The sequence below is a fragment of the Marmota monax genome, unplaced genomic scaffold (assembly GCF_021218885.2).
Source record: "Marmota monax isolate L192 unplaced genomic scaffold, Marmota_monax_Labrador192_F-V1.1 WCK01_AAM20220418_F8-fsc00046, whole genome shotgun sequence".
NCBI classification, from domain to species: Eukaryota; Metazoa; Chordata; class Mammalia; order Rodentia; family Sciuridae; genus Marmota; species Marmota monax.
In genome coordinates this window covers 11100308-11172396 of record NW_026692486.1, presented here as the reverse complement: position 1 = coordinate 11172396, position 72089 = coordinate 11100308, and the positions used below count along the sequence as shown (strand labels likewise).

General features: G+C 34.9%; 1 protein-coding gene across 5 annotated transcripts; it reads left to right on the top strand.

Annotated features, from left to right (window-relative positions):
- The first annotated feature begins 16628 nt into the window (after nucleotides 1-16628).
- On the top strand, nucleotides 16629-55261 carry Odf2l (outer dense fiber of sperm tails 2 like). Of its 5 annotated transcripts, none has more exons than XM_046443279.2 (18): nucleotides 16629-16784; nucleotides 19056-19107; nucleotides 20575-20744; nucleotides 22688-22823; nucleotides 23646-23771; nucleotides 26201-26263; nucleotides 26375-26446; nucleotides 27021-27137; nucleotides 30341-30526; nucleotides 33651-33760; nucleotides 34763-34898; nucleotides 43887-43997; nucleotides 45717-45821; nucleotides 47961-48119; nucleotides 49539-49621; nucleotides 49705-49867; nucleotides 52147-52272; nucleotides 54766-55261. In XM_046443279.2, the coding sequence occupies exons 3-18, from the start codon at nucleotides 20632-20634 to the stop codon at nucleotides 54892-54894; spliced, it is 1935 nt and encodes a 644-aa protein (XP_046299235.1). In that variant the 5' UTR covers nucleotides 16629-16784; nucleotides 19056-19107; nucleotides 20575-20631; the 3' UTR covers nucleotides 54895-55261. The 5 variants fall into 5 exon arrangements, with proteins under 5 accessions (XP_046299235.1, XP_046299233.1, XP_046299234.1 ...); XM_046443277.2 differs by having other exon boundaries at nucleotides 20575-20810; XM_046443278.2 differs by lacking the exon at nucleotides 19056-19107 and having other exon boundaries at nucleotides 20575-20810.
- The last annotated feature ends 16828 nt before the right edge of the window (nucleotides 55262-72089 follow it).

Genomic DNA, 72089 nt, shown 5'->3' with positions numbered 1-72089 from the left:
TGTGACAGCGGTTGCCGTGTCTGTTGCTGCAGCGGTCACTGCCGGAGTGGCCATGGCTAGTCAAGTGCAGACTGCGGCCACGGTTAATCAGGTCATCCAACAAACTTCCAGCATTTTAGAGTCTCAAAGTAAAATCAATCAACATATTTTATCAGGAATTTTGGCCATTAATCAAAGGGTGGATCTCCTCCAAGCTCAGATTGAGGAATTGTCAGACCTAGTACATTTGGGTTGTGTTGATCATCGTGCACATCTATGTATAACATCTCTCAGATTTAATGATTCCAGAAATACCTCTCAAATCATTGGACAGTACCTGGCCGGAAACTGGTCCATGGAAGCAGAGAAGTTGATCCAGACCCAACTGACACAAATTGCCATGTTGAACAACACTCGTGTGGACCCTGTGACATTGGGCCAATTTACGAATTGGCTGTCTTCTGCCTTTTCTTTCTTTAAGGAATGGGTGGGAGTAGGCATTTTTGGAGCGATATGTTGTTTTGGGGTTGTCCTTTGTCTGTGGCTTTTCTGTCGCCTAAGAGCTCGCCATAGCCAAGAAAAGGCTATGATCGTCCAGGCTTTTGCAGCCCTAGAGAATGGTATCTCTCCACAAGTTTGGCTTGCGCAACTTAAGCAATGATTTCCTGGGTTTTGGCCATTGCACCCCAAGTCATCTTTGACATTGCACTGGGTTTGGCATGCCCTCCTCTTCCTGCCTTCCCAGTTTTGGAAGGCCCATGCACTCTGCAGGCCTTGTTGCCATTGCATGCAGGTGGGCTTCCATGCTGGTGCTGCACTTTATGCTTTGGACCCTTCGTTTTCTCAGGGGCTGAGGGATGGTGTTGCCACTTCCAACCTCATAGTCACTGACCGGCTACTTGTAAAATCCCCTTTCTTTTTCACCGTCAGCACGATGCAGGATGCGAGGCAAGGCACTGCACTTGAGTGATCCGATCTCCGGACCTCAAGGGAAGCATGTCCTATTGCATACGGGTTTGGCGTCCACGCCCTGTCCCACGAAAAAAGGCGTCGGCTGATATGGTGTCAGATCTAGGGAAGGCGCCTCCTTGGGACTGAGCCATACATTGCAGCCATGTTTGCACAGTGGGATAGGACCTCTACTTTCGCCTGCATTGTTTTTTAAGAGATAAGGGGGAACTGTGGTGAGCCGTGTTTGTAGACCGTTGCCGCCATTAGAAGATGGCGCCGGTCTCCGTTGTAGATCTTGGTAAACAACTCCTTATTAGGAAAAGTTGGCGCGCTGTCCCTCAACACCCTATGAGAAAACCCCGCGTGGCAGCTTTGGATTGGACTTGAGTAAGCTTTATTAGGCTGTGTGTGGGGGCGTGGAAAAAGCGCACGCTTGAGAGAAGACTAGAGTTAAGGCCTGAATAAACCGCTGAAAGAAGAATCCTGTGTCGTGTCTTCCTTGCTGGCGAGAGGGTCGCGACATCTATCTCCCTGTATAGTTGATCCTTTGCTTCCTGGATTTGTTTGCGTAATTCATTGTCGAAGTGATCTTTCATTGTCTGATTTTGCTGTTTAATGTCTTCCTTGATACTCCAGATCATCTGAAGCATGTATATCCTGAATTCTTTATCTGACATTCCATCTACTGCAGCTGTTACCTCTTCTAAAGTTGCGTTGACCTGCATTGCTTGTGGTCCTTTCTTTCCTTGTCTTTTCATACTGCTTGCGTATCTTTCCTGCAGGCGTGGGCGGCGGCTCTGCTCTCTCCTTATTCCAATTGGGGTGTCGTGGCTACCACGCTGGCAGGTCACTGGGCCTGTTCTGGGTGCTGGCGGCGGCTATGTTCTGCCCCTACTCCAATTGGGGTGACGAGTGTACCACGCCGGCAGGCCACCGGGCCTGATCCGCCGGTCGGTTGCAGGTTTGCCTACCCTGCAGGCGCGGGCGGCGGCTCTACTCTGCCCCTACTCCAAATGGGGTGACCTGTCTGTTGTACCGGCAGGCCACTGGGCCTGTCCCGCTGGTGGGTCGCATATCTGCCCACCTTTTGGGCATGGGTGGAGGCTCTGCTCTGCCCCTACTCCAATTGGGGTGTCGTGACTACCCCGCCTGCAGGACACTGGGCCTGTTCCTGGCACGGGCGGCGACTCTGCTCTGCCCCTACTCCAATTAGGGTGGTGTGTGTACCACGCCGGCAGGCTCCTGGGCCTGATCCGCAGGTCTGCCCACCTTGCGGGTGCGGGTGGCGGCTCCGCTCAGCCCCCTCTCCAATTGGGGTCACGCGGTCACCACGCTGGCGAGCCGCTGGGCCTGCTCCGGGCGCTGGCGGCGGCCCGGTTCCTCCCCTCTGGCTCGATGACAAATTGAGGAGACTCAGGTGTCTGTGCCTCACCCCCCCTACTAGGAGACCAACTGTTTCTGTCACCGCTGGTATTGATGAAGTTCTCTCCTCCGCCGCTTTCTGATGACATCAGATCTCTGCCATGTTGGTATCCTATGCGAATGGCAGCATTTCGTTCCCATTGCCGGGCAACCAAAGCAACGGGTGAGTCCTGACCGGCCCTCAGCAGGACCCGGACCGAGAAGCAGTTTCCGCGGGCTCCTAGCCCCGGGCCAGGGAAGTTCCGGGAGCCGGAACTCGGCCGCTCCGTGCTCGGTGTAAGCTCCTATAAGAGTAGGCTCCAAGAAGCAGTCCCTACGGGCTCAGTTCCGGGAGCCGGAATTCGGCCGCTTAGTGCTTGGTGTATGCTCTGATAGGAGCAGGGTCCAAGAAGCAGCCTCCGCAGGCTCCGCAGCCCTGGGCCAGGGCGGTTCCGGGAGCCGGAACTCGGCAGCCCTGCGCTCGGTGTTCGCTCCGATAAGATCAGGTTCTAAGAAGCCCCCAGGCACTGAACCCTAGCAATCTGTCTGCAAGCCGCAGGCGAATGGCAGCCTGAAATTACCTGTTCTATGGCTGAATGAGCTGCGGTCAGTCGAAAACAGGGATGGTTACGTCAGCTTTCCAACATGGTGGCTGCTGGCCTCCTCTGTGGTCTGACCGGTGTGGAGAACCGAGATGGACCGCTTCCTTCCCCCGTCTCGAACCCAGAATTCAGCCCTGAGTACGGTGCTTGCACGGCTGGCAGAAACTGCAGCGCTGTATCCCTGCGTCGCTATCTCCTCGTTTCCCAGCGCGCGCTGCAGACTCTAGCCGCGGGGCGATTTGCTGAATAAGCAGTGTTACCCTCCGTGCGACAAACCTCTCGCGTTTGAGTCCCCGTAGCCGATCCTCGTGCGATGGAAATCCTTCCTCCAGGTTCTGGAGCACCCCACTATTGCTGGAAATTCCTAACAAGAAAGCCTTTAGCCGTCCTGACTTGTCATACTCCCACACAGTGAAGCAGCACACAGGGGCAATGCACTCCCCTAGCCGCCATCTTCCCTCTCTCCTTAACTTGTTTTTTGTCAACAGTTAAAATGGTTCCTTCAGAGTGTGGGTGTGGGGGATATTGGCTGGAAAATGCATATGGCTTTATAAAGACCACCAAAAGTGAGCATCTTGTCTGAATTTGCCTGGGTTAAAGCCTGAACAGGCAAACCTGAACTTTGCTTAACCTGGGCTGAGAGTGTAGGCATGGCCTCCACTCATGTCTACCTGCATTTTGACTCCTTGGTTCTGGACCCAATCTCCATCTAGTCTGGCCACTTTACTGAACTCCACTTTTGCCATCTGTTCCTTGCAAAATTCCCAGTCACTGTTCATTTTCTGATCACGTCTTGACAATTACATTCACTTCTGAAAGTCTTTCCCATCACCTCAGTTCTGACCCACCCTTTGGAATCTACTCTGCTGTCAGCAACCAGGTCAAAAACCAGGAAAGTCAAAGATCTCTTCTTATTGCTTTCTCCTGTTGCTAGGCTGACCCTATAGGAGACAAAACTAAAAAGCTGGAGAAAACTGACTTGACTAAATGATTAAAAGTCATTCCTGAGCATGTGTTCTCTTCTCATACAATTTATTCTTTCATGCATAATATATTTGCTAGTCTATGTTTATAGATTTTATGATAAAAGAGAAATAAAATATACCTAAGTGAAAAAAAATGTGAATACAATTTTCAAGGATTTATTTAAATGTTATATAAACTCTAGGAATCTGTTCTGCTTTAATCTACTTTCAAGAAAAAAACAGTTATTCAATTTCAGTAACTGAAGAATTGAAAGCACATCTTTGTGCATTGTGTGAACACACAGTTCAGCCTGGTCTTGGAAGGCCTCATAGAGTCTGCTGATACAGAGCCACAGGCAAAATGAATAAAGCATCAGATGGGTGTCAGAGACGTAAGGAGATTTGGCATCTTAAGGAGTCAAAGAAAGTTTTGCTTCCTCTTAGGATTTTGGTTCAACAATCTCATTTAGAAGAAGAGAATATCTGTATGGTCCACCTTAGTTTATGCAATGTTTATGAAATAAATCAAAATAGAAGTGAGACATGTTGTAAGAATCTTAAAATCTAAACAGAATTTTATAAGAGTCTGCTGAGGACCCAGATGGGTCTGCCCAGATTTCATTCGTCTCGTATCCCATTTTCTTCAAATTTATACTCAATTTTAAAGCAAAGGAGTGAAGTAGATAACCACAGAAGGCTTGGGACCATTTGGTCTCTTGAGTCACCGCTGTGTCAATGCATGGAGATTGAGAACAAAAGTGAGATGCAATGACACATAAATGCAGAATTGAGCCAGTAAACCTAATGGCTCCCAGAGATAACTGCTTGGAGGCCTGAGGAGAAAGGATTCCCAAACTGAACAAAACAGTGAACTTGGACCCTGTGAAAACCTTCCCAGGGATAGAATCTTGGAAGCTCCCAACATTATTAGAAATAACGATTGTGCTTTTGATTGTGCTTTTCAGTTTTCAAAGCACATCTGTGTATTTTATCTCAGAAGTCACAGGAAATTATTTTAAAGAAAAGCAAAGGTAGTTATCTTTTTTGAGGACCATTTAAATGAGGTCCATCTTGGATATGAGGCTAAGGTCTAACTCATGGATTCTTTAAAATTCATTCTGTGCATAGCACTAGAGAATACTGTGTAGTGTTCAGAGCAGAACATATTTCTTGTACTCATTTTCTGCAGGACCCTGATCCCATCACTTAAACTCTTGAGGCTTGGTTTCGTCATCTCTAAAATAAGGAGCTTAATGTACTTAATGGTATTATTTCCCCCTGCATTCCTCACCTAATTTATTATTGCAGAAACTTGGTAGATTAATTTGTGCACCCACACACCTAAATCTGCCGAAATGAATGGCACATGAGAACTGATATTATATGTCAACCCAATAAAAAAGGGGGATAAAGTGCATGAAATATTCCTCATTTGCAAAGCAGGCAGAAAATTAACTTGCCTCCTATAAATACTTACATCCATAGAATAGAACATCATATGAATGTAGAATATTATCACTACAACCATCATTATTTTTCAGAGAAGATAAAAAGAGAAAACATAAATGTAGGGGAAATTTTAAAAAGATGAAAAATAAGGAGACTCCAAGAGCAAGTACACAGAAACAGCACGAGATCTTGACTGTCTTTCCCAGTCTCATTTCTGTTTTCTTTCTGCTCTGACTCTGGTCTCTATACCTCTCCAAGACCCCAGGGCTTTACTACCTCTTCTGCTGCCCCCAACCCCACCAAGAGGGAGTAGCAGGTACTTTTTGTTTTCTGTCGTCTACTGTTCTTAATACTTCATTTCACCCAGCCAATCCCATGAACAGGAAATCAACCAGTTGAAAGATCTGGCAACTGGGAGATTAGGGCTCCCTCTTCTGTTCTTGGGGTGCAGGAATCTGAGGCTATGAATCTCCAGACAAAATCCTCAGCAAACGGAACCCATGCACATGAAACTCCCTTATAAAGTACAGCAAACACAATTTGGAGTGATGATTTTCAAATTATTATATTTAAGAATCATCACCAGTTCAAATGCAGATTCTGACTCTGTCGATCAAGGCAAGATCAATACTCTGCATATTTACTGTTTCCATAAATTTCCAATATAAATGTATATTAATTTATGGTTGATGAAACCTCATTTTATTTTATGACTATAGCCTAAAGATGAATTAAGAGGAATTGTTAATTTCAGTTCAATCAATAATATCTTTAATCAGAAGAGGATCACCCATAAGAATCAATGACTTATTATGATAAACATCAATAACATACACTCAACTTGTGCAGCCAATACACTATATATTGGAAACGCACTAATGTGGCTAAGGTCCTTGGGCAACACTTGGAGTAGTCTTTGTATCAGAAGAGTCTCCAGGGAATCTGCAGAGCCAATTGTCCTAATTACAACCCTATACTCAAAGAAGGAAGTTTATGCAGTCTTTAAACAGATTTTTATCTTCTATGGGAAAGTACTTCTGAAGAAAATGTTTTCTCAAGATAAAAACATTGCATTAATTATCCATATTTATGGTGACACTATTATTTATTCTTTGTAAAGAAATACAAAGTACCATGTTTAAAAAAAAACTAAACACAGATATGTAGGTTTTTAGATTCTTAAAATTCTTTAATATTAAAACAGTCCTCTATCACTAAAGTCCTGCCTCAACTTGAATCCACTTACTTTCTTATTAAACATGATGTTGTAATACTGAACATAGATGGGTGGGTTCTTTGTCTCGAAAATTTGAAGAATGAAATCCATACACATAAGAGTGAGAGCAAAGTAACAGAATTTATTAGAGTAATAGAAAGAAAACAGAGCTCCCAAAGAGGGATGGGTCCCAAGAGAGGTGTGCCAATGGGTAGCTGTTGTCTTGTTGTTGTTGTTGTTTTCATTTTTATTTGTTCTTTTTAGTTATACATGCAGTAGAATGTATTTTGATATATTTATACAAGCATTGGATGTATCTTATTCTAATTAGGATCCTAGTCTGTTTTTAAAAATATTTATTTTTTAGGTGTAGACGGACACAACACAATGCTTTTATTTTTATGTGGTGCTGAGGATCGAACCCGGGACAGCGCTCCACCGCTGAGCCACAATCTCAACCCCTAGGATCCAAGTCTTATGGATGTACACAATGTTGAGATTTACTGTGGTGTATTCATATATGTACACAGGAAAATGACATCAGATTCATTCCATTGGATTTCCTATTCCTATTCCTACTCTTTTCCCTTCATTTCTCTTTGTTTAATCCAGTAAACATCTACATTTCCCCTCCTCACCCCTTGTTCTGGTTAGTATCCACATATCAGAGAGAACATTTTATCTTTGATTTGGGGGGATTGGCTTATTTCATTTAGCATGGTAGTCTCCACATTCCTCCATTTGCCAGTGAATGCCATAAAGTCATTCTTCTTTATGGCTGAGTATATTCCATTGTGTTTATATACCACAATTCTTTATCCATTCATCTGTTGATGGACATCTAGGTTGATTCTATAGCTTAGCTAATGTGAATTGAGCTGCCAAAAATATTGATGTGGCTGTGTCATTGTAGTATGCTGATTTTTTAAATCCTTTGGATATATACTGAGGAGTGGATAACTGGGTCAAATGGTGATTCCATTACTGGTTTTTTGAGGACTCTCATACTGCTTTCGAGAGTGGTTGCACTAATTTGCAGTCCCACCAACAATGTATAAGTGTACAGTTTTCCCCACATCCTCACCAACATTTATTGTTGATAATATTTATTCTTGATAACTGCCATTCTGGTTGGAGTGAGGTAAAATCTCAGTGCAATTTTAATTTCCATTTCTCTGATTGCTAGAGATGTTGAACATTTTTTCATATACTTGTTGACCATTTGTATTTATTCTTTTGAGAAGTATCTGTTGAGTTCCTTTGCCCATTTATTGATTGGGTTATTTGTTTGGATTTTATTTTTGTTTTGTTTTTGGTGTTAAGCTTTTTGAGTTCTTTGTATACCCTGGAAATTAACACCTTATCTGAGGGTGGCAAAGATTTTCTCCCATTCTGTAGGCTCTCTCTTTATGCTCTTGATTGTTTTCTTCACTGTGAAGAAATTTTTTAGTTTGATGTCATCCCATTTATTGGATTTTTATTTTACTTCTTGCGCTTTAGGAGTCTCATTGAGGAAGTCAGCTCCTAAGGTAACATGTTGGAGTGTTGGGCCTACATTTTCTTCTAGTAGGTTCCGCATTTGTCTAGGGGCTTTTAAAGGCATATCTGATGTCCCAGCATAGGTGATTGATGAGGTGTAAGATGCCAGCATGGACCAATCAAGCTCTTCAAGCTCCCAGCTTAATAAGCCAATTGGAAGTACATAAATTTAACCCCCTTACTTGCATAATTAAGAGGACAGGTCCAAACTTGTGGTTTGTCATGTCTGTTTGGGAGAGGAAGTGCTTCAGGTAAGGGTATATCTGGTGGTTGGCCATCGTAGGGATAGGATTAGGGTAGCTAAGGAAGAGCTGTTGTGGTTGAAGCTGTCAGGGGCAGTGACAGTGTATTTGCCAGGCCCCATGTCTCCTTCTAGGATGGCATGGTCTCATTCCCTCTTTCTCTTCTCTAAGGACCTTATCTTGTTTGCTTATGGGAGGTCTATCTTCTTGCCTCATTCCCTCAATGTGAGCCAAGATAAGATTGTTGTAATGGGCACATTTGTCTTTTATTTACCTCTTATACTTCCTCCACAATCTCCAAGATGTAGCCTCACTTAAGTAATTCTCAGTGATGCAGTGATGTGCCTTAGTCAGGGGACTCCCTTTACTTTTACTTCTCTCTCTTTTCATTCATTCATTCATTCATTCATTTATTCACTTACTTAAAAATAGTAAGTTGTCAATAATATCACAAGAAAGCTGTTAAAAACAAAACTATGCTCCTCTCAGATGCCAGATACTGTTCTAAGCACTGTATGAGTGAGCAAAACCAACTAGTGCTATGGCCCTGTCCTGATGGAAATTACATTCTAGAGAAGGGAGACAACCAACAAATATAATATATATGGAAAGTGTTGTGGAGAATAAATCAAGTTGAGGGATCAATGAACGGGTGGAGCCTGGGCTTTGCTATTTTGTAGCAGGTGGTCCAGGAAGGCCTCATAGATACAATAAGGAGTGAGGAAAGGAATCTTGCAACTTTGAGAGAAAACTAGGCAGGCAGAGAGAGGGTTGGCAGGGAATCCTGAGGCTGGCTGGTGCTGGAGTGCAGTGAGCACTGGAAGAGCAAAGTGAGGGAGGAGGTGGGAAGGTCCCTGGTCCTGGAGGATGCTGTGGCCTGCAGGTGACTCTAACACAGATATCACATGGGACTTGCAGCTCATGGGGAAACAATGGTGGTTTTGAGGAGTGAGACAATCTGACTTTCAGATGTTACTTTGTAAGGACCACTCTGGACGCTGGGATGAAATGGGTAGGAGGAAGCCAAGGGTAGGGGGTTACTGCTGGAATGTGAGTGACATGGTGGAGATGGATAGAGTTCAGATCACAGTTTTGATCCTGGTCTCCTTGTCTTTTTCCAGCTTTCTAGGAATTTCTTTCCCCTCTCCGTGGAATATTTTTGTTACGTGGGTGAAATAAAAACCCCTTCGGCTTTTAGGCAGATTAAGGGGAAGGAATGAAGTCATCTTCCTTGCTTGCCCCGAAGTGCCTAATGTAGTGCTGACAACAGAAGAGATACAATGAGACATGATAACATGAAAATAATTGGAGATCTATAGTCACTTATAGGCAAATGACATAAAATGCAGTCCACATTTAAACTCACAAAATAAGGATGTGCTTCTCCATGCTTCACTCACAAGACTCCATAAATGGTAGCTATGGTTATTATTATTAATTTATCTATTAATATTGTCAGCGGGGGCTTCCTGCTTCTCAGAGACACAGTTATAATTCGCTGTTATAGATGTTGATTCTATGGCTTTTTGCAAGACCAAGCCACCTCCTAGATTTCTGCAACTACCTGGAAATTTGACTTCTCAAAACTGTTGCTTCCTACATCCATACCTGTTGCTTCTCTGCTTCACTACATTGCCAGAAGTGTAGTGTTTTGTGTTTTCCAAAGAAACATATGCATGTTTTTATGAGCAATTATGACTTTATTGAGGAGTTCATAGTAGAGACTAAAGAGGTATCTATGTCACAGAAAAAAATAACATTTAACAGTTACTGAAAAGATCAATATTTTAAAAATAATTTTCTATCAATATGAACTCCTTTGGACTCCAATTTGCCTTGGCCTCTGTCTTGAGGGATCTCTATTTATTGCCCTTTCTCCCTTTTCCTTACTTTGAAGAGCAAAACCAAATAACTAAACAACACAAAATCTCTACCTGGTCCCAGAGAGGGTCAGTGCTACTATCATCTGAATCCTGGACACTAATCAAAAACCAGACAGGAGGGGGAGTAGAGGGGCTACCCTACCACAGACATTTGTTAAGTGTTCTCTCCAAGAAGAACTCTTGAACAAGAGTTTTAGAAGCCAGTCTTCTAAAACTGGCTTAGTCCCTCTGGGTTCTTCAAAGCCCTCCAGATCCTCTCTCTTCCTCTGAATTCACAATTGAATCATTCCTCTACTATTCGTTTTGTGATATGTAAGTTTGAGTCTCTAAATTTGCTGTTTTCCCTTTAGTTAGCTGGGTATAGGCAAGGTCCCAGAGTTCTTCCCATATCCTACAGAGTTCTAACACCCCACTTTGGTCCTAGTTTTCTTGAGTAACCTTCCACTGTGATTATTTCAGGAATTTGGGCTTCAGGTTGCTTGCAAATTCCAGTTAAGGTCCTGCTTATAGAGAATGTTTCTGATCTTCTTTCTCATATTATTCAGGAATTCTTTTTGTGTATACCATATGAATACTTTCTTCTCTTTTTCTATTTCCCAAAAGGGACAGAGAACAACTTATGAAAAAAAAGAAAGAAAACTATTAGCACATTTCTTTTATGACATAGCTGTTTTAATTTTTTCCCTATTAGAAAATAACAGGATGTTTTTTGAGTAAGGATTCTTAAGTTATATAACTAGGAAAAAATCAAAATAAATGAATTCTTTAATGCTATTGGTGGTTATTAAAATTACAATATTTAAAACCCAAAAAAGGCATAGTAGGTGAAACATTTTAGCCCAAATCCAAAATTCATATTATAAAAATATTGAGTGTTTCAAAAACAACAGTCATGGGCAACTAACACATTTTTAAGTAAAATTACAAGGACCATTTTGTCTTTTTCAGCTAAGAATAAAATAAAAATTTTAGTGTCATAATTTATCCTAAATGTCATTCTATAACATTCATGCCTTAGCTCCTCTTGGATGAGTTAGTATTACAGATTATAGCAATGAGTCACACATTGTTTTTACCAGAGAGGGGATTGAAGTCAAAATATTAAAATTCCAGAGCCTAAGAATATATTAAAATTTTTACTATGTCTGTTTCCAATTACACAAGCTTCTATTGGCATTCACCTACTAATCCTGTATTGCAGTAACTGTATAGAAGCAACGGTTCAATGGTTAAGTGATTGGATTTGAAAATGGATTACCTGGTTTGAAATCCCAACTCTGCCTCTTACCTGATGAATGGCCTTAGATAAGTGATCAAAATGTCTGTGCCTCAGTGTCTATACTTGTAAATTTGGTATACTAATTAAGCAGTACACATAGTGACCTAAACTATATTTAGGTCAGATGAAGAGTTTAATAAATACTGATCCATTTTAATTTATGGCCTTTCTTCAGTGTGTATGACACCTAAATAGGCACTGGGTATTGCCTACCCAGCAGACATTCCCTTCTTTCTTATTTGCTGGAAGAACCTGTCTTCCACAACAAAGGTGAAAATATCTGATGTTGGGCCATGCATGTATGACCTGACTTCAGACAACAGGACCTAAGAAGTAGTACACTAGCATTGGGTATGAGGAGGTGGTGGTGTTGGGATCGTTTATAGAAAAGTATTTTGTACCTGAAAAGAAAAGTCCAGAAAACCCCCACCCTTCTTTCCTATAATGGTGCAAGAAGCCAAGAGGTTTTGTAGCTGTCAGGGAAAAGGTAAGGAGGGTATTAGTCACCTGTTTGTCACTGTGATAAAAAATACCTGACAAGAACAACTTAGATGAGGAAAGATTTATTTTGAGTCACAGTTCAAAAAGTATCAGTTTTTGGTTGGACAAGTCCATTGCAGAAACATCATGGCGGAAGAAGGAGAAAAGTTGCTCAGTTCAAAACAGCTGGGAAGCAGACAGAAAAGGAGGAAGAGGCCAGGGATAGATATAATCCCCAAGTCCACCCCTCCAGTGATCTACCTCCTTCAGCCACACTCTACCCTGCTTACACTTAGCTCCCAGTTGTCCATTCAAATTATTAATGGATTAATAATTGATGAGGTTATAGCCCTCATGATCCAATCATTTCCTATAAGCCCTGCCTTTGCTGCCCTGGAAACCATGCTTTCAACACATGAGCTTTTGCGTGGGGCCTTGCAGACTCTCATAACAGAGTAAGCAAACAGTGAAGGATGGGAGAACTCAAAGGTAGGAAGAGCCTATGTCCCAGGTGACTGCTGAGCCACCTCAGGCATGCCTAACTCCAAACTTCTTCCTGTGTGGCAATGAAAGCATGTATTCCTTAGGGCATCTCTAGTTGGTTACCGGTTATTTTCAGCAGAGACTCTTAAAAACTGATAATGCCCTTCAGTAGATGAATGGATAGGGAATCTTTGGTATATACACACAATGGAACATTACTCAGCATTAAAAGAGAATAAAATCATGGCATTTGCAAGTAAATGGATGGAATTGGAGAATATAATGCTAAGTGAAGTTGGCCAATCCCCTAAAATGAAAGGCCAAATGATTCCTTTGAGATGAGGATGCGGACTCATAATGATGATGGGGGGAGCATGGGAGGAATGGAGGAACTTTTGATAGGGCAAAGGGGAGGGAGGGGGAATGAGGGAGTAAGGGGGTAGGAATGATGGTGGAATGAGATAGACATCATTACCCTAAGTACATGTATGAAGACACACATGGTGTGAAAATATTTTGTGTACAATACCAGTACAAGAACTTTGAAGATAGATATTGTATTTTCTTATAAAGTTAAATATATTTGTTTAACTTTGTGATAAGCAATTTCATTCCTAGATAAGAAAATTGAAACTATTATCTTCATAAAATGATTTTCTAAGAAGAAAATTGAAACTATTATCTTCATAAAATGATTTTCTAAGAATGTCATTATGAATAGTAACCCTATTTACAATAACTAAAAACTGCAGTCAGGTATCGTGGCTCACACCTGTAATGCCAGTTATTCAGGAGGTTGGGCAGGAAGATCACAAGTTTGAGATTAGTCTTAGGCCCTCAGCAACTTAGCAAGTCCCTGTCTCAAAAAAATAAAGGCTAGGGATGTAGCTTAGTGGCATGGCACCCCTAGCTCCAATCCCTAGTAGAGGGAAAAAAGATAAGAAAAAATTCATTTAAAAAATCAAAACAAAGTGCAAGCACACGCGCGTGTGTGCGCGGGCGCACACACACATACACACACAAAAAACTGCAAGCAACCTAAAAACCTAATGTGTTATCAACAGGATAAAGGAAGGATAAACAGATTATATTCATACTCAGCAATAAAAAGTAACAAGCTACCAAAATATGCAATCTTCTGTATCATCAGTAGATCTGCAGCTTCTTTTTCATCTGCTTGGGGTATTCCCTTTTGGGATGCAGCTGCCATGAAAAGCAACTCATGCTGGCCATATGTAGACTCACATGGATAGGATGGGAGTGGTCCTTGACTCCTGATTGATCCCACCAAGCCATCAGACATGAGTAAAGTCATCATTGATATTTCAGCCTCAGCTGCAATCTGATTGCAATTTGATGATGAGACCCAGTTATCAGTACTAAGAGGGAAAAAATCTAGTTGAGCCCTGCTTGGATTTTGAAAACACAGAATCGTGAACAATAAAATGGTTGTTGTTTTAAATTATTAAGTTTGTTAACAACAACAGAAAACCAAAAACCTTTTGGAAAGAGTATATGCAATTCAGATAATGAGAAATAAACTTTATGAAAATCCAGGGCACTGCTCAATGAATTTACTATGGTTAAGTGGTCTGGGATGTATTAGGTTATCTTCTCAAAATGAAAGTTGTATCACCTTGCTTCCCTTTAGACTATGGTGTTGGCCAAGGTCATTCATATAGATTCATTCAGGTAGGGATATGGCTGTGCCCTGAAAATCTATGATTCACAAACCTGGTCATTCTGGTGGGTATCTGTTAACAGGTGGAATCTGATTGGTTTTGCTCCATATTAACTGGATTTCTTACATAGTAACTGGTTTCCAAGAGAAGAAAGTAGAACCTGCTAGGCCTCTTAATGCCTACATCTATAATTGGTCCAATATCACTTTTTACCATATTCTACTGGCAATTACAAAGCAAGGGGAAATGTATATACAGGAATGACTGGAGTTGTTCAGAAGCCATCTTTTGAAAATTTATCACATTACCAAACCATATTTAAATTGATTTTTTATTTTGCTTAAGTATTATTTGAATTCACCAAATATCTTAACAAATTTGTTATTTTTACATATTTGTTGCTTGTCATAGTTTGGATGTGAGGTTTCCCTTGAACACTCATGTGTGAGATAATGAAAGAAGGTTTAGAGAAGAAATGATTGGGTTATGAGCCTTAACCGGTGAATTAATCCCCTAACTGAATTCACTGAGTGGTTTCTGAAGGCTGGCAGGGTGTAGTTGGAAGAGGTGGGTCATTGCGGGTATGCCTTTGGGGTAAATATTTTGTATCTGGTGAGTGGAGTCTCTCTCTACTTTTTGATCATCATTTGAGATGCTTCCCTCCACCACTGTCTTCTGCCATGACGTCCTGCTTCACCTCCAGCCAGGAGGAATGGAGCTGACTGTCTGAATTGAGACCTTAGAAAACCTGAGCCCCCAAATAAACTTTTCCTCCTATATAGTTGATCTGGTCAGGTCTTCAGTCACAGCAGTGAAAAACCTGATAAAACAATTAACCATTAGGAGGGAAATCACAATTTCCATCCAATAGGATATACTGTTGCATACTACACTCAAACATGACTAATGGGTTCAATGTTTATTGAATACTTGATGTTTTACATGCTTTATATCAGGAATTGATACACTATATCCTGTGGGCCAAATGTAGCCCACTATTTTTGGAATTAAAATTTTGTTGGAACACAACTAAACTCATATGTATCCTGTATGACTTTTTTGTGCAACAATGTAGTGTTACATATATGACAAGGACTATATAATCTTCAAAATCTATAATATTTCCTATTTGACCCTACATAGAAAAGTATGCTGGCCCAACGTTTCCATATTTTTCCTTACCGTTTTTTGACAGGTGGTCAAGGGTGTTTGAAATGGGCTAGAATGGGTTACTTTTTTTTCCCATTTAATAACAGTAAGAAATCATTCCCCCCAAATTCACTATCCAATCAAATTTTTAAGAACAAATTTAGATGACCAACGATGCCACATTTATTTGGCTTGGACAATCAGCTAAAGCAGTCAATTTGACCCTCAATGGAACTTATTTATTAGGAAGTCTAACTTTAGATTTTGTGACTATTTCCTCACAGATGTCTTTTAAAGTTAGTTACATCTAAAATCAATGCCATTTAATTAAGCATTTTTCACAAGTGGAGTTTGTTTACATTTTTTTTTCAAGTTAGCAAGGTTAGCTAGAATCCTAGGTTAGCACTGAAAAGCCAAGTAGAATTGTTCTTTATCCCAAGTCCATTGGACCCCTCCCCTCTTTTACTGAAAAAATTGGCCCAGAGAAATTAGTTGGTTTGCCAGAGGTCACAGTACATTATTGCTAAGAGTAGATGTTTAAACCACAATCCCCAGAAACTTTTCAGCATTTGCAAACATATAAAAATTACACATTATTAAATTTTAACTCTCATGATCTTTTTGCTGGACAATCACAATGCTGGGGGAAAAGAAGGCATTGTTGGTATCATCAAAAGGAACTATTTAGTAAAATCAATAATTAGAATGGTTAAACGGTTCAATTGATAGTTGCTCTACTTATGAATATGTAGGCCTAAATCTCATAACTAGAACATGAAATAGAAGCACTGAGTGAAATTTTTATTCTCAATAAAACCTTGTTCAGTTTGTTCAGGAGTTTATAAATCATACCAACTGGCTGTTGCGCTGATTAAAAAAAAAAAAATGAGAGCTGGAAGGCATTTTGAAGAACACAATGCAGCTCCTTCATTTAACAGAGAAAAACCTTAGGCCCAGGTAAGGTTTTTGGCCAAACGATTCCATTTATTTTAGACGAGGTTTCTTTTAAAAGCAGTTGCCTTAGCTTTTTGAAATCTCCGCTTTTAAGCAAAAGCTGGGCACTTCCATCCTAGTGTCTGAAAGTTCGAAATTGGCTTTATTTCCTTTCCCAGATGAGCTGTTAAGATTTTCGGTGATTAAACACAAGTCCTGTCCTTTCCAGAAAACAAAAGCTTTTGTTATAGCGAGAAACAAAGGCAGAACAAAGCACATCCCCGGCCCCGCCCCCTCATTCCCGCCATAGCAGCGGGCAAGGCGCTAGCGAACTCGGGCCAATCGGCTGCGGTCCCGACGGAAGGGGCGGTGCAGCCGTTGCCAAAGAAGCCGCTTGCCGGTTACTAGCGTGGCATTGGTGCCTTAGCACCCGGCGGCACTCTTCCGCCGTAAGCAGTGTTAGGAATTCTTCCCCCTCCTTAGCCTTCCAGCCACTCCACTATTCCCTGCCTCCTGCTCCCTCCTCGCTGATCCGGAGCTGAGGAGCATAGGTACGTAGGCCGAGCTTTACACTTGCGTCAGCCCCCGCGGACCCTCTCACCGCGGCGGCGGGATGACGTCACCGCGACGTGCTAACGCAGCAGCGGCGGCTGAGGCGCGCCCTGGGGGTCTGTGTGGGAAACTTGACTGGACTCCTGACTGTCTGAGGGGCGGAGTGGGGTCCTGTAAGAGAAAATCCTCGCCCTCACCCTGGCTGGATTTTAATCTGCTTTTGCATTTACCCTCCACTTTCCTCAGGGAAAGGGCGGCGAGACTTTACTCCTAGAAAGGGTAGCAGATCTTAGTGCGAGGCGGGCTGGCGCAGAATGGGTCCCCGGGAATAGCCCTGTTTGTTTCAGAAATCATTTGGCTGTATTTTAAGTGCCCTTCAAATTTTATGCCAGATCGTGGAAAGCTCTGAAGCTCCAAAAGTGAGACATATTTCTGGTAGCCTCAGGAAATAATTACTTCTTCAGGATCCTCTAGGTCCCATCCCTTGGTGGGTTTCTCGCTTATGGCAAGTGCTAGAGGCTGACTTGCATTCAGTTCCAGCTCTACCATTTAACCGCCTAGTGATCTTGGGCGGGTCACTGAACCTTCTTGACTTCAGTTTTCCTTATCTGTAAAGTGGGGCCAATAATGATCATTTTTTGGGTGGCTATAATTAAAGTAAACGTGGTCTTCCATGGGTAGCTCTGAATTTAGGTGACTTGTGAATGATGCCTGTTATTTACTGAAAATAACAGTTATCAGACTCTGACTGAATGTTGGGGAGAGGCCATTTCAAAGCAGTTTATCTCTCATCTGATGCATAATGTTACAAGTGTCTTAAATATATTTAATGGTGTGTTACCTTTTTTTTTTAAGTTGTAAATGGACACAATACCTTTATTTTATTTATTTATTTTTATGTGGTGCTGAGGATAGAAGCCAGTGCCTCATATGTGCCAGGCAAGTGCTCTGCTGCTGAGCCACAATCCCAGCCCATAGTCTCTTACCTTTTAAGGAAAAACAAAAAAAAAAAAAAATCTGAGCTCTTGAGCTTGGCTAGCAGTCACCCCATTTAGTGTATCCAGCCTCGTGTCTTCTCCCTTTCCCTCTTACAAGCCATGGTCCCTCGTGTTTCTAGCTCTTTTTATTACTATTTTTATTAGACATTGTTTTAGCTTTTCTGCTGCTGTGACTAAAAGACCTGACCAGAACAATTTCAGAGGAGGAAAAGTTTATTTGGGGGCTCACAGTTTCAGAGGTCTCAATCCACAGACAGCAGGCTCCATTCCTTGGGGCTCCAGCAGAAGAGTGTGGTGGAGGGAAGCAGCTCCCATGATGATCAGAAAGCAGAGGGAGAGAGAGAGAGAGAGAAGAGAGAAGGAGAGAAAGAGAGAGAGAGAGAGAGATACAGATATGCAGAGATGCTCCACTGGCCAAGTACAAATATGTGCCACAAAACCATGCCCCCAATGTCTTACCTCCAGCCACAACCCTCCTGCCTTTAACTACCACTGAGTTAATGCTATCAGGTTATTAATTCACTGATTGGGTTAAGGCTTTCATAACCCAATCATTTCTCCTTTAAACCTTGCATTACCTCACACATGAGCTTTTGGGAGATACCTCACATGCAAACCATAACAGACATTATATCGGTACATTTTTGTGGGATATAGTACTATAATCTGATATATGTATACAGTGTGTAATGACCAAATTTGGGTAATAAGCACTTTGATTTCCTCAAACATCAACCATTTCTATATGTTACAACTTTTATATTCTTACTATGAAATATATCATAAATCATTATAAATAACAGTTATCCTACTGTGCTATAAGAAAACAACCAGTTCTTCCTGTGTTTTGGTGTCTCTTATCTAACGTTTCTGTGCCCATTCCTCCTTATCTTCCCTAGTCTCTAGCGACTACTATAGCATTTCATTTTTCTGAGATTGACTTTTTAGTTTCCACAAAAGAATGAGAATTTGTGGTATTTTCTTGCTCTTTCCAGTGTTGGACCCCCCCACCCAGAATGCCTTTTCTGCTCCTGTTTGGTCAACTCACACTTGTTTTGTCAGACTCAGCTGAGGTTGCATCTCCTTTGGAAAGTCTCCCAGATTCCTGCCAGTTGACATTCACTGTCCTTTGGCTTTTTGTGGTACACCATGAATCCGTTTCACAACTTCTAGCACACTGGATTTTAGTAGTCTAGTTACTGCTTCTCGCTCTTTAGATTTGTAGTGTGTACCTTCAAGTAGCTCATTCTTATCCCTTATTTCCCTGTACAGAACGCTTTTCATCTTTTGGATACAAATTGAATTAAAATCTGACGGAATTAAGGCAAGTTTGTATTTTTTGCTGTGTTGATTTTTATGTTTACTCATATGTTAGCATTTTGAGGCTTTTCGTTCAAAACAGAATTCTAGCAATTTCTTGCTAGTAGTCTTGGGGAGCAAGCTAACCATTCTAAGACTGATTTTTTTTTTTTTTTAATCTGTAGACTTTGGATGTTAATAGCAACTTTATGAGGCTTTTTGAGAGATTATGTTTATAAGGTCAGGCACTGTGCTGTAAATGGCAGCAATTATAATTGCTTTGAAGGAAAGAAAAATGCTTAATGATTATCTGGTATAGGATGCTGACTTTATTTGTGATTAGACAATGTTCTGAACATCTTTGGTTCCATCTTCTTTTGAGTAATTTAGCTCTTGTCAGCTGCTTTCATTTCAAAAGTGTCCTATGATCTGGTTACCCTAACTTGTATTTGAGGACCTAAACCTATGCTGCCTACAGTGTTAGGTAATTTTTCAGAGCAGAGGGTGATGGGTATGATATTTACCCTCAGAGAGTTAGTAGAAAGTTTAAAAACATGAGCACTTATGGAGCAATTAAATTCTAAACTATGTGACTTTGAAAATATTATTAGTTGTTTAGGGATCTTGATGGGTTAGAGGAATCAGGGCAATACTTTGGGAAGGAGCAGAGAACTTGGGCTTTGTATTTACAGATCAGCCATTCTTTCTGTCAATTTCAACTTTCTGTATTATTTATTTATTTATTTTTATTTTATTTTTTTTTTTTGGTGGACACAACATCTTTATTTTATTTTTATGTGGTGCTGAAGATCTAACCCAGCACCCTGCGCATGCCAGGCGATCGCCCTACCGCTTGAGCCACATCCCCAGCCCAACATTTAAATTTTTTAAATGATACCTCCAACTTTGAATGAAAACAATTAGATAACTTAGTGAAGTTTGGAACTACTGACATCTATGTATTCATTATTACCAAAAACTATCCTAGATTAAGCTGAGAATAAGAATAAATAAATTAAGTTTTGAAAGGTCTACTGTCAAAAGAATATCCTGTCTCTTTTTTCTTGCTTGTTTGTTTCTCAACTAGTATCGGAAATACTTTCGGATTTTCACAGTTCTAGGCATAACAAGTTTCTTATTAGATGGGCCTAATGGAACTGAAGATGATAATTAATCCAGTTTGTATATCCGTTTTCTAGTTCTGTTAGATGAAAGTGTTATTGTAATACTTCAAATAATAGACTAATAAAGATTTCTACACTCTTAAAATTAGGTAGAAAATAGAAGGCCTTTTGAAAACAGTCTGTGAAAATTGGCAACAGATGAGTAATTGTGCTATGCAATTTTGCACTGATTTAACCACGAGTAGCAGTTATAATTTTGATATTTGTCTTTAGAAATGTTCTTTGATATATCATTAGGATCTTTATCTTATAGGGTAATAACAAAGTCTCTACTAAATAATAAGTTCAATAACTAAAATGTTTCCTAGCTTTCAGCTTATGTGAAGTTGTTATTGAAGCCATCTATAAATCTGCTTACTGAATTTATGGAGAAGCCTAGAAATGATGGAAGTCATTCAGAAGAATTCTTTTCCCATCTTAGAAGTTCATCAGAGAAAGAACATTTATCACGACATACTAGTGAAAGTCGTCTCAGCTGGTATTCTCATCATTATGAGAGGAACTCTAATATTCTGATTTCAGGGTTTCATCTTTTGTCCACAATGTAAATCATTTAAGCCAAATGCAATATTATTTCAAAAATATTTATCTTCAAATTTATTATTCATTGTTTAAAATATATTTAATCTGAATATAGATGTATTCATTAAGCAGGACTTAGCTATGCTTTTTAAAATTACAACACAATTAAAAATGAAAATCTAACCTATTAGAAATTTGTAAAGTAAATCTTAACTAAAGCAAATGAAAATATAAATGTAAATAGAATGGGACTGGAAATGTAGTTCATAAGTACTGATTCATTATCATTTAATATATTGCTCCGTAACAAATATTTATCATATTTTACTGATTTAGAATGGGAAATGCACTTGTTATTTATAGGAATCATTATTCCCCAAAACAGCAGTCTTAAAATAACCATTATTCTCATTATGGATAGGATAGTTGAGTTTCTAATTTAATTTGTTTGAAAATAACATTGTTTTGTTATATATATAATAATTCTTGACTTTCTGTCATTTTAATAAGGGACAGATATCTTTTATAGCCATGATTTTCTTAGGCCCTTGAAACCTTAAGAAGAAAATCTACCTTGTGACATAGCCTGTAAGCTGCCATAAGTTTTTAACAAGTCACTATATTATGTTCTGTGAAGAAAAGAAAATATTATCAATAAAATTTAAAAAGTGCTTTCCTATCACCTGGAATTTTATATATAAATGTTGAAAAAACTCCCTTAAACGTGGTTACACAGATTTTTTTATCCAAATAAATTCTGTTACATAAAAGTAAAATGTAAGTGAAATAGTTTCTCAAAGTTTCTTTTTTTTTTGATTTTAAAAAAAATTTTTTTAATTTGTTTTAATTAGGTGCACGTGACAGTACAATGATCTTGATATATCATACATTTGAATCAGGTGATATGAAAGCACTTTTTAAATTTTATTGGCATTTCTTTATGCTGAAAGTCTAACCTTTAGACTTTTTGACTCAAAATTTTCCTTCCTGTTAAAGAGTAATGGTGATATAGCATTTCTTAGGAGCATCTTTAAATGAAATCCTTGGTAGCCAGGAGACAGTCTTGATTTGTCTTTATCTGTACACGCCGAAATTTCATAGAATGGTTTTGGAACTTTTGTACTTAACCAATTCTCTTAACCCCTCTTTATGACCCTTTATTTCTAGGAGTTCCAAAAGTGTTGTATCCTTTAACTCTGGGCTATTCTTCAAAGTTGTGTATACCCATTTTATAAATTTTGAGTGTGTATAGATAAAGACAGGTCAAGGCTATCTTGTGGCTGATGAAGGTTGTGAGAAGCATCCTGAATTCAGCATGGCCAAAAGAAAAAAAAATCTTACAAAAACAATCAAATATTTCACTTTCAAGTGGTAATAAATGTATACTAAAGCCAAATGTGGAGGATTTTTGGAGACCTGCAGAACTTTAGTTTGTGTTTCATTTGTTTAGCTTTTTCATTCATTGATGAAGGACAGTTTTATGAAGGACAATGAATTTCATGGAAAGATTTGGCAATAAGGTCTAGAAAGACAAGTCTCTTAATTTGGAGTAAGGAAGAAGTTGGAGAAGAAAAAAAGATATTTACACTTTTCATTTTGTAAACCAGAAAAGGGATTTTGAATAATTATCAAACAGCACAGTTAAATGCTGCTATTAGTCATCTTTGTGTTTTACATGTCTAAATATTCTAAAAATTATCTTTCTGTGTATACATCGTGTAGAAAAAGTATAGAAATATATAGAAAAAATGCACACGTTTTTAAATGACAAGTTAATATTGAATATTATAGAAAAATTTATAGGACTGTAATATTTAGTCCATGCTATGTTTATATAAAAAGTATAACCAGTTAATGTGATAGATTTAACTTAAATTTTATTTATGCATTTGTAATTAGCCTGGACCAGGACATCCGAAATGATGAAAAGATTGAATTGGGGGCAACACTTAAAGAAGCTGAGTTGGCAACCTGTTCTATAGAATTACTTTTGCCATTATTTAAAAATGCCATTGAAGAGATGAGTTTTGAAAATGTGAGTATTTGATTTATGAACATTTAACAAAATGAAAAACTAGTGCAGTATTCAATGCATTAACTGATTTCTCATATCTTGAATAGGTATGGTCATTTGTGGGTATTTAATACCCACAATGGGATTTATCGGTGTTCTTTATTCCGGTGTCATTAAGTACTTTTCTTTAAAAAAGAAAATCTCTCTCTCTTTCTCTCTCTCTCTCTCTCTCTCTCTCTCTCTCTCTCTCTCTCTCAGGAATGCGCTAGATAAGAGGCCAGGCTGTGAACTGTATATCTTGGTATTCAACTTACCTTGCCTTGAACTAGAGATTCAGCTTTTTCTCAAAAGTTAGTTTATAGAGCTGAGATGTAGCTCAGCACTGGAGTGTTTGCCTAACATGGGCAAGGCCTTAGATTTAATCCTCATTACCTTTAAAAAAAACTAAAAAGACTGAATTTAAAACCAAAATCTTCAGAGAGATGAAATGTATCTGTATTTCTATAGTGCTATTTGGAATAGAAAACTATTTTAAAATTTCAACATGCTGAGGTTTGAGTTAGGGAGAAAAATAGAGTGTATGCTGTAAGTTTTGTTAGAATAAGTACTGAAATACTTCTAGAGTTTAAGCCTTTACTTTTTATTTTAATGTAATGTACTTTGTAACAGATCCTACCTGCTGTTAACAAATTTTACTATTATTATGTGCATTAGAATGATCTTGTTACTAGGAAAAATGTTCTTTGATAATAATCTTAATATTTTAGGGTATTTTACTTTAATGCCATATCTTAAAATGTATACCTGGTACTTATAATATGTCTGGTTCTTATATTTTATCAGGCTAATCTTTCTGTCTCCAGTTTGAAGATTTCTAAACAGAGGGAAATATTAACAAAAGAATTAGATACGTTTAAACGGGTAAAACTAGCCTTAGAGCATCTTCTTAGAAAGACCAACTACAAACAAGTAAGGCATCAACACTAAACATCCACTTAGTAATGATATTCCTCACGTGAATGTTATTTATCTAAAAACTAAAATATTGATATATTTGAAGTGAAAATAATTCTTTGAATTTTTGTTTGAAATAGCAATAATTAAACTAACTCCTATTTTAATGTTTTATAAGCATGAAAATAGTATGTTCTATAGAAAATATATTTTTTCTATATTCAGAATCTTATAATTTATTTGATTACAATAAAATATACATTCTTGGAGTTTAATCTCATATACATTATATTTATGTAATTTTCTTTTAAAATAAAAAATTTTTAAATATAGATACATAAAACAAATTTTATGTATTAATGGGGGACAATGTAATGTTTTGTTATATTTATACTTTGCGTAACATTTAAACCTATACATTTCCTTAAACATTTGCCATTTCTTTATGGTAAAAACTTTCAAAATCCTTTCTTTTAGATTTTTGAATTGTACAGTTCAATATTGTTATCTATAGTCACCCTACTGTGCAGTAGCATACCAGAGCTTATTACTCCTATCTAACTGTAACTTAGTACCCATTGATCAACTTTTCCCCATCCTTACATCCTGGCTGCTCTCTACCATGTCTTGTTAACCACCATTCTACTCTCAACTACTATGAAATATCAACCCTTACCTTTCACATATGAGTGAGGTCACGTGGTATATGTCTTTCTGTGCCTGACTTCTTTCATTTTAACATTCTGGTCTCCCGTGTCATCAATGCTATTATGAATGATAGGCTTTCATTCTTTTTTATGTTTGAATAGTCACACAATGTGTGACTTTCTTTATCCATTCACACTGGTTGATGGACACTGAGGTGGTTTTTATTTCCTGGCCATTATGAATAGAACAAATAATTCTTGACTTTCTTTTGTTCTTTACTGTGGTGACATTTTCTCAGAATTGTAAAATATATTGAATATTGTTACCTAATATTAGGTAACAGTTTTTGTGACTTTTTTAGGTACATGCTTAATTATAGAAAATTTAGATACTCAAAGAAATACTAATAATTTCCTCAGTAAAAAGTACTACTTTTTTTAATATATATATTTTTTTAATTTGTGGATGGACACAATACCTTTATTTTGTTTAAAAGTCACTACTAAAAGTATTTTATAATAAATTTTATATGTGTAGTTTTTTGTTATTTTACTATGTACGTGTTATTTTTGTGTTTTAAATAACTGAGAACCTACTATTTCATTGTTTTATAACCTGATTTTTACACTTGACACTGTATCATCAGTGTTTTAGTTAGCTTTTTCACTTCTGTGACCAAAAGATCTGTTTAACAATTTTAGAGGAGGAAAAGCTTATTTTAGGGCTCAAAGATTAAGATGTCTCAGACCACAGATGGCTGGCTCTTCTGTTCTGGGTCTAAGATGTGGCAGAACATCTTGGTGGAAAGGCATGGCAGAAGAATGCTGCTCAGGACATTACACCAAGAAGCAGAAAGAGACTTCCCTTCACCACGTACAGAATATAAACCCCAAAAGCATACCCCTGTGGCCCAGCTCCCTGGTCATCCTACCTGTCTACTTTTACCACCTACTTAATCCCTATCAGGGGATTAATGCACTGATTAAGTTAAGGCTCTCAAAACCGAATCACTTCACCTCTGTATCCACTTGCATTGTCTCACACATGAGCTTTTGCTAGGCACCTCACATCTAAATCATAACAACCACTATTTTCTCAACAGTATTTATTAAATATAGGTTGAATAAAAAGAAATCTAAAGTTGAATTCCATGGACCTCTTACAGAGTCCAAGGTCAGATTTCATGAAACACCGAACCCTCTGAAATTGTGTGCACAATTTTGCATTGTATACATACATGTTGATGTGTTTTGGGATGAAAGAAATTCATAGCTTTTTCACTTTCTCAAGCAGGAGCCCTATCCTCAAGAGTGATATGTTTTATTTGTTTTTTAGGTTTTTATGGTATTTCAGTAAGGCTACTTGGAATAAATCACTACAAATTAGGGACTCTAAATATTTTTCTCTGGTCTCATTTTAAATGGCTACGTACAATTCCATTACTAATTTATTGTCATTTCTTAAGAAATTTCTTATTGCTAGAATTTAAAGTGTAATTTATTCCTGTTTACAGATAGCATTATGTTAAACTGCTTTTCTGTATGGGTTTTTTTTTTATATGTCATTGACCTATACTTCCTGAGATATTCTTTAGGGATTAATTTTAGTAAATTAATAAATTATGGACAAAAATTATTTGGAAAACTTAAGACAATCTTTCCCATGGCTAACTTAGAAATCTGCACAGTGCATAGTATTTGCTCATATGAATTTTTTGAATTATGCTTATTCTTTCTACTTTTTTATGTCGAGAATTATACTTTGTGAGCATTTATGATAAAATGCTTTCTTTACAGACAGGAGACAATTTACCAAGCATGTTATTACAGAATCTGACTGATAATGAAAGTGAAAATATTGTAAGTTTTTTTTCATTTTGTATTTTTGTTTTGCTTTTTTGCTACTTGACTTTATAAAATTAGCAATAGTAAATTGTGAAATTTCTGACTCTTACATTATTTTTGCTGAAGAATCTTAAGAAGAAGGTACTTGAAAAGGAGGCCTATATCCAAGAACTTTCTTGTTTGTTTCAGAATGAAAAGGTAAGCAAATTTTGAGCTTTTTATCTTAATTCATCATATTTTCTTAATATTGTCGCATTTTTTTATTTCTTCCCATCCTGATTCCATATTCTCAGAAATTGTGCAAGAAGTGCTTTTTGACAGTTCAGATTATTAGATTATTTAATATACTTTACAAGATTTACGTATCAAGTACACCATTTTAAGTTTTTGTTTGTTTGTTTGTTTGTTAGGGTTTTATTGTGTTTCAGTAAGGTTACTTGGCATAAATCACTACAAATTAGGGACTCATGATTTAGAATTTTGGAATTCAAATTAAGGAATTTTGGTATAAATAGTAGCATTTTAGATATACCTATAATTTTACTTATCAGGACAGATGGAAATATTTAAAAAGATAATTATTAGGAGACATCAAATTAAATGTGGGAAGAAAACTCCTGATTTTACATGAAATATAATGAGGCAGCAGTTTATGTAAAGCAGGACTTTGCTTTTTATCAGCTTTTTAGAGTGTCTTCATTTGTGGTAAAATTAAAGGTATTGGGGATTATAGCAAATAATGTTTTTGTTTGTTCTTTTTTCTCTGTTATAGGAAAATACTTTGAAAGCAAACCGTTTATCTCAGGCAGTGAAACTAGTACATGAAAGACTACAGCTCCAGATTCATAAAAGGGAAGCAGAGAATGATAAGTTGAAAGAATACATGAAGGTTATAAATTACTTAACTATTTTTTAAATTTAAGAGATAAAATTAATAAAAACTATAAAATCTATTCCTTAGTTATGAAATATAATAATTATAAAAGAATTCAATTTCAGTGTTGCCATGGGAAATCCATATTGAAGGTAAATCCTGATCATAAGATTCCTAGACCTTCTGACTTGGATCCAAATCTCAATATGAAAATGCCATTTCTTTTTAATACCTGTCTAGGAAGGATTTGTAGAAATTTAATTACTTTCAAAATCTTTCTCAAGATACAGTTAACTTATGTTTATTGTAGAAATTATGTAAAGTGTGGAAAAGATAAAGGAAAAAATATAAACAACTTTAAACCACCAAAACCAATGTTAATTTTTTGGTGTATATTATTCCAGTCTTTTTTTATATCTCTACATGTGTACATACATATTCTCACACATATTTAATAAACAGTCATTACATTTTTTGTTATTAATTATAATAATTTTAAAATTAGTTAATCTAGCTTTAATATTCAGATAATTGAGTAATTTTCTTGTTATATAACCTTGTAACCATAAAATTAAAGGGAATTTTTGTTTTAATTGTTCTGTTTGAATCACAATCACTTTGAGATAATTATTTCAAGTTGTCATCATGTATCACAACCTAACTCGATCTATTGTCATTATTTTTGACAAAGGCAAAGGAATAGTGGTCCCATCTCTGCAGAAGTATACAGACCCAAACTCCACCGAACATGAGTACTTCTAGTTAGAAGTCTGATTGCATTTAGACTCCTGACTCATACCAGATGTCTGCAACTGTGCAGCACATATTTCAAAACTGTGCTCTGGCCTTTAAAAGTTTTTTCTTTAATGACAAAAAGCTTTTGCCCTTCAAGAGGACATTGAGAATGTTTATGGAAGATGTAAATTTTGTTGCTTGTTTCCCCTTGCTTGCTTTTTTAAGCACCTTCTCCCTAGAGATCCTTGTGTCCTTTGCATTGGTATCCTAGGACACTGCAGATGAGGTGGATTTGGTATTGCAGTGCTCTGTTTGGTAAACACAAGAGAATAATTGTGAGTTAGTATGTCAGGTAGTTATCTGTGCCAATTTATGTCACACAATTTTTAATTATATGCTCAAAAGGTAGTTGGAAAGTTTTTTAAAAAATATTTCATTTAAAAATAAAATATTAAATTATTTTTAAAGTTAAGCTTAACAAACATTTTTTTATATCCATAATTTGGAGAAAGAAAATAAGGCTAAAATCCAGAGATTTTGCCATAACATTCTCCTAATACTTTGAGTTCACATTCATTTTCAAAAACACTACTGTTAAGAAATGATTATAAGAAGTTTCCTTAGGATATTGATTTTTCTACTTGCTTATCATACTTATTCTTTGTAATTTAAAGCATTAAGTAATCAGTGACCAGAATTTAGTTCTTTAATTTTAGGCTTAACATTTTGTTCTGTTTTACTTTTTAAGAGAATACAATGAATTTAGGTTGGAATAATCCTTGTTTTTTACTCTTCTTGAGTCTATTTGTTGAATTGGGTCCTTTAAGTGTATGTTGTATTTCTCCAAGAACTCTCCCAAAGATACTTTGAACCACTTTTTCCATCTAAATCTTTGTAATTTGGCAACTACCATTGAGATATTTTATATTTTTAGAAGATATAGAGAATAATTATATAATAGGCATCAGTATATAACTTTTGAACTATGTGTCCATTTGGCAAATGACTGAGTTGTTATTTTGAAATTGTAAAAATAATAGTTTTATTATACTCCTTTATAGTGCTTAAGTGTGAGATTTGGCAAAACTAGTGAGAAAATATGCTTGCAGCCACTTCAATTTCACTTTTTATGTGTAAACATTTTTTCCCTTGTGTAGCAACTCTTCATGGTGTGTGACTGACACCCTGTGGCTTTTTAGAGGAATGGCAATTGTATTTTCTGTGGATGTTCCTTTCTCTTTCCATGGACTTGCTGTTCTGCTCTTCCTTGTTTTTACCCAACTATTACAATGTTTCACTGGATTTGTTGTTGTTGTTGTTGTTGTTTTAGGTATGTTTTTGAAAACAATTCAACAACATGTTGCCGAATCTTTTAGTTTCCCCAATCTCTCTCCACAGGGGTCAAATCTAAAGATGTACTTCTTAATTTCTATTTTAAGTGAAAGTTAAGAAGCATAGTTTTTATTGATCATAAAGTTAAGTTGAAAAGCCCCATCTTTTACTGTGACTCCTCTGAATTTTTTTAATTAGAATAATTGTCTGAGAAATGGGAGAGACTAAAATCCACATTGTTTTTGATGTTACCTAGCTTTCAAACTGTAAAAGCATTAAAATCCTAAGTGTTTACATTCTCATATACTTAACACTCAAAAACTTTAAATACAATATCTTAAAACTTTTGAAATAAAAAAACAAAAGTTGTTATTCTGGATAAGATCTTTCTTCCACCTAGGCTATTATTCTGTCTCATTTTACCAAAAGATGTCAAAGAGATGGTCAAGCCTGTTAACACTCAGTGGATAGAAGCCAACCTTCCAATACCTTTTTACCTTTACTGACATTATGGATCTGATAGTCAGTAATTTATCTAAACATGTCTGGTCTTAAAATCAGTCATTACTTTCATAAATTTACAACTCTTTGAGTAAAACAGTAATTTTATTGTCCTTAATGTAGCTCTTTCTAGTGGCATGCCTCCTTATTCCAGCAAATTGAAATTTTGTAAATAAGTCTATGTTTATCTCATCTGTACCCTTCATAGATTTCCATCATATCTTCTTTACACTTTTATCTTTCAAACAGAAGAATATCATTATATTTGGGAAGCTACCACTTCCCTTTGAGCTTTGCATACCTATTATTTAAATCATTTCCAGCTCAATTATGCTTTCTAAAACTAGTTTCTAAAACTGGTACTTTGTGTCATGTTCTAGATGTGAACTAAAAAAGTGTCCTAGTTAATCACAGTTTAGTCTCTTTAATAATGTTATTAATTTTCCATAGGCTTAAATAGTTAAAATTTGCATTACTTAACTGGTTATAAAGAAGCATTGGTACAGTCTCCTTCACTATTTTCCTGTTTTGTAAATTTTATGATTAGTTGTTTTGATAAAATATATGTGGAAGGTAATATATGTGTTTTATAATGTTCATATGAACATTAGAGTTCTGAAATAATTTAATTGTTGCTAATACTTTTTTAGGACTTAGAAATCAAGATAGCTAAATGGAACTTGCAACTCAAGACAAACAAAGATGAGACTACAGCAGTGAAAGAAGCAAGTAGGCAAACAACTATAGCTCTAAAAAAGGCTTCTAAAATTTACAAACAAAGGCTTAATCATTTTACAGGAGATATTGAACACCTTACTTCTCAGATCAGAGATCAGGTAAGCATACATTTTTTTTACATAGATTTATGTACTTAATTTATGTTGTTAATGCCATGATGTGTAATTGTTTTATTCTTCTTTTAACACTATTGATAAATAGGAAAATCTTTACTTATCCTACTTGCTTTAATCTTTTATTCTGAAAGATTACATAAAATATCCAAATTTGCCTATTGGATTATATCAGCATTTCTTTGGGGACTTTACTTACAGGAATTGTTAAGTGTATCCTACATACATGCACATAAAGCTTCTGTAGCCCACTCAGGGTAAGGCTTCACACATGTTTCCCTTTGGAAAGTTACAGTGAACATTACTGTATTAAAGGCCTTGAGAAGGCATTCAGAAACACAGTGTACTGTGGTTATTGAACTAAGAGTTTCCCACATTTATATAACCACAGAACTCTTCTTTTGCCACAAAGCAACTCTTGGAACTGGTTCTGAGAAATATCAGTTTGGGGAAGTGCTGATTTATGTTATTAGACCATATGATTTTATTCAGTAATTTACTTCATTTCATCTCTGTAATGCATTTAAAACCATATGCTGACGTAAACACACCATGTGAAAGATATCTTTGTGTATAGTACAGAGTAGAAAAGTGGCCTTAACACTTTGTTGTTTTTGACAAATTGTTACATTTATTCAATTACCAACTAATTATTTTTTCTTATTAATGCACCACTAGTATCCCACCTCTGAAGAACTTAAGTTAGAATTATTAGAGGCTTTTAGAAGTGAAAACAGACCTATATAAAAGCTTCTTCAAATTAACAATATTTTATAAGTTCGTGTTAACATTTTAAAGTCTAATGTTTAAACCATATTCATTGGAATTTATCTAGATAGAAGGATTGGAAACAAGGTTTAAAGTCCAGAAGGCTGTAGATCTAGTTGATTGCTTGAAGGTATTCTTAAGTGGCAAAAACTAATTGAGTCGTTAACATTCTCCTCATGTCTTAGTGTAGAAATGCTCCTCCACTTGTGAACTCTGTGACATTAGATAAGGAACTTAACCTCTCCAAGTTTCAATTTCCTCTATCTGTATAATGATACCATTTATCTTACATGATAGGGAGAGATACATGAGAAAACATAGGTCAGCATACAGTATACGTACTGTCGAGACTACATTTTGCCTTTCTGTCTCCTTTCTTTTCCTCTAATGCATGGAGTTGGTGGAGTTTGTTTGTTTGCTGCTTCCTCAGGCTTTAATGTTCTCTGCCAGCTCATTATATTTGGTTCTTGTTTTAATCATTCAGGTTACTATATCTTCAGAGATACCTTCCCTGACTATTATAAGTTATCCTACAATAATTACTCATATTACTTTATGTTTTTTTTTCATTGCATTTATTGCCATCTCATTTTTTTGTGGTTGTCTCCTCTTCTCCCACCTCATCTTTCTTTTTTCTGTTTTCATCTACTAGAATATAAGTCCCAGATAGTATGAGCTTGTTTATCACAGTGCCCTGAGAATACTGTTATTTAAAATGTATCCCTTTAAGTCCAAAACATGAAGAGTTTAGCAACCGGAACTAAATAATCATTTAATAAGATGTCATCACACATTCATACAGTTCCTAAAATTTACCAGGTAGCACAGAGAAATCAAGGAGAGTGACGATTTGGAAGGGCTTGTGGTCTATGGTTGATAGAAAGTCACTAGTTACCCAGTTCAGAAGCAATTTCAATGCAGTAGAAGGAGGAGTGGAAGGGCTTTTGCTGTGTGTCTGCATGTTTATAAGAGCAGATGAAAGAAGAAAGGAGGATTTTGAAAGTGCTGGGAAGAACTGATCCTACATTTAGTACTTAGAGACTAGAATATTAAAAGTCTTGTAATTCTGCATACAGAAGAATTACCCATTTCCTTTTTTTGAAAATTACACAGGACTTAACTTGTTTCTAGTGGTTGAGATATGTGCCATTTCTTTAAAGCAAAGAAAAAAGGTAGGCCATCTCAAAAAGTTCTCTAAAAAGATAACTTCATCATTAACTGGTTTAGGAATGTCACACTAATTAAGTATCATACTACACACAAGTTATAGGTCACAATTATATATGTAATATATAAATTTCTTTTTATAATTAAAATTTTAAATATCTAATTTATAATCTTACATGGAATCACACTTTATAATGTATATTATACCTAACTTATACTTATGTTCAATTTCATTTTACACAAAATATGAAAATAGAATACTGTTTTTTTCCACCTACCAGAAATATTACCATGAAAAATATGGACAAACAATACCTTGCACATAATAGATGTTCAGAGTGCTTTTTCAGTGAATAGATGAATGAGGAAAGAATAGAAGGAAGCATCCATATTTTAACTGTTGGAATCATTGTTTCTGGGTCTTCTGATTTATAATTACTGACACTTGTACTCTAGTGATGTTTTTCTGTAGAATGTAGACAAGGGTAGAGTGGCTTCAGCTCTTTGGGTGAATTAGTGAGAGCTGTTCAACAGTTATTTTTTAGTGTTTGCTTTGTTCCAGGCACTCTCAAAATCATAGGCCTACCACAATGAGCAAAACAGACAAAAATCCCTACCTCAGGAAGCTCATATTCAAAATGGATTAGCCACCACTGCCACTTGCATCCCTTTGCTGACAGTAGCAGAACACTGGTTTAAAACATGACCAAGAGGGATGATGTCTAAAAACAGTGTGACATTATTATAACAAAGATAAATAAGCTGTATTATTAAATGCTATGGAGTTGTAGAATTGGGAATAGTTTCTATGTACACCATCTAGATGCTTATTTAGTTGTTTGCATGTTATGCATATGGAATGCAAAATGAAAAGTATAATAAGTAGAAAGGAAATTACCTTTGTAATTACAAATTATTGGTTAAAAATAGTTGCATTAACATCCTTTAAAATGTTAAGTTGGAACTGCCATCAATAAAAGATAGTAATATAGATACTTTTTTTAAAGTTTACTTTAAAATTTTACGGTATTCAAAATTATACACTAAAATTTTCTACAATAAAAGTTTCACACTTTATTGGAAGATTGTTTCACACTTTTATTGGAAGATATATATAGGACTCTTAACAAAATACTTTTAAAATACGAGATGAGTATTTTATGTATTTTTTTAGGAAGCCAAGTTGTCTGAAACGGTTTCAGCTTCTAATGCCTGGAAAAATCATTATGAGAAAATTGTAATAGAAAAAACTGAATTGGAAGTTCAGATCGAAACAATGAAAAAGTAAGAGAAGAATTTAGAATCTTTTTACTGTTTAGTATGAAGCATTTTACTTTCTTTTTGAGTTGTTGATTCTTTGATGTTTCTGTATTTCATTTAGTAAAGGTGTTAGCAACATGATTTATTTTTGTTATAATTCTGTAGTTTTCTTACTGTACAATAAAAAAAATAATCACTCATTATAAAAAGTGCATTGGTGTCCCAGTTTTATAATTTTGAACTTCATATTTATTAACTTCATATTAATTAGTACTTCATATTTGAGTATGTGATGTTATTTTTAGTAAATGTTAATACTATTTTTTCTTAAATGGAAATATTTTTCAAATAAGAATGTGTAAAAATATATAACAAACTTTATAACACAAATGCTCTGAAAATCCTAAAATTATTCCTTAATTAAAGTGACTTAAATGCATAACAGAAAATTGATGACTAAATAGTCATACATTTTATGCTTTGAAATTTACTACTGATAAACTAACAATAACAAACCCTTAAATTTTTTTTTTACTATTTTTGTTTTCTATGTGTTCTGTTCATTTTTATCATTGAAAACTAACACATATAATTTGCTTCTGAAGATGGGTTGCCTGATCCTTTCTTTCAACTTATCCCTAAAAGAGTATGTGCTTATGTACATATATACGAATGAGAGAAACAAACATGTATAACTGTGAATGATAGTTTACACATTTTATTGACTAGCAGAGAGATTGTTGTATAATTTTTTATTGGCATCATCAATGGATAGTTGATTCTAATCAAAGTAACTCTGGTAACCTAGTAACCTTCCAGATTTCCTCCCTTGCTGAGTTCTGTTAACTTTTTTGTGTATTTCCTGTTTGAAACAGTGCATCCTGGGTGTCTGTGTGTGTGCATATACATGTGTATATAAATATATATGCACGTATATTTATATATATTTCAGAAACACACTTAAGATATGTTACTTGAATGAAAACTTTTATAACTTTTATAAAATATATTATTGATTTTATAAAGGCAAATCACTAATCTTTTGGAAGATCTGAAGAAAATGGAAGTCCATGGAAAAAATTCATGTGAAGATATTCTTAGAAAACTTCACTCAATGGAACATGAAAGTGAAACTCTGAGTCTTGAAAACAAGGAATTGAAGGTACTAAGTGTGTGTCTGTCTGTTGTGTATTATGTAATGACAATTTCACTTAGTCGAAGTAACTTGAAGATTCTGCATGTTTGTTGCTCTGGCTCTTAGAGTATTACAGTAGACAACTGCTAAATCTGTCGTGTGTGTGTGTGTGTGTGTGTGTGTATGCATATGCTATATCCACACACATTTGTATATGTATCTATATATAATTGTTTATAGTTACATACCCAGATACATGTTTAAATTGTATTCAGCAGTGTAACATAAAGCTTATGAAGTTGAATAACTATCTCTTTGCCTCATCTTTAGGAAAATTTATTTACTCTCTAGTTTTAGCAATAAAGTGAATCATCCAAAATTACGTTAATGTGTAAGACTATGCTAAGTGTCATGGTTACATTAGAATATAATCTCAAGCCTGGTCTGTTTGAAACCAGAAAGTATGTTCTTGGCTGCTTTATAATCAGAAAGAATTTTCCAACTGAGTCAAATCCAAGGGGTGATTGATTTGTATTTGTACCAGAGAAGAGAAGGGGAAGAAATTTTTGTACTTTCCTGAGAAATAAGAAGTTGAGTTCTCAGTCACCAAGAGATACATGTAACCAGATGCTGGCACTATGAATTTCAGTTTCATAATACTACTTTTGGAGGACAGAAAATAATCATTTTGAACAATGAAATAAAGTTTGTGTGTATAGGATAAATAATATATTAGCATAATATCCAACACAAGTACATTCTAGAGAGACTTGTTTTTCTGTGTTTATAACAGTGTAATTTTATTATAGCATTTACGATTACCTAATAGATATAGCAATATAGATTTATTCTGTGTATTAAGATGTATATTATAATTTATGTGGTACTTGGAGAGGAAAAGATTTTTAATGTTAAAAGAGAAGTAGTACTAAGACCGTTTTTTGTGTGTGTGGTACTAGGGATTGAAACCAGGGGCACTCTACCACCAGCCCTTTTTATTTTTATTTTGAGAGCAGGTCTTTCTGGAACTTGTTCCTCCTGCCTCAGCCTCTCAAGTCACTGGAATTACAGGTTTGTGCCACGATGCCTTCCAAACTTACATTTTTAAAGAGCTAAGTGATTTTTTTCATTATAAATGTATTCATTTCTTTTTCTTAGAAAAAAATATATGATTGGCTGTTTAGAATTATGTAAACATTACATAAAAAATGCAATTGACTGATTTTATGAATTTGTTTATGAGAAAATATATAGAAGATTTAAAAATTATCACCAAAGAAAATTGCTTTAATAAAATGATGGTATTTCATGCTTTAAGTTTCATAATTGTTATTTAAAAAGATTATTTCCAGAAGGGATTTGGATACAAATCAAATATCTTTTACTCTTTCTAAATTTTCTTTCTTCATATCTCTAAAACATCATGTACTGGAGAGAGAATTTAATCCATTGTAAATTTTGGCATGTTTTCCTAGGGCCAATCTATTTTTTAGGTACTGTGGTATACAGTAATTAAATGTTACTTACTGTGTATGACAGAAAGGTGGCTGTACCCAGGCCAGAAAGATCCTTTCCCTATGTTGGTTTATAATATTGATCTTTCCTCACCTTGATTTTCAGTCTCCTTTAAGTCAGTGGTCAAGGTCAGGCTCTCATAAAGCTCAAGGCCATTTTGTTCCAAGTAGAGAGATTTAATTTATTTGAAGGAGGACTTGAACTTGACAGTGCAACAGCCTGTGGTCCTTTGGGAATGAATGGAGGAAGTGTTAGGAATCTAGTTGATACATGTGACAGGAAGTAGCAAGGTTCTACTTTTTTCACCTTTAGCTTATTTAGAAATATCATTATTTTGGCTACATTTGGTAAAGAAAGGTTTTTTAAAATCAGAGTTATAACTCACATAAGTACTTAACTTTTTTTTTAATAGCAGTGACATTCAGAATTAGTAAATTCTCTAAACAGAATTTTTCTCTCAGAAAATTCTGTAAGTTCATTGTTTTAGGTATATGGATTTCTTATTTTCTTTATAAAAGAAATTTAGTTATTTAGTGCATAGCTCTACTCTTCATTATTTAGTATTATCTTCTGAGGGAAGAATACATATTCATTATAGCAAACTTGGAAACTATGGAAATACAGAAGGAAAAGAACAAAATAACTATTGATTCCATATATCCTGAAGATAATCACATTTTGTAAAATTTGTTTTTATTCCATAGTTGTCACTAAATATGTCTTGCTTTGTTCAATTTAAAATGGAAAATATATTACAGAAGAGTAATATATTTACACTTAATATTAAGTATAAACTTAACACTAAGCATCCTTTGTAATTGCTTTGTGATATGTATTCCCTTTGTGATATGTATTCCCCTAAATCACATTTACATTATTCTCAATTTTTTAACTTTTACAAACAATGCTCTGATTCTTTTTTTTTTATATATATATAAAGGTTTTGTTGTTGTTGTATTTTCTTTAGCTTAGATTCCCACATGTGGGATTACTGGGTCAAGGGATATAAACATTTGTAAAGATAGCTTTGCCACATTTTTTTCTCAAAAAATTAGATCACTAACAATGTTATTAATTCTCTATACTTTATCAGCACTAGAAATAAAATCTGTTGTTTATAACTTTTACTAATTTGAGAGATAAAAATGATATCAGTGGTTTTAATTTGCAGTTCTTCGAGAAGCTAGTTTTAAATCTCTAAACAGTTACAATTTTGGGCTCTTCTGGTGGTTATCTGTATATCTCTAAACCATACACCATAAGTATTTTGTCTTATCAAATTTAGTCACTTATATTGACTTTTTAATTAGTAGGGCACTAACAAAAATGACTAAATACTCAGACAACTTAAAAAGACATGTTAAATTCCTCATATAAAAACACTTAGTAAATACTTACTTAGGAAAGTCAGGTTAGATTCATTCCACTGTCTTTCCTATTCCTATCCCTATCCCCACTCCCGTACTGTCATTTGCCTTTGTCTAAACCACAGAACTTCTGTTCTCCTACCCCTTTTTTTTGTGTTAGCATCCATGTATCAGAGAGAACATTTGACCTTTAGTTTGGGGGGATTGACTTATTTTACTTTATTATTATTATTTTTTTTAATAAAGGTGGGTTGATAGAAGAAGTTTTTAAAAAGATTGTTTAAAAAAAGATTGTTAGGGACACAAAATTCTTAACATAAGGGCAAAATGCAATAAACACTTCCAGGACAGGGTTTATAACCACAGAAGGAAGAGGAAGAACCTGGGGCATATTGGCTTTATGTACAGTGCATCTCTAGGTGTGTGTGCATGTTTAATTGCGTTTGTACATTTTAATTCAGCTCATGTTTTTTTTTGATGTTGCAGACTATTATAAGCTGGAAAAAAATGCAATAGAACAAAAATGACTTCTTTTGTCACACTGGCATCATTCCTCTGCTTTCTAGTGGGGCGGGGGGGGGCTTCACTGGACAGATGTGAAGCACAAAACAGATTATATGCATTGACTTCCTATTTAGTAAGGGTACTGATGTCTACTTTTCCCTTCATCTTTTTTCTCTTTTCACCTCCCGGTTTCTTTTGATGTTGCCAGTACTGTTAATCTTGACAATTTGTCCTGTATTCTTAAATTCTCTTTGTATGGATTAATTCTAAACACAGACAACAATGAATACGTAATTGTTCTTTAATTACACTGTCAAATAATCTTTACAAGTTTTTTTCTTTTCCAGCTTTTTAATTTTTCCTGGAATTTCCAAATGTCTGCTTGTTGTGCTCTTTGCCCTTATCATAGCCTTGTTTTTTCCTGAAACTCTCATCATGTTTCTGTTCTCTGAAGAACCTGTTTTCCCTTGATTCTTCTACTTGAGACCCTCTGTCTTCCTGTTTTGATGCTCATGGGTTGGTCTCCAGGCCTGCTGCCCAGAAGCTGTGCTGGACTTTGGCTGCTCTTATGGTTCAGCTGTTTCCTGGATCTGATGATGTCTTTCTTGTTATTCCTCATTTTTTTTCAGAAATATACCTTTTTAAAACTTTCCTTTAAGAAAAGGGAAGTAAACATAAAGTTTTTTACATGTCTAAAAAATGCCTTTATTCTGTCCTCATTTTGGTCAATGATTTCAACTATAGAATCCTAAAGGGAGATGAATTTTTACTCAAAGCTTTGATGGCTTTGCTTTTTTATCTTCTAGAGTTGCTGGTGGAGAAAATCTGTTGACAGTCTGATTCTTTCCTTGGTAGTGACATTTTTAATTGAAGTTTTTTTAAAAAAATCCCTTTATCCTTGATGTTTTGGAATTTCAAACACATTTTCTAGGTATGTTGTCTTCTTGTCCACATTGCTAAGTACTTTATTGATCTTGTACATACAAAGATTAACATCCTTTTGCTTTGGAAAATTCTTGTATTATTTAATTGGTAATACCCTTGCTCCTTTCCATCTTTTTGAGTCTCTATTACTAGATGTACTGCTGATAGTACTGATGATTTGTTGTTCCTACTGGATCAGTACTGTTTCTACATCTCTGGTTTTTGTTTAATGTTTTAGGAGATTTCCTTGATTTTTATCTTTCTTACAAAATTTTAATTTCCAAGTTTTCTTTTTTTTCCAAATGGGGTAGTCTTTTCGTGTTGCCCAGGCTTTGGCAACATGCCTTGTGCCTCAGCTTCTAGTATCTAGGACTGTAGGTGAGTACCACCGCTCAAGAATGTCTTTTTAGTGTTCTTTGAGTGTTCCTATCATCAAATATCTGAAAATACTTATGAGAATAGTTTTTTCACTTTCCCAATTTATTTTTTCTTCTGGATCATGTATTTTTCTTTTTATCTAAAAAATTATTGAGATAAGAAATGAAACTTTTAAAAAAAAGAAATGAATCTTTTTTTAATTGGGGTCTTTTTTTTCATATTGCTCTCTTTATTCAAATATCTGGTGGCACTTAAGAATTTATAAATGAGATGATAGAAACACTAATGAGAAAATAGACAATTAAAAGCCAATCTGAATATGTGGTTAGTCTTTATTCCTTGACAGATATTACTTTACTTTCTCAGCTGTTGAGGAACTAGCGGTTTCCCTGGTAGCCCTAAAATAATGCTATAACCATAGGCATCTTTACTCTGGGTCACCAACACCATTCTTCTGTTCTGGTTCTCCCCAGAAAGGTAACTCAATTTCTTTAGAGAAGAACCTTCATTGTTTTTATTTCTTCGGAGGTAAAGGCCTGGTTGTAGGCATTCCTTCTTGAGTATGGCAGAGGGATATTAGTGGTAGTAGTGGTTATCATTCTCTTCCCAGACTTTGAATTAATCCTTTTAACACACATTCCACTCTTGCCCTCAGCACTGTGCCTCTCTAGATTATACAGGTACATGAGCTTCCTCCTTAGCTGTATTCTTTCCTGCTTCATTAATCTGTCAACAGTTTTCCAGAAGCGTCAAAAATATTTTTTTGTTTCATGGCTCATGGTCCATTCTTTTTAAGTGGATTTGTAAACATTATTATTTCTATATTAGCTTTTTCTTGGGAAGGAAGGGAAATAAACAAATGTGGTCTCTAAAAGAAGATTCTTTAATTCTATTTAATCTAGGGTATACTCTCTGATAAAGCACATTAATAATCTTTACCCAGGAAGATCACACAGCTAGTTTAGTGGAATAGTAGGGATTAGAATTTGGATGAAGGAAGGAAGAAAATACTGCACACAACCTTGCTGATATTTTATAATTACAAACTTGATTTCTCTCATCTTCTAAATTACATGGACTTTGCTAGAATATATGGAAACTTCAGGAAACAAAATACATGAACACCTCTAGGAAAGAATCTTTTGTATTTCAGCAAGTCTTATATTTGCTAAGATTCAACTTCACTGTCTCTAACAGAAAACCAAATAAAGTGGTTTAAATAAAGTGGGAGTATATGTTTGTTAAGTAAAGAAGTCCATACTTGACAGTTCAGAGTTGGTATGTCATTGGATACCTTAACTTCTTTTTAACTCTGTTGTGCCATCCCTGGACTGTGACTTTTATCTTCATAATTCAAATGGCTTCTAGAACTCCAACCAACTCCAACTTGTTGATAAGTTTCAAGCAGCAGGATGGACAGGAAAAAAAAAAAAAGAATTACCTCTGAAAGTCTTATATGACTTGACTTTTTAACTTATTTAGATACATGACCCTTTCCTTTAAAGCTTAGATCAAATGCCACTTCCTTCTGAAGTCTTCCTAGTGAGGATGAATCTGTCCTTATAAACTACCATTTTTGTGTGCACAGGTGCTCAAGGAAGGTGTAGCATAGCTTCAGTGCTCAATCAATATTTGTTGAATGTACTTAAGTTGCTTTATCCTTATTATTGTTTATTATATCCTTCCAAGGGAAAGGACTAGGAGGAAATTTTGTTAATTATAAATCTGTTTTAGTCACATGATAATGAAATTAATTTTAAGTTAGTAGTTATTGAGTTCAAGTTTATTTAGGCATATTCTGTTAATAATTCAGAAACATGTATTTTTAAGGCATTATTCTTGAGATTTTTGTTTAGAGAGAATGTCTAGGAATGTTTGACATATAATGGAAAATTGCCTAGATGTTTAATTTTATTTGTTTGTTATTCTTAATTACATCTATAAGATGTTTAATTGTTATTCTTAATTACTTGAGAATAGTTTTAGATTTTAAAATTTTAAACAAGAAGCTTACTGATATTTCTGCGATGGTCTACCAATCTCCTCTGTTAAAAACAACCAAAGTTTATTTGCAGGGGTTATAAAGTTTTATTTGTTCATTATATATAGTTGGAAAAATAGAATGGCACAAAAGGAAAAAAATAAAAAACACTTGTGATTTCACAAGTGAAAAACAACTGAAGTTAATATTTTGGCGTATATCATTTTGTATATTGTTTATATATATTACTTTTGGTAATATAATTTTTCACTATTATAAATAAAAATGTCGTTTCTTTGGCTTTTTTGCACACCTGTTTTCTTAGAATAAATTTTGAGAAATGAAATTATATGGTCAAAATAGAAGACCACTCTGGTTATATATTTCCAAATTGCATCATAAATATATCTACAATTGGCAAAAGAATCCCTATACTTTTTCCAGTTGTAGGCAATTAAAAGTACTAATTTTAAAATGAATCTCTCCAAATTTGTTAATCTCATTTAGTAGTTATTAGGTAATGTCAGTCTTGTAACCTTAAATACCATCCAAATGCTGAGAGTTCTCCAATTTATACCTCTAGCCTAGAACTTGCCTTGGAATTCCACACATAAATTCTGTTGCCTATTTGTCATTTCCATTTGGTTATTTAATAGATGTCTCAAAGTTATCATGTCCAAAATGAAAATCTTTGCTATTTCCCCATATCATTCATTCTGTGGTTTTCCTTATCTCAATCCTTTCTTTCTTTATCTCATCTTTTCTCTCATACCATACTTCCAGTCTATCAGCAAATCTTCAGATATATCCAGTATTTGGTCACTTCTCACTAGCACCAGTGTCTTTACCTTGAGTCAAGCCACCATTATCATCATTACCATGACATCCTGACCATTCTCCCTGCTTCTGCCCTGGGCTCTGCAGGCAGCATTCAATGTAGCAGTTGTCAGACCATGCCACTGTTGTGCTCAGACACTTTCCCTAATGGTATCTTGGTTTCTAGAGCAAGCAACTACATGATATCACCATCTGGCTCTCTAATCCCATCTCCTTCCACTCCTTCCACTCTCATGTTTTCAAAGATAATTGTGTAATTCACATCCTTAAAAGATCACAGTGCTTCTCTTCGGAACAAAGGGCAGGCATACTTACTGCCTACTATGATATTTGGGTTTTCCAAACTCAGGTTTGTTGTCCAGTAATACATTCCACAGCATATGCAGTTGTTATCTGGCCATCTTTGTTTTGCCCTGTGGGATCTGGGGCTCAATAAACTGATAAAAATGCTGACAGTCTTGCCACTTTTATTGCTGTGAATAATAAAGTCCTCTCTCTGAGATTAGGAGTCTTGTGTCTTCTGCTAGCATCCATGAAACTGTGATAGGCTAATGATAGGTAAGCTTTCATGGAGAATAAAATCTCAGATCTTTACAATTCTTCATAACTTATTTTGATTTTATGTTCAGTAGGGTTGTTACCATTCTAAAAATCAAATACATTTTTGCCTGAATCTTGGGGAAAATGTTTAAATTTGGGTTTTTAAAAATATGCTTAATCTTCAACTCACTTGATGCTTCTTTATAGTGTTGGGCTGAGGCAAGTAGTTAACATGTTTTATTCCTAATAATCATTTATCTCATTTATTTATGGACCTATGTTATCATATTGATTTAAAAATTCAACATTATTTATCATATACTTAAGTGTAATTTTTATATATTTTTCTTTTTCACTGTCCTTTGTATTCTTATATTAATATCAATAATTTTAGTTCTTTACACATTTTAATATTTAATAAGCATTGACATTATCCATTTAGTATTCCCGTCGAAATTGTACTGGTGGGCTGGAGTGGTGGCTCAGTGATACAGCACTTGCTTAGCATGTGTGAGGCACTGCGTTCAATTCTCAGCACCACATATAAGTAAATAAATAAAATAAAGGTCTATGAACAACTTTTAAAAAATTGTACTGTTATTTCCCATTTATCTTCCATGTAAATTTTAATTAATTTTGTCATATCCCCCCAACTGTTATACTTTTGAAATTATAAAGTGTTACATTAATTTAAAAAGAACTATCTTGTCAAAATTATTCCTGTCTTTTTGTCAATAAATTTTTAAAAAGTTTTAAGAAATATGTGACCTATGCAAGTCTTATTAAATTTTTTCATAAATATTAGTCACTAACTTTTCAAAATTCCTAAATTTTAGATGGTAATCTATATAATAAAAATAATTATTTTATTAATTTTGTTGATAAATGAAGTATTTTTTAATAATTCTGTAACACTGGAGTATAAATGTATTCTAATAGCTTATAAAGTCTATTATATATTCCTTCTAGGGTACACTTGCTGCTTTGGAGGACAAGGTTGTTTCTGTTGAAGAGGAACTCTTAGAATTACAGGAACTAGAAAACCAACAGAAAACCCTTATTGAAGTGTATAAAACTCAGGTGACCACTGCATCTAGTTTCAAATTTGTTAAAATTGGTAGACAATTTAGAACACTATATTTTATTTGTGATCTAAATAAACAGAAATGAAGAGGTGGGGCTATTATTTTGTGATATATTATATACCCCAAATGTTTCTTAAGGTCCCAAATACTTTTATAGATAGATGATTTGCTAATACCTAATTCAAACACTGCCTGTGGGTATATTGGATATTCTTAAAAGTAAATATAAAATTAATTCATAGGCAGAATGTGAATTTTTTTTTATTTTTTAGTTATGAGTGAACACAATGTCTTTATTTTACTTTATGTAGTGCTGAGGATCGAACCCAGTACCTCTACCTCTGAGCCACAACCCAGCCCAATAATGTGAATTTTAATGTAAAATCTTATTAATCTTGATTATATTTGGTTTCTCATCTTATATATTTAATGTTATCAACTTACAATAATGATGCCCTTCTAGGGTTATTAATGTCCAACATTTCATCTTTCCTAATAAAAGTATAATTCAGATTTATTCGTGTGAAAGACCTTGAAAAGAGCTTATGACAATGTATGTGAAATAAAGCACATATTTAATAGTAATTTGTAGAAAAACTTTATGTTTTGGAAATATAGTATTCTGCTTCATGGAAAAAATGAAACTTTTGTAGATTTTTCCAAGATGAATAACAAACTGGTCCAATAAAGATCGTTCTCTCTCTCTCTTTTTTTTTTTCTTTTGGCATTAGAGATTAAATCCAGGGGCACTTAAGCACTGAGCCACATCCCTATCCTTTTTATTCTTTGAGACAAGAGTCTTGCTAAATTACGTAGGGCCTCACTAAGTTCCCAAGTAGAGCTTTGAAATTGCAATACTCCTGCCTCAGCCTCCTGAGCTGCTGGGATTACAGGTTTGTACCACTGTTCATGGCTCAATAAAGATCCTGAATTTATTGGAAAAAAGAGTTTGAGTTAAAGAGTAATGACAGGCTGAGGGTGTAGGTCACTGGTAGAGCACTTGCCTAGCATATACAAGGTCCTAGGTTTGGTCCTCAGTACCACCTTAAAAAATAATAATAAAAAGAACAGAAAGAAGATAATGAATCAAAGGGAAAAAGATTAAGGTAGGACAAAGTATATGCAAGTGGAAAGGAGTTTCATGCATCTGGATGGATTAGATGGTAAAACGGAGTTGAAATATCCAGTTAGAATATTGTAGGCAGGAGGAAAGAATGGAGTCTATGAAGACAGTGGATCTGTTATTGAGAATGTCATCTGGGTCTTCCACTTGGTTGTTCAGATTTAATCCCTCAGCAAGAATACTATGACTGAGTTACCATAGAATTTAATTACTGAAGTGCTCACCTATTTTTTGAGCAGATTTTCATTTGGTAGGAGAAATTATTGGATTGAAAGTTGGTTTGGACTGGAGACTAATACCTTAAAGTAACTTTTACCTGAAAATCTCTGTAGTTTTCAGAGTTCAAATGAAGGAACTAGAAGTATTGAGGGAAGAAAGGTAAATCCATAAAAGAATTGTGGATTAGAGTAGAGCATTGAGCAATTTCATATTTAAAGAAGGAATAGCATTAGATAGATAAACATACTGAGGGAATTGGTAAGAAAATTATGATTTATTTAATATGAAAATCCAGATTTTTAGTTTTTATTCATGCTATAGTCCTAATAATTAAATAACACATGGTACTCTAATAATGCATTTTATTTTTAGGTACAAAAGTTGCAAGAAGCGGCTGAAATGGTGAAAAGCAGGTGTGAAAGTTTGCTACAAGAAAATAATCTAATGACAAAAAACAAAAATAAAAAATTAGATGAGGTACTTTGAAATTTTGAATTGTAAAATAATATTTATATATTTTTTTCTCTGTGAATGTTATACAAATTCTTTCATTTTGGTCATTTTCTGTGGTTTTTACCTAGGAATGGTCTGTTCTCAGTCTCTGTAGGAGTTTTTTTTCCTGAGGAAGTAATGTTTCTTCCAGACTTGAAATGTTGTTTGTTTATGTGAATGTTTTTTCACTTTTTTTTCTTATGATTTAAGAAATAGCATAGATGTTTATTATTTTCTGATACAGAATCAGACTTAAACTTAAAAATCTGATTACCATTGAGATTTATCAGCCCATAAAATGCAAACTAATCTCACTTTTTTTTCTGGTTATAATTTTTTTTTTTTTTTGGTGTCTAAAAAATTACAAAGTAAATACTCTCTGCTAAATGCATTTTTTGAAGAAAAATGATACCTTTTTTAAAAAATCGTCATTTCCTTTTATTTGCCCTATTGCAACAGAATAGGGGAAGGCCAGTGTTGGCAAGTGAACATGTTTTTGTGAATATTTCTAAGTTTTAAATGAAACTGCATCCCTTTTTAGAGTTTCATGTTGTTTTGGTAAGGAAGCTGTTAAAGTTGTCGGATGGTAACTCCTGGTTGGAGAGGTTGTGGAGTTAGTGGTCAATTCCAGCTGGGTGTAATAAGGTTTTTCTCTCTGGGTTGCTCCCATATTTGGGTTTCTCAATCAAATGAGACACCACTGGAAAGAAGAAATAAGCCAGAGCAGGCAAACTGCGTTAAACAGAGGTAATGGATAGTAACCCATCCAATGCTCAACTTACCAGTTTCTTAAAATTATTTTTCATCTATTTTTAGCAGACAGCATTTATGTCTTTTGGTCTCCTTCTCAGGAGATATTTCCAATGAAAATGTTTCCTCTTTAGCTAGGCAGCATTGTAAGAAGTCTATTTTAAAAATCTGTGTTTAAGGGCACAGAGGGCAGAAACTTGTGTTTTTTCAGCTACTGTTTTTTTCTTTTTTTTAGTTACTGATCTACAACCACAAAAGTAATTTTGTTTTTAAATTAAATCTTCTTTTTCCTTTTCAACTAAGTTTCCTGGTTTTCTCTTGGATCTTAGGTGTTTTGGGGATATAGAGTATGCTTTCTTTATGTTTTCATCTTTTGTAATCAAGGCTGCCAGATGCTGCATAGAGGTTATAGGTGTTCCCTTTCTCAGGGAAAGAGTCGTACTCGTGGTTTTCCTCCTTATGAGCACCTAAATGCCAAATCTGGCTATTTTTTTAAATAATTAACAGTATGAGCATTTTATTTATTTGTTTGTTTGTTTGTTTGTTTTAAAAAGCTTCTCCCTCAGAGAGAGAGAGAGAATTTTAATATTTATTTTTTAGTTTTTGGCGGACACAACATCTTTGTTTGTATGTGGTGCTGAGGATTGAACCCGGGCTGCACACATGCCAGGCGAGCGCACTACCGCTTGAGCCACATCCCCAGCCCAGTATGAGCATTTTAAAGATTGTTTTGAGTCACCTGTCCACAAAACTGCTTCAGAGAAGAACTATAGGATGCAGGTTTTAATATAGATTGGGGTTAATATAATACAGATGAAATCAGAGAAATATGTTCATTGTAACCATGATCAAATAAGTCAAGTGGAAGCTCATATTGTCTTGAAGTAACATACAGTAAACCCACCAATTTGAGCCACAATGAGTGAACCAGGGTTGCTCTCTTTTAGTTAAATATCTGAGTTATAAGATTGAATGACTGAAAATGACAATTACTTGATAGGCTGATAGTAGAAAATGGAAAAGTAGTATACCAATTTTACTAATATTAACATCTATGCACAAAATGACAGATGTCAAAAAGTTTGCTTTCCTAAGTAGTTTAAACACCCTCTTCTCAAGCTAATATCATATTTGTTTTCTTAACAAACCTTTTGGAAATTAATAAAGGACCAATCCATTTTTTAGTTTTATGTTCTTATGTAGAATTAATATCTAAATTAATATTTGTTCATACTTATTTTGTTTAAATATTGTTGTTTAAAAACATTATACCTAAAATACTTATTATATAACATTTATCTAGCATTTAAAATAATAAGAATATTAATGCTAAATGTGTGATCTTGCACTTATTTCTCCTAATGCCGCACTCAGATGAGAGGCCAGATGGAGTCTCATCTGAAGGAGGTAGAGCATATCCGTGATTCCTTGACGGCGGCTGAACGGAGGCTTCAGGAGTCTCAGGAGAGCCTGCAGCACTGCAAGGCGAAATGTGCAGACCAGGCACACATCCTTAGGGAGCTTCAGGGCCAGGTGTCCAGCATTTGTTCTGAGTTTTGCAAGATGTGTTAAAGGAACACTTGGAGTGAATTCACCAGTTGAGGGCACTCATGTCAGGGATTGATTTTTCATTTCCATCTGCCTCTGTTGATAAAATGTTTTCATGAAATACCATAATATTATGTTATATGCTGTACTTTAAGTGCTTTATGGTAACAAATTCGTAATTAAAAATCAGTAACTTAGGCTATTAGTGCAAATCTATATTTAGATATTGGCGGATATGGTAATTGCATGAGGCAAGAGCAAAGCTATGCTAATGTAAATGTTTCTTGGTATCAGGATAAGGTGAATTATTGTAATTTGCCTTTAAATGATTGTAATTTACCTTTAAATTATCATGCTTTTGAGTAGAATTGTGCATCACATTTATTGGCATTATTTTCAATTCTTTTATTTTTTCCATACTTTTTAACCAATCAGAACACGGATCAGGTGTGTCCTTTTTATAATCACACAGCCATTTCCTAGCTCAGTGCCTCGCACATAAAAGCACTCAAGTATTTTTGAATGGGTTAATTTTTTTTTCAAAGAAGCACATCCAAGGATGGTAGCAAATCTTTTTTTCCCCTTGCAATATAGTTATAGGAAGAATTCATTCTTGTCTTCCAACTGTATATTTTCATTTTGAAATGAAATGCATCCTGTTTATTAAAACATGCAGACAATATTTTGTGAACTTAAATTCCTGAGAAGAGATTTTTCTAGGAAAATGTTAAATTATATTTATTTAACCTAAATTACTAGTTGAAATTATGAGAAAAGATTTTTTTTTTAATTTTCAAAGCTTTTTAAGCTACTTAAATCAGTCTTTGAAACAATAGGAAGAATTTTTTTTAATTTTTTAATATTTATTTATTTTTATGGTGTTGGGCATGGAACTCAGGGCCTCACCCATGGCTAGGCAAGCTTGTATACCACTGAGCCACAGCTTGGAAGATATTCTGTCTTGGCATGGGCATATGTATATTTGATTTATTTTGCTTCTCAGAAGAGTATGGTTTTTACTTACAGTTACAAATTCACAGGTAATAAATTATCAGCATCGTTAAATGAAATATAAAACATAAGAGAAACTAAGTAACAATTAAATAAGTAAATTAATACTGTGTAATTCTCCCATATTTTAATTGCTATCAACCAGAAAATTTTCAGTTGATTTTTTTCCTATTATATACACATTGTGTTTGTTTGTTTGTTTGTTTTAAACCTAACCAGGAATTTAAGAATTTGTATTTTAAAAATGTAACATTTCTTGGTATCTTTCTGTATAGAAGTAATAATAATTTTATATATCTTGTTTTTTTTTTGTTTTAACAATAAAATATTTAGATTTCTTTGGTAGTTGATTATAAAGAAAATAACCAAGAAAGCATATTTTTTTTCTTCTAGATTGATGAAAATCACAGTCTTCTAAAGCTTTCTCTGGAGGAGGAAAATTATCTAATTCAGTTAAAGTGTGAAAATCTTAAACAGTAGGTATTAAATTGACTTAAAATTGGTGTTGCATTTTTTTCCTGAACTCTGTAATTTAAAAATATATATTTTCTGTAAAAAGAAAATTAGAACAGATGGATGCAGAGAATAAAGAGCTTGAGAAGAAGCTGGCAAAACAAGAAGAGTGCCTTAAGCACAGCAATCTGATGTTTAAAGAGAAATCTGCAGAATACACAGCACTGGCCAGGCAACTGGAAGCTGTTTTAGAAGAAGGAAGACATAAGGTACAGATGTCCTTTATTTATAATCATTTTAATTAGTTTGCCAAAGAGTCCTCTTTTTAAATAGTTAGTATTTCCTGTTGCCAGACTTGTCTTTATCCTGATGACAGGGTAAAGGGAACAATTGTATTTTTGTTCTTTACCCAAGGATTCTTTTGAAGAAAAACATATATCATTGGTCCAGGGTTACCCCACCAGGTAAATGGCTGTGTGGCCAGTCAACAGGCTGAGATAGGAAGTATTTTGAAGGTACAACTCTGCCCCCCATTCTCTTTTAAAAATATAAAATCAAGTTAAAGGGAAAATAATTAAAAATTTTGTTCCAGTCAGGATCTGGTGAGCTGTAAAGCTCAAGTCCTTTTTGACAAATATTTGTGTATAAATAAATAAATACATTCAAGAATTAAATTATAGTTAGATTAGCATTCCGCCTAAACTAATGCTTTCCTGTGTGTCAGGCAGTCTGCTAGTCCTTGAGAGATAAAGGTGGAAAAACCCCACCTCAGTTCTCAGCACACTCTGCTTCAGCACACTTCAGCCTCAGGACTTGTAGAGACTAACACTTGGCTCTCAAATGCCATCTTATGTGTAGGTACTGTAACAGGGCATGTTCAGGGAACACTGGAAGGTGTGCTTACCTCAGTCTGGAAGGAGAGGGAATGATTCAGAAAGTCTCAAAAGGAGAAGTGAGTTTTTCACACTTAAACAATAGTTTGAATCTTGAAAGAACAATGGTAATTTTTGGATTCCAAGAGGAACTAGGTTTAAATGCTGGTTCTGACACATTGTACACTGACATCGTTCACTTCTCTGAACTTTAGTTTTCTTAACCAGTAAAATGGGTTATGCATTTCTTCATAAGTAAGGCTAAAAAGTGATTATCTGTATCCTGATGGTTCTTAGATGTGTATCTTCAGCTAGCACTGTCCACCCACTGAAATCTAGACTCACATATTCTACTACGTACTTGGCATCTCAGTTGAATGTAGACATCTCAGGCTTAGTAGGTCTAAACCCAAATTCTGAATCATTTCCTCCAAACTTACTTCTACCCGTGGTCTTCCTCAATTCCATTAATGTTCATTTCATAAAAGTCAGATAAAATCTAATATTCTTGAAATGTGACTCTTCCAAGTATCACATATATAGTCTATTTTTTTAAACTCTGAGAAACCAATTTAAATTGATTTTGGGAGCACATTGTTGAATAAAAGCTAGATATCAAAATGTACTGCCAATGGCAGAAGTGTAATACAAATTTCTCAGCCCCACCAACCTTTGTTATGAAAATAAGAGGTGGCTTTATTTTGGATTCAGCCTTAGTGAACCTTGAAAATTATAGGTACTCTCAAATTCCTTCCCAAAAGTGTTTAAAGTCCTTAGAGATGTATCTGCCCTCTCCTTTCTCTCCCACTGCAGTGGATGTGGTGCTGTCTGTAGTTTCTGTACACTTGTGAAGTGCCATCACTGCCCTATCTCCATAGCCCACTCCAAGGAGATAGGGCCTTTACCTCCATAGCTTCAGATCCTGCTAGCATCCCTCAGTCAAAATCTTCCTTAGCATTTGTGCAGAAGAAATGTTTGTAATTTCTTTCATCAAAACTTAGAACCATGTCTACAGCCTTAGGTTAGAGGATACTTCTTCCTACTAGCTTCTTGTTCCTGGACTGGACCTGACTTTCATTCTCATTTTTGTGGCTCCGACTCAACATTCCTACAGAAAGCCTTTCAAATATCTGAATTTTTGATGAGCTAAGCTAGACCTTCTGATAAAATAAGCAATGAGAGAAATATGAAAACTCAAATTCAGGCCACTTAAGTGAATGAATGAAAAGCCAGTCGTGTAACGTGCATGTTTCTGTGTGTGTGTGTGTGACATTCCCCTCCATTCTATCCATCCAAAAATATAATAAGGATTTCATGAGAACTTTATGTATTCCACTGCTGCTGTAGACACCATGGTGCATATAAATTCTATTAAAAATAGAAATCGCTCTTATATTGTTAAAAATATGTGGTTGGAGAAAACACCTACCTTAGTTACAAAGCAGTAAAAATGTACACAAAAAAATCTTTTGTATCTCAAGCTAACTTTTCAAATACTTATGAAAAAAGTATAGATACTTATATGTGCTTCTTCAAGATAGACTGTTTTTAAGCACTTTTTAATTGTCCAATACCTATTTTGGAATAAAAAAGTACAGTATAACCTTGTCACAGCTTTAAATCTCATTTTAAAGAAAGCACATTTAGTTGTTTTACTTTCTTAATAAAAATTACAGGTTTCTGAAGAAGTAGAGAAAATGACTTCTAGAGAGAGGGCTTTACAAACTAAAATATTAGATCTGGAAACTGAGCTTAGAAAGAAAAATGAAGAACAAAACCAACTTGTTTGCAAAATAAACACTGTAAGTATTATTATGACTTAATATATTGTAAAAACTAAATTATCACATTCATACCATGCAGTTTAGTTAAATTGTTAAAGTACAAATTGAGGGGTATCAAGGCTGTTATTTTACTGATAGTATTAAAAATAAATAATATAAAACATAAAATGTAAATGTCAGCATTATGCCAAAGAATTTGTCCTGCCTTCCTGGCAGCATGTATTACATTGCTCCAGGTCTCATCAGGCGCCCCTGCATGTGCTCTTAATGAAACTTAGAGTTATCATTTACTTATTTTCTTCATGGTATGAATTTTTCATTTTTTAAAGATAAACACAATTTAGAGTGTAAGTTAGATTTTTATATCTGTCTTGAATAATTATGTCTATGAATATTATATTTTAGAAATGTATAATTTGGTGTTAAGTAAATATTCAGTATTGTTAAATCTGCATATGAATGAATGCTTGGTCCACTTACCCATGAAATGAGAATACCAATCGGCTGTGTTTAATTAGTCTTCTGATGTTTTTCCTTGAATATTTATGAAATACTCAATTGGCATAAGATACTCTTGAAGCCAGCGTTAGTTATGTTTAAATTACTTAACCAACTACTTGATAATGATGTAGAGAATAATGCAACTTTATTTTTCCAGAAGCAGGAGACTTCACGAAAACTGTTTTTTTATTCCAAGTGTCTAAAAAGTACAAAACCTAAAAAGTTAAAAAATTAAATGATTATGGCATACACTGTTTAATTTCATTGCTTTCACAAGTTTTATGACAATTTAATCAGAATAAAATGTTTATCACTTTTAATTTAGCACAGTCCTTCCGTTTATTCCAAAATTTTTTTAAACTCACCATAGAAGTTTCTGATATTGTAAAATATGTGTATATTCTTTATGTAATTAAAGCCTCTGAAAAAATAAAGCTAAGGTGAGATGGGTTTTGTTGTAATGTTCCAGTATTTAACTAAAGCTACTAATAAGTAGGTTTACTATCTGATAATTTTATACCAGTAAAAAAATATAAAATTCTAAGCACAGATTTAGAAATAGCTGAAAAATGAGTTTTGTTCCATGATTTTCAGAAACAGTTGAGTGATCAGTCAAGTATTTATCTTATATGCATACTTTAGCCCCAGCTGGACTATAGACACCCAGAAAACCTCTCTCATTGGTAACTGTGTCCCCAGAGTCTTCTGCAGTGCCTTTTGTTATTTTCTACCCAAGTACTCTGGTGGGTGGCGGGGTATAAAATGAAAAATTAAAATAATTAAAGCACATATGGTTGATTTCTACTGTGATTTAGTTGTTGTAATACACATTCACTTAGCCTCATGTTTAACAGATTAATAAATAGGTTTTGCCTGGTATGGTGGTACACACCTGTAATCCCAGCAGATCAGGAGGCTGAGGCAGGAGGATGGAAAGTTCAGATCTAGCCTCAGCAACAGCTAGGCGCCAAACAACTCAGTGAGATTCTGTCTCTAAATAAAATACAAAATAGTGCTGGGAATGTGGCTCAGTAGTTAAGTGTCCCTGAGTTCAATACCCAGTATCCACCCCCCAACCCCCCCCCCAAAAATGAGTTTTATTTAAAACCATCATAACACATTTCCATTACATTGAACATATTTTCATACTAATTTTTGCCATTTTTCTGCCTAAAAATTCAGATTTTATCCCATCAGAATGAACTTTGTTGTTTAAAAAAAATTCTTTAATTAGATCAGTTTATCAAAAATGCTTTAGATAAAACAGGTTAGAGATACTATCTAGTTTCCAAGATTTCTCTAAAGAGACCTTCTGTGTCCTTCACAACAGTGCAACCTGATAGACTGAGCTGCACAAAAAAATGCAGCAAATCTTTTTGAAGCATCAACTTGACTCAACAATTTGGAGAGAAAAACAGCAACACAACACACTTGTATTGTAGGGTAGAATGTAAAATTATCAATGGATTTAGGACATACATAAGACTTGAGAGGCATTTCTGGCTTCGGGAGGGTTACAATGGGTTAAGCAGCTGAGCCCATCTTGGAACTTGTGCGTTCACCACCAGAGTACTTGGGTAGAAAATAAGAAAGGCCTGTAGGGTAAACAGGGCACTGCAGAAGACTCTGGGAACACAGTTACCAATGAGAGAGGTGTTGATAGTCCAGCTGGGGCTAAAGTATGTATGTAAGATAAATACTTGACTGATCACTCAACTGTCCCTGAAAATCACAGAAAAAAAACTCGTTTTTCAGCTATTTCAAAATCTGGGCTTAGAATTTTATACTTTTTTACTGGTATAAAAATTAGCAGATCGTAAACCTACTTATTAGTAACTTTAGTCAAATACTGGGAACATTACAACAAACCCATATCATTAATTTTTAAGATAATTTAATAATGGACACATCAGGTATGAGAATTTTTTTTAAAAATTAAAAATAATATATTCAGTTATTGTATATAGGTATTTTTATTGTGACTTGTATTTCTTTCTTGTTTTTGTTTAGAAAGCACAACATCAAGAAGTATCTTTGAAAGAAATGCAACATAGTCTTGAGAAGTCAGAGAATCAGAATGAGAGTATTAAGAATTATTTACAGTTTCTTAAAACTTCTTATGTAACAATGTTTGGATAAATCATTGAATTTATTTTCAGCATTAGGTTTTCACTATGAATCTAAAATGTGATTAGGAAAAAAATATTAATGGTTATGATTTGTAAATAGATATTTGAAATATAATTTATTATCTAATTGAAACTTGAAGACATGATAGCTACTAGTTTTCCTTTTTTCTAGATAATTCTCACTTAATTAATATATTAGTTTTTAGAACATTTTCCTGACACACACAGATACGAGAATCATTTTTTTGTGATGTCTGTAGCTACAATTTGTAATAAATCTTGGCCAATTATGAGCCAAATACATGATTTCAAATAATGTATATAGTTGTTTTATATTGTAATGTTATATAAATATAATAAAATATTCTGAATTTTAATTTTTGAGGATAATATAATTATTTTTATGTAATCTTTTTTTGCATTAAAATTCGTATTACACATATATACCACAATTTTTCATATCTCTTGTTTGTATATAAAGTATGTTGATACCCAGTTCATGTCTTCATACATGTACTTTGGATAATGATGTCCATCACATTCCACCATCCTTGCTAATCCCCTGTCCCCTCCCTTTCCCTCTCACCCCTCTTCCCTATCTAGAATTCATCTATTCCTCCCATGCTCCCCCTCTCTACCCCACTATGAGTCAGCCTCCTTATATCAGAGAAAACATTTGGCATTTGTTTTTTGGGGATTGGCTAACTTCACTTAGCCTTATCTTCTTCAACACCATCCATTTACCCTCAAATGCCATGATTTTATTCTCTTTTATTGCTGAGTAAAATTCCATTGTGTATATATGCCACATTTTTTTTTATCCATTCATCCACTGAAGGCATCTAGATTGGCTCCACAGTTTAGCTATTGTGAATTGTGCTGCTATAAACATTGATGTGGCTGTGTCCCTATAGTGTACTGTTTTTAAGTCCTTTGGGTATAGTCCGAGGAGAGGACAGCTGGGTCAAATGGTGGTTCCATTCCTAGATTTCCAAGGAATCTCAATACTGCTTTCCATATTGACTGCACCAATTTGCAGTCCCATCAGCAATGTATGAGTGTACCTTTTTCCCCACATCCTCGCCAACACTTATTGTTGTTTGTGTTCTTAATAGCTGCCATTCTGACTGGAGTGAGATGATATCTTAGAGTAGTTTTGATTTGCATTTCTCTGATTGCTAGAGATGATGAGCATTTTTTCATATATTTGTTAATTGATTGTATATCCTCATCTGAGAAGTGTCTGTTCAGGTTGTTGGACCATTTGTTGACTGGGTTATGAAAGATCTAGACAATGGAAACTACAGAATCCTAAAGAGAGAAATCAAAGAAGACCTTAGAAGATGGAAAGATCTACCTTGCTCTTGGATAGGCAGAATTAATATTGTCAAAATGACCGTACAACCAAAAGCACTATACAGATTTAATGCAATTCTGATCAAAAATCCTAATGGCATTCCTCATAGAAATAGAAAAAACAATCATGAAATTCATCTGGAAACATAAGAGACCCAGAATAGCTAAAGCAATCCTTAGCAGGAAGAGTAAAGCAGGTGGCATTTACTAACCCACAAAATTGCAACTATCTTATCTTGGACAAAGGTGCCAAAAACATGCACTGGAGAAAGGATAGCGTCTTCAACAAATGGTGCTGGGAAAACTGGAAATCCATATGTAACAAAATTAAATTAAACCCCTATCTCTCACCATGCGCAAAACTTAATTCAAGGTGGATCAAGGAATTAAGGAATTAAACCAGAGACTCTGCGTCTAATAGAAGAAAAAGTAGGCCCTAATCTTCATTATGTGGGATTTGGCCCCAACTTCCTTAATAAACTCCTACAGTGCAAGAATTAAAACCAAGAATCAATAAATGGGATGGAATGAAGCTAAAAAGTTTCTTCTCAGCAAAAGAAACAATCTGTGAGGTGAACAGAGAGCCCACATCCTGGGAGCAAATTTTTACCTCTCACACATCAGATAGAGCACTAATCTCTAGGGTATATAAAGAATTCAAAATGATGATATAATTATATACTTCCTAAAATACCAAATTTTCATTAAACTTAATATTGCTTTAAGTATATGCTGAGTTGCCATTATAATTTGTTAGATTTTAAATATAAAATTTTAAGTCATAGTTATTAAATGCCAGTTGATGATGACAGATGAAAGCAAATTGGCATGCATTGTTTCTTTATAAAGAATAGGTGTTCAGTCTGTCCTGTGATTACATAATTTCTTCATTCATTTTGTGCTAGTGATTATCAGATATTATTATAGCCATCCTAAAGTTGAGTTTTAAGTGTCAGATTAAAGGGGAACCACCAGTCCCACCCTTGCAGTGGCCAAGCCACATGGGATGATCAGAATAAGCACTTTTAATACCAAATAGCTTTATGAAAAGCTCTTTATTATTGGGATGAAGTATAGCAATCAAGAACTTGCTCCTGGTAATTTCACACCCTTTGTGCCAAGGCAGGATCTTCTAAAAGTTGATGGATGTGGCTCATAAGGGATCAAATGATAGAAACTCTTTTTGGACAATGACTTCAGAGCTATTTGTTCAAAGCAGTGGCTTGAAGATCACCCCAAAAGGGGTGTGAGGGGTAAAAAGGGAGTAGTAGCCTATGAGCAGAGCCATCTCTCCAAGGCCTGGTGTTTCTTCTCTGATCAGAAACAGAGATGTGTTTTCCACTCCTCACCTCACTCCTATGACTGCCATTTCATACACAGGGGCAACTTCCACTGCTTCATAGTATTTTTCTCAAAATAGCAAAATATAGAATGTCAGAAGCTGGTTATATTTTTTTGCCTAACAATTACTAGCAGGATTAAATATTGCCCCTCGACCCCTTTGATCATAGAACCTGTGATACTAAAAAACATACTTGACCCTTGAGGCTCTTTATTCTTCAAGGTTCCTTAAGGCAGACAGAGCCTTAAGAAATGCCCACATGAAAGAAAAGGAAGGCTCTTAAGTATTGCTCACTAGACTGTGATTTGCAGTTCAAGGGAGAACTACATAGTTATATTTGTATCTCAGGCCCGATGTAATACTTGGATATATATTAGGTCCTCAGTTGATGTTGATGGATGAATGGATGGTTGTTGAAAGAGAGAGAGTATTCATACTTCTGTTTTAGATATGAAAAGTGTAAGCATAGAAGGTTTAACTACCATGGCTGCAGTATAAAACTTAAAACTTTTAAAGTTGGTATTTGAACTCAAAGTCTTCTTACCCCCAAATTGAGGTTCTGAATACAGTGTTCTCTCCCTGTTGTAGGAACAGCAGCAGCAGCAGTCCAGCAACAGCATTGCTGTTCTTTTTAAGCACTTGCTATGTTCTAAAGTTCTAAGTGTAATATACATATTAACTCATTTATTTTTCAGGAAACAAAGACACTTAATAGTTAAGTAACTTGCCCCTGGCCACACAGCTTGAATGTGGTAGGCATTCAATTCCACATCCAGAGTCTCTGCTCTTCACTCTAACCAAACTACCTTTGCATCCATTTCATATATAAAAGTAGTGGTTTCTTTTAACATTAATGCATTTGACATATTTATGAATGTTCTTTTTTATATTTTTAATATTATTAAAAATAATTTGTGTCTGTGGCATTTAAATATCAGTATCTGCACCCTAAGGTTGGTACTTAGCTACTGTTGACACAGTATAACAAAAGAAGTTTGCTAGATCCTGGAAGAACTTTGGCAATCTCTGTGCTTAATGCTCCTCTGTGAAGCCCCAGTTAGTGCCCAAGTATCCATAAGGAGTGTTCTACTTCCAGCTTTGTTTTTTAATATTTATTTTTTAGTTCTAGGTGGACACAATATCTTCATTTTGTTTTTATGTGGTGCTGAGAATCGAACCCAGTTCCTCATGCATGCTAGGCGAGCGCGCTACCACTTGAGCCACAACCTCAGCCCCTGCTTCCAGCTTTTTACCATCCCAGGAATCCTGTTTCCCAATAGTTCTAACAGTTTTGCATGGTTTTCCTGTGGTATTCAGGGCCTCAGGACTTTGTTATGTAACAGTTTCTTCCATTGTGTTATTACTTCTTCCCGTGATCCATTCTTCCTCCTCACTTGATTTCTTGGATCTGATCTCCATTTAACTTGGCCTTTCTCAACTTGGGATCTGTCACTGGGTTTCTTGTGAGGTATTTCTTCCACTTGATTTTTTCTGACCACTAATGTGGTTTTTAAGGACAAGCATTCTTTTTCTGTTGAAATGTTAAATTTTTAATTAAAAACTGTTGGGTTTTGTTTTTACTGAAAGTTTTCTTTTTTTTAAGTTCTATTATTCCAGTATATTTTCATTAAAAGACTTCCTGTCTCTTCCATTGGTTCTACTTCAGTAGGTCCCCTTTTTTTTATGTGCTGCTTGTCATCTTTCCTTCCAAGCACCATAAGTGAGCTTCAGTTTTCCTTGTCTAGTCATGGCCCTGGGTTTCCTCAACACCTGCCAGTAGCCTGTCATGCACATCTGTTGGGCAGTAGCAAACCAAGTGGTGAAAGACGTGATGGCCTCTGTTCTCATGGGCCTCTGGACCTATTCCATCTACTGAGTTTCATTAAGGAACTGTTTTGTTCCCAAACTTCTTCAGTAACAAGCAGCAGTTCTTTCCTAACTACAAAGGTGGGAAACACTTCACTGGAGAATCAGACCACTTCAAGGTTTTCTCAGGTCAGCAGGTCTGGTGCACCAAACAGCGAGTCTTTCTTTGGGGGTGAAAAACAATGATGGTCTGCAATTGGAAAAAGTGCACAGTACTTTAAAGAATGAGTCTGATCTCTCTGCTGGCTCGTGATTTCTTCATGGTTTTTATATTTAGGTTAAAAAAAAAGTCATGAAATTGTTGAGTACCATTCATTTTCATAATTAAAAAAGCATCTCTGTGTATATACGCTCACATATGTTGTTAAGTGCACGGAGGAAGGCATAAAATCCTGCTTGCCTTGATAGGGGTGGGGAAAACCGTAATAACTTCCTGTGTGTGCTTTTATTTTGTTTCACTTATTGTAGTGAGATTTGATTACTTTTGTAGTCATTTTTTTTTCTCATCATATAAATAAAAAAAATTAAGGTCAGGGCATCTGCGATAAGTGTCAGTGTGTGATTGGTAAGATATAATGGTCCAAGAGTGCAATATTGGAATTTGATTTTCAGAGGTAGAATAGTTTTGAACAAGAAAAAAGCCTATTAGGTGTATTACCAGATGTTGACATACAGACACAAATCATTTTTAAGAATATTAAAAAATATAAAAAAGAACATTCATAAATACGTCAAATGCATTACTGTTAATAAGGTAGAAACCACTACCTTTATTTATAAAATGGATGCAAAAGTAGTATGGTTATAGTTAAGAGCAGAGACTCTGGATGTGGAATTGAATGCCTACCACATTCAATCTGTGCGGCCAGGGGCAAGTTACTTAACTTTTAAGTGTCTTTGTTTCCTGAAAAATAAATGAGTTAATATATATATTATATACAAAGTATATGTATATTAATATACATATATTGTATATAAATATATGTATATTACACTTAGAACTTCAGAACATAGCAAGTGCTTAAAAAGAACAGCAATACTGTTGCTGGGCTGCTGCTGTTCCTGCAACAGGGAGAGAACACTGTATTCAGAACCTCAATTTGCGGGTAAGAAGACTTTGAGTTCAAATACCAACTTTAAAAGTTTTAAGTTTTATACTGCAGCCATGGTAGTTAAACCTTCTATGCTTATACTTTTCATATATAAAACAGAAGTATGAATACTCTCTCTTTCTCTTTCAACAACCATCCATTCACCCATCAACATCAACTGAGGATGTTGATTAGCTGAGAAGCTTTGGATGGTAAAGTCGTCTAGCATGAACCATGTCTTCTAGGGTGAAGCAGAAGAATAAGTATCATGGTTAAATGTGAGCAGATGAGTAGATGACTGATAAGGAAGAAATCTTTAAAATCCTTCCAGGTTTCTAATTGCATTCAGAGTAAAATTTGAAGTCTTCAGCATGGTCACCAAGGCCTGCCCTCCGTCCCCATATCGCATGTTTCCCACACACTACATCCAGTTGTGCTTAGTTTCTTCAAAAACCAGGTTTGTTCTTCTGGTTTCCTCGTGGCCTGCCCTTTCCCCCACTCATGGCTTTACTAGATCCTGCTCATTCCCTCATAAACTTTCTATTCTTTTGGAAAAGATTTATTTTGTGGTTATATGTTTCATGTTTATCTCATTAGATTTTGACCTCTAGGAGGATTTACTGTTCTTGGCCTTTATCTAACATAGTGCCTGGCTGCCTAGCACAGTTACAGAGAGTTTGCTAAAGAAAGATGGGGAACTATGTGGAATCTGGGTGAATGATTAGCTTTTCCTCCCAAAGCTGTAAGTTTTCTTCAAGAGGAGTGGGATTTCCTTTCAGGCAGAGGTAGAAATCCCTTATAGCTGCTTGCTTCAGATAGGCTAACAGAACACACTTCCTCTCTCTCTTGTCTTTGTCTAAGAATAAAAATTCCCTTATTTTCTTATATGACTGGCTTTGGAAAGATACTTAAATCACAAGTATAACTCACTGTTTTTGGTTTATTTGACATCATAACTAATGTGGTACCTTCAGGTAACACTTCTACAGAAGAAAAAATAAGTAGTAAAAAATTAACACTTTTCCTTAAAATATAACTTAAGATTTGCTTAAAATTATAAAGTTTAGACTTATTTTAAAAATAACATTAAGCATTTTGCTGGTTTTCTCCTTACTTTGGCATTCCTTGGGTGTGGGTTGAGATTATGCAGGACTATAAGAAGTTCTCTATTTCTAGTTGTTGTTATTAGATGAAGGTAATAATGACAGCAGTTAGATTACTGTTAACACTAAAACCTATGAGTATAGTTATGCATTGCTTAATGATAGGGATCTGTTCTGAGAATTGTACCATTGGGAAGTTTGTTCTTCTGTAGATGTTATAGCATTCTTAACACAAATTAAGGCAGCTATGACATCACTGGGTGACAATTTATGAGATCACCATCACATATGTGGTTTCTTGTTGATGGATCTGTCATGTGGCATATGACTGTATTTCATTAGAAACATTGTAATTATACACTGGTGACCACTTTCTATAGCCTTAAAATTTACTCTTTGCAACTTCTTTGTAATGAAGTTAAATTTTCTGTAATTAAAAATTAAAAAGCACATTTTTTTAAAAAAAAGATCTAAACAGAAAGGGCATCTAAATCCAAACCAGTAAGACATATATAAATGATCTTAAGAAAAAAGTAAAAATTTTATTATTATAGTGACAATAAAAACTACTCTCCCTTCTACCTGCTGTGCTGTAGAACCCAGGGCCTGTGCATGCTACTACTGGCTGAAGCAGTCTTGAAGAACAAAATCAAAGAACTTAAACTGTTAGACATCAAGATTTGTCATAAAGCTGCAGTGATGAAGACAGTAGTATGGGTGCAAAGGTAGACAAATGGAACAGTGGAACAGAATAGAGAGTTCAAAAGAAAATCTACCCTTCTGCTTTATGACATCTGATTGATCTCAGTCATGGCAAAGATGAAACTAGTAGGTTGAGAATGAATTGTATTTTCAATAATGGGACTACATTAGTCAGATATCCATATGAAAAAATCTTAACTCCTAGTTCAAATCAGACACAAAATTATTCAAATGGATTGCAGAACCTAATATGAAAAGTAAAACTAAATCTTTTAGAAAAAAACAAAGGAGACAATTTTCAATGGCATGGAGTAAATAAAGACTTAAAGAAGATACCGAAGATGCGATCTATGAAGGAATTATATGCAAATTTATAAGTTCTGATAATTGATAAGTGAAAATTATAATTAAGAAGGTGAAAAAAAACAACCACAGGTGTAGAAAATATATATATATATATATATATATAAATATTTGTGTGTATATGTATATATATATAAATATTTGTGTGTATATGTATATTTATGTATCTCCTTATGTGTGTGTATGTAGATGTAACAAGTAGATCAAAGAAGTAGATGTATAGAGGAATTAACATTATTTTCAGGTGTTACTTGAAATGTTCTCAATTAAATGTGAAATAAAGAAAATCCACCCTTCTGCTTCTAAAGTCATAAAAAATATTGATCGGAACAAGTATGAAAGATTCATGGTCAGAACTCTATAGCATTCAAAGTATGTTCACATTTCCACTTTTCAGTTAAAATTCAAAGTGAGAGATATGACTTGACCAAATCAAAATTCATTTGATTGTTTAATTAAAAGATTGGATTCTTCTTACTAGGTGACAGGCATTGGCTAAGAAATGGAGTGGCCTGATGGAAATGGGTCCACCAGAATCTAATTATTCCTTTAGGATAAAATACCTAAGTTGGAAATTATTGTATAAAATGACATGAATACTTTGTGTTTCATGATCCTCACATTTTTTGTGGTATTTGACCTAATATTTTACATTTAAGCATTTATCCTAATAATTAGATGCAGACAAGGATATTTGTTCATGAAGCCATTCAGTGCAGAAAGATTCATACCATTTTACATAGTGTAAAAACATTAGAATGCTATAATTTTATTGCCTTCTTATCCTTTTTCCTGTGGTTGTCATAACATTTAACTTCTATACATGCCATAAGCCTCCAAAAACATTATTATTATTGCTTCAATAATTTATTTTTCAGTGATTACAAATAAGAAAAATGTCACATTTACCTCATTCTTACCATTTTCAGCACTCTAATTCTTATTGGAGACCCATATTTCCATTTTGTCTCATACTCCTTTTACCTTAAAATTTCCTTTAATATTTTCATGGTACAAGTCTTTTGGAAACAAATTCATCTTTTCTTTTTCTGAAAAACTACTTGATATTTCTTTTTTGAATGTTTTCATCAAGCATAGAATTCTGGATTGATAGATTTTTTTTCCTCTTTCTTACTTTCTTCAGGATTGCACGGCTTCTGTCAGGATGTAAGATGTGAATCCTTTGTCCTCTGTATGTGTAGTTTCTTTTTCCCCACACACACCTCTTCACTACTTTAAATATTTTCCCTTTAGTTTTGGTTTTCAGCAGTTTGAATATGTCTAGGTTTTATCTTTCCTAGATAAATATGTATACTTTTCTGAGTTTAGATTTGTAGATCTTTCAGTCTTTCACTAATTTCAGAAAATTGTCAACCATTATTTCTTCAGATATTTCTATTGTCCTATTCTCTTTTGCCCCTCTTTCTGGGATTCTAATTTGATGTATGAAAGACCTTTTCATGTTGTCCCGCATTTTGGGGGATGATCTGTTTTCTCTCTTTTCTCCCTTCCCTGTCCTCCCTCCCTTTCTTCCTTTCCCTCACTTAAGTTTCAGTCTTGATAATTTCTGTTGACTTATGTTCAAGTTCAGTGATTCTTTCCTCATCTGTATCTGTATCGATAATCCCACTGCAGGTGTTATCTCTAAAATGATGCCTTTTAATTTTAGCACTTTCAGATAACTTTTTTTGTAGTTGTCATTTGATTGTTTATATTCCCACAATATGTCTATGCACATTGTGTACATTTTTACTATTTTAACATATTAATCATAGATTTTTTTGTCCATATGTGGTAATGTAACATCTGAGTGATATATGTAAGTCTGGTTCTGTTGCTTTCTCTTAAGATGGGGCATTTAGAATCTTTCTTTGTTGTGTATCTTATGGCTTTTGGTTATTTTGATGGACACTGTGGGTATACACACAATACAATATTTGTGCCCCAAATTGGATACACATATTCTTTCAAGCCACTGGCATGGTAGACAATCTAAACAAGAGCTGAGCTTGCTTTGAGGTTTATTATCACTATAGTTACCTTCAGTACCTACGAATTTCAGATCTCTCCAGTAGTTACCTTGGTTTATTGTGAGGTTTGGGGATGTCAACCAGTTTTTCTCAATACTCCTACTCTACTCTCAGCTTTCAGTGATCTCTGAAAACCTCCATCATAGGCAAGCACGCTACCAAAGAGCTACATTCTCAGCCACTTTTTAAAAATTTTATTTTGAAACAGGGTCTTGCTAAATTGCTCATGTTTGCCTGGAATTTGTGATGCTCCTACCTCAGCCTCCCTCGTAGCTAGGCTTAAAGAAATATACCACCATGCCTGGCTCTTCCTTCACTCTTATTCTTCCCCAAGCAGTAGACTGCTATTTGCTGGTAGTGCTAGATTTTTGATGGGGGCAAACGGCTATCTCAGTTTTGCTAGTCCAGCCTGTCTTCAGCAGTCCTTTGGTTTATGCCTTATATAGTTAGAGGTTTCTCACTGTTTACCTTCTTCCATACCTGTAGCAACCATATTCGGCCATATCTCTGTGTATATCTGTACAGAGGGGCAGAATCTTAAGGTAGGAGAGCAATTTCTAGCACCTCACTCAAGTGATAGCAAATTTCTGAATAATAAAAAAGTATAAAAACCTCCTATGGTTGTATTATTTTCTTTCTTATTTTAATTGTCAGTTGTTCTATATCTGTTTTGATCTGCTATTTTGTGCATATAGATCTAGAATTGTGATGTCTTCCTGTTGGTTCCTTATCATTATTAAAGGTTTAAGAATCTCTAATAATGCTTCTTGCTGCAAAAATCTGTTATCTGATATTAATATACTTACATCATCTTTTATTGGTTTGGTGTTTGCATGGTGTATTTTTTTTCTATCCTTTTAATTTTAGCCTTCCATTGACTGTATGTTTTAGGCATATCTCTTATATGTCATATATAATTGGTTTTATTTTGTTGTTTTTTGGTTGGTCTGGGCTTTTTTGTTTTTCTTTGTTTATTTTTTTAGTTTGACAATCCTTAACTTTTTAATTAGAATAGTTAGTCTATTTACATCTAATGTAACTTTTAATATAGTTGAGTTTTTATCTATTATCTTACTATTTTTCCCATTTGACCCATCTTTTTATACTCCTTTTCTTCTCTTTTGATTCCACTTCTAAATCAGTCAAATGTTTTCTATTTCATTTTTTCTTTAAAAAGGCTGTAGACACTTCTGATGATATTATGTGTCTTTGGAGAAGAGAATACCTTGTACTATTTAAGCAGTTGTGTGAAGGTGGGATCATCACCTTAATTCAATGTTATGGACTAAATTGTGTCACCCCCAAAATGTATATGTTGAAGCCCTGAAGTCTAGTATCTCGGAATATGACTGTATTTGGAAATCGGGCATTTAAAGAGGTAGTTAAGTTTAAATGGGCTATCAGGGTATGGACCCTAATCTAATCTAGTATCCATATAAGGAAAGGGGAAACAGAAAGAGAACAGTGTCTGATGGACATTATTATCCAAAGTACATATATAAAAACACGAATTGGTGTGAATATACTTTGTATACAACCAGAGATATGTGTAATATGAATTTTAATGCACCTGCTGTCATATATAAATTTAAAAAAATAAAAAGAGGGGAAAAAGAAAGAGAACAGTGTCTGAATAAGAAAAGGGAGAGATACTGAGAAATACTGAAGAAAACAAACGGTCATGTAAAGTCACAGTGAAAAAGCAGCCATCAGTAAGATGGCTGACTTTAAGTAAGGAAGGAGACTTCAGGAGAAACCAAACTTGCTATAATCTTGATTTTGGACATTCGACCTCCAGAACTGTGAGAAAATAAATTTCTGTTATTTAAATCATCCAGTCTGTGACATTTTGTTAAACCACCTCTAGCAAATAATATATTCAATCAGCTGATTTGAAGCCATGTTATTATTGTCTTAATAAAGCTCAGCCTACCTCTGGTCAGCTCTATCCCAATGGTTGTTTATTACTTTGGACTTAACATGAAAGCCGGATGGATCTTTTTCTCTTTAGCATTGACAAACCACAAGTAATTCTCGGGTCTTCAGGTTAAGGTTTTAGCTAATTGTCCCAGACATTGTTCAGAATTCAGGAAATTACTTGATGAGGAAACATACTCTGTTTGAGACCCTCATTTTTTCTCCACTTCCCACCAACCACAAAAACCTCTGCCAGCTTCTCTTGACTCCCCCAGGGTGGCCTCCTGACATGGGCCAAGCCTGAATTCTCAGCTTCTAGTTGTGTCCAGAATTTTTCCCTCTGAAAAAGCAGAGCAGTGGCTGCAGGTCATCACAGCTCCCTCTTGAGCTTTCAGCTCTTGCCTCCTGTTTGCTTAAGGGCTTCTTCCCTGGAAGGTCTTTTTCTTTCATTGCTGTTTAAATCTTCATGAAATTATTCTTTGCTTTCAGAGGTTTCCAGCTTAGCTCTTTAGTCTCCCACTCTGCATTAGCATCAGAATTTGTCAAATATGTTGAGGGATAAACCAATCATGCATTTGATTCTCCTCTGCCTCCAAATTTGTCACTCCAGCCACAAGAGATCTCCAAGGCCTCTGTCCATATACTGAGCCCCAGCTGCATCCCTATGCTTGGGCCAAGCCAAGATTCTTAGCCTCTAACCTCTTCTGGGAAAGTGTAGCTAAAAATCCTCAGCTCACCTCTGAAATTCAGTGCCTTTAGTTTTTGTTGCTCCATAGTTTCGGGTGCTTTTTTAAAAGTTTTTTTTTTATATTTTATCTGGGCTTTTTGTGCTCTTGGAGTAACCAGCCATCAAGTTTGCCTGCTACTGAGGGGTTTTCTTCCTGGGATATAGGACTTCCAGTGCTGAAACAGACAACTTGGGAATGGGAGTATTAGGAATGATTAGTAAGCCTAAAAATTTGCAGTAAAGCTGGACTACTGCAAAGCTTCTTATTCCTACTCAGAATTGAGAGTTTAGTTAGCATGAAACAAATATCTTCCCAAAATTGTGAAGAATTGTTCCTACTGCATATAGTCTCAGGCAATAGGAAGGAATGACAGTTTTTAATTCTTATCAATTTGTGCATAGTTTAAATCTTAAAGCCTTTAGTTCTTAGTCATTCTAGTGAGAATGAATAATGAATTAAAATAAAATATTTTGTGCCTGTATTCATATATTCTATTGAAATCAACATGGTAGATTGTGTTTAAAAACAGGGCAAATGCAGGTAATGTGGAAGAGTTGCTATTTAAATTACATTTTTAAATTATAGTTGTGGACTATAGACCACAGTTAGAACTTGTGACTTCTTTCTTTTCTGTACCATTAATTTGAATGTGAATAAGGACTTAAGAAAACTCATTCAATGCATTTATAAGGATGCATTATGTACCAAATACTGTGCTTGATACCGAACACATAAAGACTTTTTTTTCATCTCTTACAATCGTGCTTCCTAGCCTTCCAAAAACCATGACACAAATTTTAAAAAACAACATGTTTAGGTAAAACTATGGTTTAAAAAAAAGGCGGGGGTGGTTGCTTATACCCAGAAATTTCTGGCTCAAGTTGTAGCCAACATAGGTATTCTCCAGGGCATTTCACTGCATGTGTTGAGATCAGGATCTCCCCATATTTGTAATCCATTTGTGTATTAAGAAACCCATTGCTTTCCTCTTATGCTCTAGGCTTTCTTTTGCAAAAGACTCTGTGAATGTCTTTTCATGTCCCTAGAGGAAAACTGATACCAGTCCAGGTGCTTTGCAATACACCAGGTGTATACATGAGCCAGATTTCCTAAATCCTTTTTCATTAAGAGTTCCTATTCGATGGTGCTTCTAGACTACAACATGTGCATACAAGCAGAAATTAGTGTCTTGTTAGGCTTTTTCTGTTCTCTCTCTGTTCTTTCTCTACACAATACATATTTTCTTTATCCAGAGGAACACATGATTTCCATTATGTGGAGTGCAAAATAGTTTGGCTTTGAAATAGGTAAGATACAGCTATTTATAATGGGAAAATGACTGTAACAAAATGTTATGTAAGCATTTCATACAGTCATATGTGATAGTCAAATTTATACTAATTTAAAACTATTAAAATTTTTTATCTATGTCTGGGTAACTTTTTAGGTTTTGCTTGTTTTTTTCCTTTGTGGTACTAGAGTTTGAACCCAGGGCTTCACACATACTAGAAAAGTGCCCTACCACTGGGATAGATTACCCATTTTATTTTGTTTTGACACAGCATCTTGCTAAGTTGACCACATCTGTCTCATGTTTCATTCCTCCTGCCTAGACCTCCCAAGTAGCCAGGTTTATAAGGCATGTGCCACTGTACCAGGCTACATTTTAGTTCTTTATAGTTGATGAATGTAAATTCTCTGTCCAGTTCTCAGAAAAAAAATCTAGGATTATAAAAATGTAAATTTTATTAACTTACAAATGTTTTGTTTAATTTGTAAGATGTTCAACCAATAATAAGTTGGGAGGATTACTGTGTTACCTAACTAAGGAAGATTATCAGTATACACTCACTTATGAGAACTTGCTTTAACATGACATCCTTTTATGGTAAGATAAATAAGCATGATTATGGTTATAGAATTTATTCCTTCTAGGATTAAAATACCACTGGCCAATATAATCATGTAAATACCCAAGTTGGGGTAATTGGAATGGCCAAGATAATAAGATTACCTAATCTGGTTTACAGTCATCAGATTGCTGCTGGTAGCAGGGGCCTTCTGGATGATGGGCCACCATAAGCATGTTAGTAGCAGAGTTCGGCTGAGCAGAATGGTATTTAATGGGGCAAGACCACAGGAAATGGTAGAGGCTGTGATAAAACTTTATGAGGCTCCAACAGCTTCCTCAACCTAAATAGGCAGAAATGAATTAGCAAATCTCCAAATCATTAGAGACAAAAGAACCCAGATGTGATTCTCCAACTTCTTATAATGCAGTGATCCTATGACCACATACTTCAATATAGTATGTTTGAGCCTCCTAAGTAAAAAAGAGAGATTTTTACCCAAACAAACAAATAATGAAGTTGCCTATAACATGTTATTGATTAATAGATTGGTAAGAAAGTAATTGAACTAGGTGTATTGTAAAATGAGTAAAATCATGATGTTGAATAATTTTTAGGGCAATTGGGGAGAGAATATGAAAACAGTGTTAAGTATTTGTACCTACTAATACACTTTCTACAATTTTCCTCCAAATGCTTACACAATTTTTTTTTGTAAAATTATTTCTAATTATTTTGGGGTTTCGTATAAGTCATTGCCACTGTACACAAATTTTTATTTTCTAACTAGTAGTTATTATTATATATGAAAGCTTTTTATCTTGAATTTAGGTACATTACTAATTTATATTTGTCAGTTTTCAATTTGATTCACTTGCCTTTTCTAAATAAATAATTTAATGTTATAACTGGCAATATTATTAATATTATACTGTAATTAAGTATCAGTCATGGATAAAATGTCTTTACAAATGATTTGACATGAAAAATTCCAAACAAAATCCACACATGGCATTTGATGGACATGTTCCTTGTATTCTATAATAGTTCCCCTAGTTTACTTTCAAGTCATCTGTTAGATCATTTGCCCTGTAGAATTTCCCACACTCTGAATTTTGTTGATTTTATCCTCATGGTATTATTTAACATGTTTCGTCATCTCTGTTTCTTGTAAACCAGTAGTTAGATCCAAACTCTTGAAAGAATTCAGGTTTAATATTTTTTCCCCTTGGCAAAAAATATTTCAGTGGAACTCTACACTTTCAATCATATCACATAAGGAGCAATGTAATGTCTGGTTGTCACACTTGCACTAAATATAAAATAGATCTGTGGATTCAGGTGATGTCAGACTGATTCATTCGTTAAAAGATAGATAAACTTTCTTACCTAATATTTTTAAGCAGCCATTGATGATCATTGCCAAGATTCATTATTTCCTTAAGGTACTTTAAAATGGTGATTTTTCCAATTCTCTTGTTGTACATTTATATATTTTGATTATTCTATCAGAATGTTCCTTATCAATTAGTCATTTTGACATACAAACTGTAAAGGAAAGGTAGGATAAATGCTTGACTTAATTTGCAGAATAATGAATGAATGTCTAACAACCTCTAATGTGACATGAGTTTTGTTTTCATTTTGTTGTGAATTTTTATAGAACATGGAAATATATAAGTGTATACACACACACATATTCACCTATTTTAACTCAATATGGCAATTTTAAAATTTATTTTGTATCGGAAAATTCATATCTATAAATTCATTTATATCTGAAATACAGCTTTAGCTAGTTCTCTTAAGTGAGTATATGCGTAATGCTATATGTGTATGTGTGGTTTGCATATTTTTTTGAGGTTTTGGTTTGTAGTTTTCTTACTTTATATGTATATATTTAAGGACTTTTCTTTTTATACTGTACTAAAAATATGGTCTTAATTTTTGTTTTGGGGAAATTTTAATTATCTATTATATTTACATCCTTCTTATTTTGTCTACTTTGCCTATTATAAAATTAATTCTGATGTGCATTGGTGTCTTCTACTGAAAGTATTTCTGTCTACTTTTCTGTCTATAGTTAATATTTTTATTTCACATAACTTGGTACTCTTATTTGGTTATTATCTACCCTTGTCAAAGAGATGTCTGGGGCAATTCAATTTTTAATCCTTTGTGGGTTTTTAGTGTGTGTGTGTGTGTGCTGTGACCAAAAAGACCTGACAAGAACAATTGAGAGGAGAAAAATTTCATTTGGGGGCACGCAGTTTCAGAGGTCTCATTCCACATGAAAACGAGATTACTCCATTCCTCAGAACCTGAGATGAGAGAGAACATCATGGTGGAAGTGTGTGGCAGAGGAAAACAGCTGGGAACATGGTACCGGGAAACAGAAAGAGAGCTCTGTTCAGCAAGGACAAAACATACCTCAGGGTCCTGTCTCCTCTAGCCACACCCTACCTGTCTACAGTTACCACCAAATTAATCCGGATTAGTGAATTAACATGCTGATTTGGTTAAGGCTCTCATAACCCAATCCTTTTACTTTTAAACCCTCTTATATTGTCTCACACATGAGCTTTTGGGGGACACCTCGCATCTACACCCTAACAGTGGGTAACCACAAATTTAATGATATATGTCATTATTACAAATAATAAGATACCATATTCAAAATAGCCTTTATTACCTTATTTTATGCTTTTCTACCTTGAATTGTAATTTGATAGTATAAATTTTGCCACTTCCACATTTTTCTCATTTTTCCTGGTAAATTCTGCCTGTTTCATATTTTGTTGCATTGTCTTTTCCAGAGATAAGAAATTTGTTGCTTTTCTTCTCCTCTCTTCCCAGT

Excerpts from the sequence above, each read along its gene's own strand:
- Odf2l (XM_046443278.2), top strand. The coding sequence starts at position 20,632 with ATGGAGAAGCCTAGAAATGATGGAAGTCATTCAGAAGAATTCTTTTCC. Across the intron at positions 22,824-23,645 it reads AAGAGATGAGTTTTGAAAAT|GCTAATCTTTCTGTCTCCAG; the intron begins GTGAGTATTTGA and ends ATATTTTATCAG. Across the intron at positions 26,447-27,020 it reads GTTTGTTTCAGAATGAAAAG|GAAAATACTTTGAAAGCAAA; the intron begins GTAAGCAAATTT and ends TCTCTGTTATAG.